Here is a 67,883-nt window from a genome sequence, read left to right on the forward strand (position 1 = left end):
AATGGACATCCATTGCTTTAAGACTGTCCTTTCTTAATATTGATAAATATATTAAAATATGATTGAAATGATTGAAAAATATATTAAATTTATAAATAGGATTTTTAAAATTAATAAATATATTTATATATATTTATAAGACTTAGATAAATATTATTTATATATATGACATAATATAAAAATAATACTAATGATAATATATAATCATAAATATATGAAAGTAAAATATGATTAATAAAATTAAAACATAGTATTAAAATGTAAAAAGTAATAAAGCTTGTAAAATAAATGAAAATATTAATCTTAGGGACTAAATTATAATCTAATAAAATTAAATACCTAATTTATTATTAATTATTTAAAACTAAAGGGATTAAATATGCTATTATCAATTTATTAATTTAGGGACTAAAATAAAATTATATAAAATATCAGTTATTAAATGTAAAATATTAAAATTCGCAGACCTAATTCGAATTATTAAAAATATATGTATTAATAGTGTAATTAACCCATAATTATCAATCAGTGGTCAAAATAGAAATATTAAAATTATTAGGGACTAAATGCATTATTTATCCTAAATATATATATACACATATGATGACTAAAATAAAATTAAATAAAATGCAAGAACAAAGTTAAAATAATTAAAAATATGATACGAGTGACCAAAATGGAAAGTATCGAATTCTGAGTGGCTATGGAAATGATTTTCCCTAAAAGGGAAATTACACAGATATCTTCCCCTAAACGGCGTCGTTTCGGAGAGGGTATATAAACCCAAATATGGCCGGCCCGTAGGGCCATCCTCTCATTTTTTCCTTCCTCTCTTCTCTCTCTAACTGAGAGAATTTAACATTCTCTCTCGCCTCTCTCTTCAAATCCCTCATCGGAGGGATTAAAGTTCCGGCCGACAACCGTGCTCCGGTGCCAACCACCACCGCCGGCCACCGTTAACGGAGGCCGGAAAATTCTAAAGTATACCAAAACGAAGCCCTAAATACCCTAAAGCCAAAACCGAGGACCGTTTAGCCTAAATATCCTTAACCTAACCTAGATCTAAGCTTGTTACCTTCGGTATTTTGGTTTTCTAACGGCGTAGGGAGGCTCCGATGACAATAATCTCCTTGGTAAGTTTCTCTCTCTTTCTTTTACTTTCTGTTTTTCTCTTTGGGTTGTTGTCGTGGTTGTTGTCTGCTCTCTGTCTTTGTTTTTTTTTGGTTGCTCTCTGTTGGTTGCCGTCCTCCTCTTTTATCTTGCAGGTGATGGCTTTTTATAGCCTCATCGGATCTTGTCTCGGACCGGTCCCAAGAGTGGATTTCGATGAGTCACCGAACTATGTGGTGACTCACCTTGGGGCATCAACGTGTGGGGGCCAGCTGACTTCTGGAATCCTCGTTTGGTGTCGTGGCAACGACGAAGCGACGTGGAGGTTTCTGGCGAGGCGGCTGAACATGGCACATGGAAGAGGCGGCGGCTGAACATGGCCCTAGGGTTATGATACCCTAGGGTTTTCTTTGTTGGAGTTATCTGGGTCGTTGGATCAAGGCCAGATCCAACGGCTGAAAAGAGCTGGCGGCTGACTGAGATGATATAAACCCTAAATTTGGTTTAGGGTTTAGCTAGATTTGGGTTGGGCTTGTATCTGATTGGGCCTGGGCATGTAAACTGGGCCGAGTTGATTTGTAATTGGGCTCCGGGTTTTGGGCCTGCAATGTATTAAAATTAATTAATTAATTAATAATAATATAATATAATAATAAAACAAAATAATAATAATAAATAAAACAAATGAAATAAAAACTAGTGTCTTCAGTTGCCCCTCTTTGTTCATTCTTGTGTTAACGAGAATAGGGCAAAGACGAAAAAACAATAAGTTTTTTTTTCATTTGACTTCATTTTATTATGATGAAAATATTGAACAAGTTCTTTTTCTTTGGGATTAGTTCTTCTCATTATGAACTTTTCCACTGGGGATGACAATTTATCTCCTTTTGTGATGTAATCTAGCAAAAAGTTGAACAAATTCTCCTCTTTATGAACTTCTTCTTCTTCAGATGAGTTCTTCTCATTATGAACTCCTTCTGGAAATACTGATGATGATATATGTCCTTCTGTGATAGAGTTATGCAAAAGGTTGAACAAGTTCTTCTCATTATAAACTTTCTCTTCTTCTTCTTCAGATAAGTTCTTCTCATTATGAACTTTCTCTGGAAAAGTTGGTGTTGATCTATCTCTTTCTGTGATAGAGTTATACAAAGGTTGAACAAGCTCTTCTCATTATGAACTTCTTCTTCTTCTTCAGATAAGTTCTTCTCATTATGAACTTTCTCTGGAAAAGCTAATCCATCGAGTGATGAATTAAAGCGAAATGTTGAACAAATTCTTCTTATTATGAAATTCTTCTTCCTTCTTCATATAAGTTCTTCTCATTATGAACTCTAACTGCAATGATAATCCATCGAGTGATGAATTAAAACAAAAGGTTAAAAAAATTCTTCTTATTATGAACTTCTTCTTCCTTCTTCAGATAAGTTCTTCTCATTATGAACTCTACCTGGCATTGCTCATCCACCGAGTGATGAATTCGAGCAAAAGGTTGAACAAGTTCTTCTAATTATGAACTTCTTCTTCCTTCTTCAGATGAGTTCTTCTCATTATGAACTCTACCTGGAAATATTGATCCATCGAATGATGAATTTAAGCGAAAAGTTTGAACAAGTTCTTCTAATTATGAACTTATTCTTCCTTCTTCAGATGAGTTCTTCTCATTATGAACTCTTCTGGAAATGTTTTAAAAAAACATTCCGCATTGTAGGGCTTACAGCTGACTCGAAGGTTTTGAAAACATCAAAAAGCTCCCGAAGGCTTTTTGGAAACATCATGCACTGTAGGACTTATAGATGACCCTAAGGCTTTGAAAACATCAAAAAGCTCCCGAAGACTTTTTGGAAACATCATGCACTGTAGGACTTACAGATGACCCTAAGGCTTTGAAAACATCAAAAAACTCCCGAAGGCTTTTTGGAAACATCATGCACTGTATGACTTACAGATGTGGGAAATAGTTTACTAAGTAAGAAACTATGAAAATCGTTTTCTTACTTTTCAACAATTTTATTTTTAGAAAAGATTGAATGAGAAACTATGGAAATCGTTTTCTCATTATTTTTCAAAATAACATGTTGATTGGGTAACATGACCCAATCTCAAAATAATGTTCATTCTTGTGGATTGTGTCCATCTATTCTTCAGATGTTGGCGTGATTCATGCATTCGAGGTTTTGAATTCTACATTCTTCTTGTAAGGTATTGTTCATCATGAATCTTCTTTTTCATATGAAGATCTGCAAAACCTTATGTTTGAATGCAATCATATGTATCAATGTAATGCATTATCTATTGTAAATGATATTCTTATGAATGCATGAATGTTGATGCAATCTTCATTTGACTTCAAAGTGGTGAACTTGGTCTTCCTTCACTTCATCATTTATTGCCAGGGTTACCTCTGGATATCAGTGTAGAAACTTATGCTATCAAGCTTGCATTTCTACATAATCATCTGATCAACTTGTATCTTTGTGTCTTCTTTGCTTCATTTAATTCTCAGAAGAAATGTTTTAATTGTGGAACTCTTGTCGTAGTCAGAACTATGACTTTGATGCCCCATTTTGTCTTTGGTAACATCAACTTTCTTTGTCTGGACTTGTGTAGAAATCCAATAAAGCTTTCATCTTCGAAAAGAGAATCTATCATCTTTAAAAAGAGAATTTATCATCTTTGAAGAATGTAGATATAGATATGTCTGACTCAGTAGGGATTAATTAGGAGAGTAGAGTCTGTTCTAATTTGACTCTTTGAAACATATCATAAGGAAGATTTATCCTAATTTCTTTCATGTCTCCATATTTAATTGGATCTCGAACAAGACAACTCATACCATATCATGTTGAGATGCTTAACAACAACCTATCGTTCAATCTTAGTTGGATCCACTAGTTTCTTGTTGTCAAAATTTCAGCTTCCTTTATGTGGAAAGAAATCTTCATAATATTTCACTTCTAATCTTGGGGTTGAAGAACTTCATCTTGCATCAATAAATGAAAACCATATGATCACAACATTGGCTCAACACCATAATCACTGGTTCGTAAAACATTTTGACAACACATTCATCATTTTCTGTGGCTTCTGCACAGATTTCTAATCAGGAAAGTTCTTTCATAGTGTTCAACACTTTTGTATGATGTCACAAAACCGTTTGAGAACAAAACTCAGTGGGGATACAAGTGAGATGTTGGTATGACCAAAAAGTTGGTCAAATTCACGATATATGCTAGTGTCGAGTTGAATAAAAGATACCAACTGATCTTGATATCATCTCGAGCAAGGGCAAGTGTGATATCGATCACGTTTTCTTCCGAAATGAGCATTATAGAAAGTATAAACACTTCAGCTATAGGATCCATGTACAGAAGGAGGTTTATGGAATTCTCGCTGCTGGGGATGAAACATACAGGATAAACCGAATAGATGAAAACTTAGTTCACCCTGGCTGGTAATGATAACCCTGGTAACAACGGGAATAAGAATAACATAAGTTGAGCCTCTTTATTTAATATCATCAAGTAAACAAACACAGATGTGAAAAACAACTTTGTGATTTCAACAGCGCGGTTGAAAACTAACTGCCAGAAATCTCAAAAAAATATGTTCAATCATTATTGTTACACAAAAGACCAAATTCAAAGCCGAGATCTTGAGGAATTGAACCCTGGATCGAATGGTTTGCCTGGGGACCATCCTTATTCATGCAACTGTGATGTAGCTTAACAAAGAACATATTGTTATGTGACACATGGTTAAGAAGATTGAGTATTTGAAACCATTCTTGCTGAGTAGATATTTGTTCAACAATATGATCCTGATGTAATTATCTGATGAACGAAACAATAATGTATAGTCAGCTCCACTGTCACTGTTTCACCATTTTCATTCTTCATTATTTCTGTCTTATTGGAAATATTTGTTCAAGGTAATGATCTTTAACACATGATGATACGGGCCTTCAGCATGTCCCAGCATTGCTGATACGAACGTTCAAAAATACATCAACAGTCCTAATTCTGATTGAAATGGGCCTTCAGCATGCCCTGATATTTGCTTCTTGTTAATCTGAGCCTTCAAAATGCCCCACATGGATCTGTCTGAAGGAACCTTTAAAATGCCCCAACATTTGCTGATACAGATGTTAAAAGTGTGCTCAACATTACTTCTTGTTGAGATGAGCCTCCAAGAATGCCCAAATATTCATATTATTATGAGCCTTCAAAATACCCCAATATTCTATTTCTGGTTGAAATGGGCCCTCAAGATGTCCCTCTAGATCTATCTGATTCACTCTCAATGTCTATTTGACTGAAATGCCATGATCCCCACGAGGTCCAATTTTGACAATGAACTGTTGTAGGTACTTGTAGCTTTATTCGTGCCCCAAATCTGTTTATCTTGAATACTCTCATTCTGGTGTCACTAAACAGTAGTATTTTCAAGTAACTGGAGAAATTCTCTTCATGTTGTCACAAACTTAAGAAGTACTCAATCATTCTGACAAAAATGTCTGAGATATGTGTCTTCTGAATGAGGTGGCCAATTTCTGTATCTGGAAGGATTTAGTCAAACAGAGCAATATAAATAGCTTGGTAATCCGTTCCAGGCTGACACAGTGGCTTATCATCTTTCAGTGAAGGCCATCTCTGAAATATACTTTTCTGTGGGAGAGAAAACCAATTTATGCGAACAGTAATCTGATGCAATAGCAATACTACATATACAGTGGTACAGGCTCATCAAAAATCCACACCCATGCAACATGTTGATTCTGATAACAACTCATCTGATTATGAAGCGATCTTTCAGGATGATTTCACAGATATTAATAGTTATTTCTGATACCGAGGAAATCCTGAATTCTGATTCTGATGAGGAGAATAAACTGTTATACTAGACAAAAATAGGATATTCAGAGGTTGAGGCTTCAATAGCCATGGAGATATGTGGTCTGAATTCATCAATTACAGAGTTGACAGATTTTATATGTGCTGCTCAAATGGCTAAGGCTGCTGACGCACTTCTTTCAGTAGAAGATAGGAAGCAATTATGCAATGACCCCAATTACAAGCAAAGACGAAACTCTGGCTATGATTTTTGGAAAAGGAAGAAATAGAGGAAGCTTGAAAAGAAGCTTCTTAATGAAGACGATCAAGCAGTTCATCTTCCTAATCCAATGATTGGTTTTGGGGTTCTTACCGAACCAGATCAGATAACTCAAAGAACACTTCCAGATGATGCTATTGGGCCTCTTTATTTCTACTACGAGAAAGTGGCACTTGCTCCAGTTGGTGCTTGGACTGAAATGTCACAGTACTGATGTAGAGCCCAGAATTTGTAGATTCGAAGTATTTTCATGCTGCTACACTGAAAATGGGCTATGTTCATAATCTGCCAATTGAGAACAAATTTCCTCTTATTCTACTTTCTCATTGCACCATACATGATGCTTTTCCATTGACAACAAACTGGTGACCTTCCTGGGATAAAGCTGAAGTGTTTATAAACATGTACAGGAAGTGCCAAATTGACAGAAAGGATCCGTAAGGCTCTTGAAGCTTATGACGATGAGTTACCTTCGAGTGTCCAGAAGTATGTTCTTGATGAGTGCTGAAAATGGAATCTGGTATGGGTTGGAAGGAATAAAATTGTTCCACTTGAACCTGATGAGGTGGAAATGCTTCTAGGTTTCCCTAAAAATCATACATGAGGAGCTGTTAGAGACATGTTCTCCGGTGATATCAATGTCCTGTCTTTTTTTTTTCTGGGATCAGTGATGCAGAGGTCGCCTTCTACTGTCTTAGCATATCTTTGAAAATAGATATGCAAGAACTGAATGATGATCGGTTGGAGCAATTGATGAGTAGATTTGTCGAATTCGACCTTGTTGTTAGTGGCATCCAATGTAACAACCTTACTGGAAGAAATAAACATCATCAGGATGAACTAAAAGATTTTTGTTGGTGCATTTTCTTGCAATGACTGCTACGACAACTGTATCTTCTGCTGCTCCAATATATCCCACTCTTTTCGAATCATCGAACGGTTTAGTTGACAGTAAAACTGGTCATCTTCAACTTTTGGAATCCTGTAACCAATGTTACCCTATATAAAAGGCCTATAAGGGTAGATTCTGTTCCAATGTCTTATTCTGTGTCATAAGTCCTCAAATTCAAATTCAGCAATCTTCTGAAGGACATAATGGATATCATCTTGACAAAGAAAATGATCGGCATAGAAGAAGTAGCAATGATGTATCAAGACTTGAGCCAGCATCACGATATAACCAGAGTGCAGGTAGTGACTTGTTCATGGCTCTATGATGTAATCTTCTAGAGAACATGAATTGATGGTTGGGGAAAATAATATGTCTGGTGATGCTTATCGCCCTCAGCATGAGATAAATGATAATCTTTCTTGATAAGCTGCTAATAATGTCATAGGAGAGTGTCACAAGTTCAATTTTCCAGACTTTCTGGCTTCTTGGACCACTTGCCTTCAAAAATGTAAAGTGTTTCATTATTCTGGCCTTGTTCATTCTTTTTCTACAACAGAGGTAGAATAAGCAACAATTGCTTCAAGGTCCTTCCTCATTTGAGACTGTCCTGTTTAAAAAATGTTTTTTCTCCTTTCTTTATTGAAGAATGAAAGAATTTTGTAAAGTATTACCCCTTTCAGGTTCACAATATAATCAAATCATAAACAATGAATTTAATGAATATCAAATAAATCAACTACACTTTTAAATCATTCAAAAATCATAGTCCTATGGTAAGTGTCAAAATTATTGACTGATTTGAGGTGTAGGTTGATTTTGGTAAAGTAGGTTCTTTCAAGTTGGTTCAGTATGTCGTTTCGGGCTTCCACTAACTTGAATAAATGGTTGTTATGCTCATCTTTTAGAGATACTTCTTGATTCCAGAATCTCAGGAACGTCTTTTGGGATGTGTGGTGCTTCATTTAAGAGCTTAAGATCATCTCTTATGTCGTTTGTTGCACCATTCAATATTTGAGCCGCCTTTTTAGGTTTTCAACTCGAATCCTCCTTTGGTTTCAAGATGTTATTTAAAAATTTACATCTTGAACCCCCTTTATCATTTTTCATATCATGCATTAAAGATTTTAAAAACCAATTTTTGCAAATAAGAATCAATCTTGAGAGGCGGAATGAAATCTGAAGATATTCTCTTTCACTTAGAAATCCATGTATGATTAGAATGGACTTTTCAGGTACATAACGTAGGCCATGGCTTATGGTTACGAAAGAAAGGGATAAAAAGGCCCAAATAAGTGTTTAAAGGTAATCAAACCAATGATCAATTCATTCTGATGCCTTCACCTTACCTTGCTTAACTTGGATCTGCTTTGTTGGGGATTTTTCCATCATCTGGATCCCTCTAGACTGCCAAATTTTGGATTCATTTCCATTTTCTCATATCTCCAGCATTTCTTGCTCTTCTTGTTTGTACTTGATCAACCTTGTAACTTGAGGCTCAATAAGTCACCCATCTTGATTTAATTTTCCTTTTTTTTTCTTTTTTTCCTTTTTGTTTTTTTTATTTTTCCTTTATTTTTCCTTTTTCTTTTTTCCTTCTTCTTTCTTTGTTGGATGAGTATAATACTTCAATTGCTTTGAGCACCTCCTTTTCCTTTTGCATTTTGGAGATTTTCCATTATTCTTGATTGGATTGATCTTCAAGCACTCTGTATTTGACATACCTTGTAGTTCAAAACTTTCTTGACTTCATGGAAACTTGTCTTCGTAATAAAACTGTATTGACAATCTTTACTCTTGTGAGCAAATATCCTTCACTTTACCCCCCAATGTAGAGGGTGATCCTTGGTTAGGGTTGAATTAGAAGAAAAATCATTCAGGCTCAAATGAGGACAACAAAGGATATATATACATATATATATATATATATATATTAAAGGATAAATGAAACAATGTCGTTCATCATCTCATACACAAAAACCTTTATAAAAAGAGGTATCCACAGGGGGATGAATATTCAAGATTAACTTTATTTATGTGAAAAAATGTAATTAATGCATGATATATTTATTTCAATCAATCACTTTTTGCTTCTTCTTTGAGTATGTCTCAATCACTTGAAATCATCTTCGATAAGTTGGTCCATGATGCCTCATCTCATCTCTTCTTGCAGGAAAATTCACGGATAATTGAAAGTTTGGTTCTTTTGAGGTTTTTTTTTATGATGGCATTGTATTTGGAAGGTTAAATGTGTGAATTTTGAGGTCATATATATGGTGGAAGGGGTAATATCATAAACCAACCAACTCTATCCGAGAAGGTAAACATCTAGAGTTGGTGTCTCAAAAACAGGTAGAGATATTTCTTCAGAGTCTCAGATAAATGTACGATCAAAATTTGGTTTTACTAAGGATCAAGTAATTGGCATTGGATGGAAGGTATAATTTTATTACTTGCCAAAGATATATAATTCTTGAAAAATTAAAAGAATATTTAATCTATTTGATACTCAATAATCTCAAGATTAAAAATTGATTCCTTGCTCATAACCATAAAAGCAACACACATTTATTTATTGCACAAAAGCAGAGAAAAGAAACAAAAAACAAGTTCAAACAAGATGCTGAAAATAGAAAGTACTACAGTGGTAGATAACACTTCCACTTGTTTATGCATTATTACTCCTCTAATGTTGGGTGTGTATTTAGCCCAGGATTTTTATCCTTATTTGCCCCCCATTTCTTGATCATTTCTTGTGTCAAGACTCCCTTGTCGATGAACGTCTCTATTTCCTTTAACAGTGACCAATAATTCCTTGTTGAATGTCCAGATACCCCCAAGTAAAAATTACATAAGCTATTTTGATCATAGCAATGGGCATAAGGCTTTGGTGACACCTTCACCAATCTTGGTGTAATATATTGACCTTTAACCAAATGAGGGTACAGGTCTGAGATAGATTCTTGAAACACCTTCAGAGTTTTTCTCGCTCGCGAGGCTATCACCTTCTTTGATCGTTCTGAACTACTAAATGCTCTCATGATATCGAGGGGGTTCTGGGTGCTCATTTCAGCTATAATTGGGGTAGTGTTCACCAGACTCCTTAGATTGCCCCTTGGGACCAAATCTTGAATCTGTCTTGAATTACCATGCTCTCTAATAGGTTCTTGATCATCAGACACTATAACATCGAACTCACCATTATTATTCAGAACCTTATTCACAGTCTTCACAGCGGGATCCTTTAAGGGTTTCTCTCCATGGAGTACAACATTTATCAGGTCCATCAGTTTTGTCATTTGCTCTTTTGAATCATTATGGGATTTTTTTACTTGATCAATCATCTCTTGTTGAGTCTTGATAAGTTGCTCTTGTAGTTTCTCAATTCTACCAACCCTTGCTAAAATCTCATTCATAGTTCTTATCCTTGTTTAGGAAGACCAAGTTAGCTCCACTTTGATTTCAGAAATTCTGTCATGGAATCCTCCACGAATTACTCTCATGTTTTCATGTTTAAATGTATGTAAAATAGTTTAAAACAAAATGTAATTATGTAAAAATGAAAATGTAAATACAAACGTAAAAAATGCAAATGTAAATGCAAATGTAAATATGTGAATGTAATAATAAAAATGCAAATTGTATAGTACAAAAGCAAATATAAAAGTATAAATGCACAATGAAAAATGCAAAGATGCAAAATGCAAATGCATGTATGAAAAGGTGTTTACTCAAGAGTGATCATCTTAGAACAGATTTCATTGAACACAAAAGTTTCAGTACATCAAACAAAACTTTACATATAAGGATATCTTTCACTCCTAACTTCTCCAAAGCCCAGTTAGTTTCCATTCATGCTCAAAAAGTTGAGTCTTCAGTCTGCTTCATCTCCTTGTAAAATCAGCTAAATCTATCACTTAAGAACCATATTATTTGTCTGGACTGCAACTTCTTACATGACATTCTCTTTCATCTTCTATGTCATTTCTCGGAGTTGCTCATTTTCCCTTGTAAGAGAACCTTTCTGTCCAAGAAGTTCTCGAACAAGATCTTCATATATGTTGCAGTTCTTTTTCAGCTTGGTGATCCCTGTGATCCACTCTTCTGGGGTATTTCCTATGCCAGCATTTCGAAAGGCTTGACTGATCTTCTGGAAATCTTCATGCATGGCTTCCATTTTTGTGCTCAATTTCTTGTTTTGATCCTTTAAACAACATGCTTGAGCTTCATAAAAACCTCCTCTATTCTGCGTGTCCCGACTGATACTCTTATTGTAGACTGCTTTTGGTATCAATCTGGCAGGATATTTATGGAGTACTTTTGGTATTAATATAACAGGCTCTATGTGTGCATTGCTTGCTTTTATCCTCAGAGTTTCCTCAGGATGTCTTTCCTTAGCCGCATCATATTTTGTTTGATCATAAAACTTTTTGTCCATTTACGATTTCTTTCCAATTTGATGAACAGTCTTTCAAGTAAACACCTTTTGGTTATGTCATGATCATGCAATTTAAACAAAACAAATTAATGTAAACAGGTTAGAGTAATGTAAAATAAAAATGAGAAAGGAAAAAAATAAACTGGTTAGTATCAATTAATAAAAAGAGGAAAAAATCCTATCTATCATGGTATATAAATCCTAACCTCATGTTTTCTAGTTCCATGCTTTGTTTGGAAAAATTAACCTAACCACATGATTACCAATTCACATGCATTTATTCAGAAAAAAAAAAAAACAAAAGTTAGAACTTATTTCTCCTTTGTGTACACCTATTTTGGACAAACTTTCGGCATGGTTTCAGATCGGGAGAGTTTCTAGGGTTTATTATATGCAAAGTTTCAGTTCTAGGAGTAAAGGTACTCGAACTTTCCTTGTTGATGCCCCCTTGGGCTGCCAACCCTCAATCCTAGTCCACTACAGACTTTAAACGGACCGAGTTCAATTCGAGGGGACACATTTCTCTATGCGTGACACGGAGAATAAATTCTCACGAAGACATAGAGCATATGAACCCCGAAAGCTACTTGCTAGGTCTGACACGGAGAATAAATTCTCACGAAGACGTCGCTTTCACTCCCACTTAAAAAGGGACAAGCTTGATTAGAAAGCTTATGTTTATGCAATGCAAGTGTTGTGTGTGATGAGAAATGTTCAAACCTCTGACAAACAAATAAATAAAATTTAATACTTGAAAATAAAATAATATACATATAAATATTATGAAAATAATAAGTATATATAAAAATTTTGAAAGGAAAGAATTATAAATTAAATATATGAAATTTTTTTCTAATTAATAGAGACAATTTATAATTAATTTCAAAGTTTGACAGTTCCCCAGCAGAGTCGTCAAGCTGTCATAACCGGTTTTCGCCCGGGCACGAATTTTTTACTTGGCGGAAAAATAATGTGGATAAAAAATGATTTTTATTTAAAAATGTTTTGGGAGTCGCCATTGACCTTTTTGGGTTAGGTAGATCAAATACCTAAAAATTACCTTTTAAAAGAGTTTTTTAAGAAAATATCAGTTAAAAGATAAACTGATCCGCGTTTAACAAAAAATTCGTTCTTTTTAGAAATAAAAAGGGATTCGTGGTCGGTTACGTTTAGGGAATGATTAGCACCCCTACAACGCCCAAAATTAGTACTTATTAATTATAAATTGCCTCTATTATTGGAAATTTAAAAGTTCAAAAATATATTTAATTCATAATTCTGTTAAGTTTATTAATATAATTTTAAGATAATATATTAATATATATATTTTATTAAACAAGATATTTATTTATTTAGAAATATCAGAAAAGGGCTTCTAAGTGCTTTAAGACAGCTCTTTTCTTAATATTAAAAAATAAATAAATTTCAATAGAAAATAATATAAAAACAAATTTATATATTAAAATATTTATTTTTTTATTTAAAAATATCAGAAAATGGACATCCAGTTGCTTTAAGACTGTCCTTTCTTAATATTGATAAATATATATTAAAATATGATTGAAATGATTTAAAAATAATATATTAAATTTATAAATAGGATTTCATAAAATAAATAAATAAATATTATTTATATATTTATAAGACTTAGATAAATATTATTTATATTTATATATATATTGACGTAAATAATAAATAATACTAATGATAAATATATATAATCATAAATATATGAAAGTAAAATATGATTAATAAAATTAAAACATAGTATTAAAATGTAAAAAGTAATAAAGCTTGTAAAATAAATGAAAATATTAATCTTAGGGACTAAATTATAATCTAATAAAATTAAATACCTAATTTATAATTAATTATTTAAAACTACAGGGATTAAATATGCTATTTTATCAATTTATTAATTTAGGGACTAAAATAAAATTATATAAAATATCAGTTATTAAATGTAAAATATTAAAATTCGCAGACCTAATTCGAATTATTAAAAATATATGTATTAATAGTGTAATTAACCCATAATTATCAATCAGTGGTCAAAATAGAAATATTAAAATTATTAGGGACTAAATGCATTATTTATCCTAAATATATATATACACATATGATGACTAAAATAAAATTAAATAAAATGCAAGAACAAAGTTAAAATAATTAAAAATATGATACGAGTGACCACAATGGAAAGTATCGAATTCTGAGTGGCTACGGAAATGATTTTCCCTAAAAGAGAAATTACACAGATACCCTCCTCTAAACGGCGTCGTTTGGGAGAGGGTATATAAACCCAAATATGGTCGGCCCGTAGGGCCATCCTCTCATTTTTTCCCTTTCTCTCTTCTCTCTCTAATTGAGAGAATTTAACATTCTCTCTCGCCTCTCTCTTTAAATCCCTCATCGGAGGGATTAGAGTTCCGGCCGACAATCGTTCTCCGGGGTCGACCACCACCGCCGGCCACCGTTAACGGGCCGAAAAATTCTAAAGTATACCAAAACGAAGCCCTAAATACCCTAAAGCCAAAACCGAGGACCGTTTAGCCTAAAAATCCTTAACCTAACCTAGATCTAAGCTTGTTACCTTCGGTATTTTGGTTTTTTAACGGCGTAGGGAGGCTCCGATGACAATAATCTCCTCGATAAGTTTCTCTCTCTTTCTTTTACTTTCTGTTTTTCTCTTTGGGTTGTTGTCGTAGTTGTTTTCTGCTCTCTGTCTTTGTTTTTTTTTGGTTGCTCTCTGTTGGTTGCCGTCCTCCTCTTTTATCTTGTAGGTGATGGCTTTTTATAGCCTAGTCGGATCTTGTCTCGGACCGGTCCCAAGAGTGGATTTCGGTGAGTCATCGAACTATGTGGTGACTCACCCTGGGGCATCAACGTGTGGGGGGGCAGCTGGCTTCTGGAATCCTCGTTTGGTGTCGTGGCAACGACGAAGCGACGTGGAGGTTTCTGGCGAGGCGGCTGGAAGCTAAATCGTCAACGTGGAGGCTGGACGAGGCACATGGCAGAGGCGGCGGCTGAACATGGCCCTAGGGTTATGATACCCTAGGGTTTTCTTTGCTGGAGTCATCTGGGTCGTTGGATCAAGGCCAGATCAAACGACTGAAAAGAGTTGGCGGCTGACTGAGATGATACAAACCCTAAATTTGGTTTAGGGTTTAGCTAGATTCGGGTTGGGCTTGTATATGATTGGGCCTGGGCATGTAAACTGGGCCGAGTTGATTTGTAATTGGGCTCCGGGTTTTAGGCCTGCAATGTATTAAAATTAATTAATTATTTAATAATAATATAATATAATAATAAAACAAAATAATAATAATAAATAAAACAAATGAAATAAAAACTAGTGTCTTCAGTCACCCAACTATTTTTTTTAAATCGTATCTAATGTTATATTTTGATATAATTTTGGTCACAAAGCGTTAAAAATTAACAAAACTATTGATGTAATGTTTTTTTAGTTTTTCAATAATGATGTGGCATTAAATTATAATGACACATCAAAATCACTATTAATATTTTAATGACAAGTGACCAAAATGAAAGTAAAAATAAATCTTTGATTTGATTTTGAAAAGAAATAGTTTGGTGACCAAAACGGAATATAAGTGATAGTTGCGGTGCATAACGTGTAGTTTACCCTTGATTTCAATCCATTAAGCTGAAAAGTCAGTAAGGAGGCAAATTAGACCGTTGACAAAACATTGTTAAATCTCAACCGTAGATTAGAAGCAGCTATAATCGCAGCCTTTCATTAAACGCGTCTTCATTTCCTCGCGCGTTTTCCTTCCTCTTTCCCCGTAGCTAAGTCGAAGCTCCTAAGCTCTCGTCGACTCTCAAAATCTTACTGAATTAACAAAAATGTTATTACCTTTTATAACTTTTCCCTGTATATAAAGCTTTGGACTTGTTTGCATTTCCTCAAAGAGAAAGCTAAAAAAAAGTCAAAAGAAAGCAGTAAAACAGTAGCGAAATGGCTGACGCCGGCGGTCAATTTGGAGATTTTCCGGCGATTCATACACACGGAGGTCACTTTATTCAGTATAATATTTTTGGAAATTTGTTTGAGGTGACATCCAAGTATCGGCCTCCGATCATGCCGATCGGACGTGGAGCTTACGGCATCGTTTGGTATGCGATTTTACTGAATTATAATTTTCCTTTTTTTTCTTTTTTAATTTTGTATTCTGGTTTTATTTTATTTTATTTATTATTTTTTTTTTTTGGATTTTGAAGCTCGGTGTTGAACTCGGATACGAATGAGATGGTTGCGGTGAAGAAATCGCCAACGCTTTTGATAATCACATGGACGCTAAGCGTACGCTTCGTGAGATTAAGCTCCTTCGACATTTGGATCACGAAAACGTAAGCTCCTTTCGTTTTTCCTGAAATTTGGAAGCTATTATTTCATGATTGTTAGGAGATGATAACAAAGAGTCAAAAGAGTAAACTGGTCAAGGAAATGGAAACCTTAATTCAAAGATCTAAAAATGTTGACCAAAAGTCAATGAACTCCTTTTCCTCATAGCAATTTAATTTCTATTTTGTTTAAAGTTAAATTGATTCTTAAGTAAATATTTCATGCTTAATATACAGGTTATTGGAATCAGAGATGTGATTCCTCCGCCTTTAGGGAGAGAATTTACTGATGTTTACATTGCCACTGAGCTCATGGATACCGATCTTCACCAAATCATTCGCTCTAACCAGGGTTTATCTGAGGAGCATTGCCAGGTACACAGCTTTTCTGTATCTCTTTTTCTCAAGTTTTCCGATGAACATGGGAGAACCGGAGAGAACTTGAAGAATCTGTATAGATGTATGCTGATGTTAACTTTGTTTGATTTTATTGTGTTGAATGCAGTATTTCTTATATCAGATTCTTCGTGGACTGAAGTACATACATTCTGCCAATGTCATTCATAGAGATTTGAAACCCAGCAACCTCTTGTTGAATGCTAATTGTGATCTTAAGATTTGTGACTTTGGTCTTGCTCGACCTACTGCTGAGAATGAGTTTATGACTGAATATGTTGTCACGAGATGGTACAGGGCGCCGGAGATATTGCTAAACTCTTCAGACTACACTGCCGCCATAGATGTGTGGTCTGTTGGTTGCATTTTCATGGAGCTCATGAATAGGAAGCCTCTGTTTCCTGGTAATGATCATGTACATCAAATGCGCTTATTGACTGAGGTAATTGAAGATTGCATCAAATACTTGCAGCATAAGATACCTCAGTAACTTAGTCTTGTAATGTTGGAAATTTAATGTGGTACGAGATTTAAGTTTGAGGATTTAATTTCTTTGTTCGGATAAAGACTTACCAATGCATTTTCTTCTTTATAGCTGCTTGGCACGCCAACTGAATCCGATCTCGGGTTTCTCCGTAATGAGGATGCAAAGAGATATATCAGGCAGCTCCCTGCACATCCTCGTCAATCACTAGCAAAACTTTTCCCTCATGTTCATTCATTGGCCATTGATCTCATTGACAGAATGTTGACATTTGATCCGACCAGAAGAATTACTGGTAAGTGCTACATTATGGACTCATGTATTTAACTTTTAATTAAGAATATAGAGAGCGAGAGAGAGAAGAAGAAAATGAGATCTGTTTATGAGGCCAGCCAGTGTTCTGGTCTTTTAGTTGAGATGAATTATGCAAATCACTATATTTCGCTTGCCTGAATGTTGAAATCTGTTTATGGACAGTTGATGAAGCATTGGCGCATCCTTATCTTGAACGATTGCACGACATAGCTGATGAACCAGTATGCCCCGAGCCGTTCTCTTTCGAATTCGAGCAGCAACCGTTGGGAGAAGAGCAGATGAAGGACATGATTTACCAGGAGGCCTTAGCTCTAAATCCAGATTATTCTTAATGATAAAATATAGTTCTATCTTCAACATGCACCGTTCGAGTAAGGTTTGGTGTAATTACCTAGTGGTGGCTGTCGAGAGATCCGTTTGCATCCGCCCATAGCTTTGAAGCGGCTTTTCCTTGACCACCATTGATGTTAGCTTTCATGAAGTCAGTGCCTTGCAAGCGTTTTCAAGCATCAAGACTGAAATCTTTTTACGTTTTTCTTCTATTTTGGATGCCTTTATTTGAAATTTATTTGATTTCTTTTGCATGAATCACATGCATTTTTTTCCCGTTGTATTTGATTTTGCTACACTGGCAAAAGATCTTGTTGTAACAAATATCTTTGACATTATTTTGTATAATTTGTCCATCAAAGCTTCTTTGAAGCTTCATTGAACCTCATTCAGATATCAAAGCTTTATATCTGAAAAAAGCGAAACCCAGAAACCTTTGCTGAAAAAAAGATCTGGTTTCGCTGGAGTTTTCGTCCCCAAATTTGCTTCTCGGTTGACTCTGTTTACTCTTCAAGCTTGGTGAGACTGTTTCTTACTCTTCTAGCAGTGCTTTTTCTAGTGGAGATTGATTGTTGTTTCGTGTTGGATTGTGGATTAATTATATTCTTAGTTTTAGGTCTTTAGATATATCCTCCTCTGTGTGGGTATCGTGATTTAATAGCTTGATTTCTGGAGTCTATTTGTGTTTGCTATTTCTGCATGCAAGGTGTTTGTAGAAAAGCCACAGTTAAATAGTCTTTTATTTCTTCAAGTTTTGTGGTCGAGCTACTTTGTTAAAATTGTCAGAAGGTTTCTATCACAACCTTAAAGACAGTTTGATTGTAACTTGTCTCTTTGGAAGCGGATCTTCTATCTTTCCCCTTTTCCTATACTTTTCTTTCAAAATTAAGATACGGGTGTGTTTTCATTTTGTGATTTACGGTTCAATTTTCTTTGTTTTTGCTTCTGGGTACTATATTACTTGTTTATATTGATATTTTGTTTTTAGCCTAGTTTCAGTACAAGAAAACATGAATTTACTTGTTTTTGTTTCTGATTTGAGCTCTCGATTTGATTCTTTGGTGACAATAATCCATATTTAATATTTACCTGGACTGTTTAACCTTCAAAATATCTACTTGTTTACGTAGATCTTTTTCCTTCTCTTTTAACATTAGGCTTTTAGCAATAATAATAACAATATTATTTTATATATTAGAATCATATTAAGTAACCAACTGGGCTTCTTACTATCCATCAATTTCTTTAGCGTTTTTTTGGTGCATCTTCTGTCTTCTTTGGATTCCTTTTTCATAGTTCCTCATAGCTTCGGCTATAGATGATTACTTGAGGTCATGTCCTTCTTTTAGATCCCATAGAGAGTATAGGGGGCAGGTTTGACATAGTGATGTCAAAGAGACTAGACTTAGAGTTTGTACGTTGAATGTAGACACATTAAATGCTAGGCTACTGGAGCTGACTGACGTACTAAGTAATAGGAAAATAGATTTTGCATGTATTCAAGAGACTAGGTAGAAAGGGGCTCGCGCTAGAGAGTGTAACGGGTACAAGTTGTGGTATTCAGGCTTAGATAACGATAGAAATTAGGTGGATATCTTGGTATCCTCTATACTCAAGGAAAATGTAGTTGAAGTTTGTAGATACCGTGATAGGATCATGTTGATTAAGGTTATTATAGAATAGGAAGTGGTGAATGTCCTTTCAGTGTACGCCCCACACGTTGGCCTAGGAGAGGGGGAGAAACGTTGCTTCTGGGATTCGTTAGATGATGTACTTAGGAGCATTCCAGAGGACCAAAGAGTTTTCATAGGGGGAGACTTCAATGGCCATATAGGTAGTGAAATCGAAGGGTATGACGGTGTTCATGGGGATTTCGGTTTTGGTAGTAGGAACGAGAAGGGGCGTACGTTGTTTGAATTTGCTACTGCACACGGTATGGTGGTCACTAACTCATTCTTTAACAAGAGAGATATGAACTTGATTATGTTCAATAGCGGGGGACATTGTACCCAAATCGACTACATCCTGGTTCGAAGTCGGGATCGATGGGCTTGCAATGACTGTAAGGTGTTCCCTGAAAAGGCATGTGCATCACAACACAGATTGTTGGTTTTGGCGTTCTGCATACACCACGGGCGGAGCACTCATAGGAGGGCTACACTAGGTAAACCTAGGATTCTTTGGAAGAACTTACATGGAGCGACAACTGATGACTTTGGGAGTAAGGTTTTGTCTCATACAGGTTTTAGAACTACAAGCTCGAATCGACAACCGGAACAGTTTGCAAAGATGGGTCAGAATAGTTTTGTGTTTAGGGAGTAAGGAGATTGAAAGATAGAGAATTGCACAGTGATTTAGAGTGGTTCGACTTCTCAACCAAGTCTACATCAACTACTTTAGCTCCTCACCAAGGATTTTCCAACAAATTCACTAATTTGTTCTTTCTTTTGAGGACAAAGAGTAACCTTACAAACCTCCTAGTTTTCCGGGCTAAACTAGAACCTTTCCCCTTTACAAAAAGATAAAAGAAGTAAACAAATAAGCCTCTCAAAGGTAGGTGTTTACAAGATTGAGCTCACAAGAACAAAATATTTACAAGAGAAAGATGAAATAAGAATAAAAAACTCTTCTCTTGTATTTGATTGCTTGGATAGTTGTTCTCTTTCTTCTTCAAGTGTCCTTAGCTTGTATTTATAGCTTGGAATATGTTTGATGTTGTATATAGCCGTTGGGGATGTTTTGGAGCTATTTGGGGATGCTTTTTCTACTCAAAAAGGCTGCCCGTAACATGGTGCATCGGTGCACTATCATGGTGCATCGATACCCCTTCATTAAATTCAAATAAACTAGTCCTTACTAGTCGTTGCAGCCTTCGTGCATGCATGCATAGCATGATGCATCGATGCACAGCCTTGATGCATCGATGCACTAATTGCATTCGGTGTTTGAGTGCATGGATGCACTGCATGGTGCACCGATGTACTAGTGCAGGTGCATGGATGCACTTTGACACCCTTTAGCATTTTGGTTCAAATCTGAATTTAATGGACTTTGAATTATTTTTGAAACCTTTTAAAACTTTGAATAAATTCAATTAAGTCCAAAAACATTTTGTAAATTCAATTCAAGTCCAAAAACCATTTTGCCTTAAATTTGTTATATCGAAACATAATTCAACAATCTCCCCCTTTTTGATATAACAAAACATTTTAAAAATTGTTTTTGGCAACACTCCCCCTTAATAAAATGTTTAATGAAAAAGATACAAATTGGTAACAAATACCAATTGTTTGAAAATATATGAAAATGTTGCTCCCCCTTTCTCATTAAGAAATTGAATTTTTCAAACCAAAACTTCTCCCCCCTTTTTGTTATATCCAAAAATAATTCAATCTTTGAAGTTCAAAAATAACTTTGGAGAGTAAGTAGTAAATTTGACATTTTAAAACTTATTTGAAAAATCAAAGCTCCCCTTCAATAAATGCATTCCAAACAAAATTTAGCTTTAAGAACTTGACATTTAAACAAAATTGAATTTCAACAAAGAATAATAAACATGTTAGCAGCTCATGAAATTCAATGTATCCAAGTCTAAAATACTTTATGCAATATCAATTATTGAAATTAAGTGCATATGCATAAAGTTTTCCAAAAATGTTATACATTTGAAAATTTTGATATCAATTGTTAGAGAGATATCATTTTCATTTAAACCACATGCATAAACATTTAAATTTAGGTTAAAAATTTTAAAATTTATAAAATCAAAACATTTGAAAAGTTGATATCAATTGTTAGAGAGATATCATTTGCATTAAAACCAATTTTGACCAAAATTCCTTATGATGAACTAAAATTCTAAAAAATCATTAAAACTTTAAAATGTTCATCATAAAACCTTTTTAACATACATGAGATTAAAACAATAATGTATAATTATTTAAAAACAAAACTCATGCATGCTTAAAATCAAATGAGCAACCAAATAACTAAAATTAAAAACATTAAGCTTAGAGGTTACCCATTCATTTTCATGTGTGGCTAGAGCATCTTGAATATCATCATTTTCATCACAATTGCTTCCACACACCTACAAGAGACATTTAAGTAGATTTTGGTATCCAAATTGCTTTGATCCTTGTTCCTTGTTCCTTTCGGAACCCAAACTTGTCTAATTCTAAAACGTTTTCCTTCTTTAAAGGACAAGTATGTTCCAAATGACCATAAAATGACAATGTGAACATTTTGCCATTTTTAAACATAATAGGTTATTTTTAGAAATTAATTCATTTTCTTTTGTTAAACCTTCAAGCTTAACTCCTAACTCAAAATTTTCCTTTTTTAAATCATTTATTTTGATTTTTGAAAGCTCTAAATTATTTTTCAAAATTTCATTTTGATTTTCAAAATCAACTTTTGCTTTCAAAATCAAATTATCTTTAATTTTAAGTTTTGAAATTAATTTCGTATATTTGGAATTCATGGTCTCAAATCCCAAATACAACATATTATAAGCATATTGTAACTCATCAAAAGTAAATGAATTAAATTCATTTGAGTTGGAAGATACCTCGAATTCTTCTTGAGTGGTCATGAGGCATAGGTTGACTACTTCATCTTCATCATTGGAATCATCTTCATCACTCCAAGATGCAACAAATACCTTCTTCCCCTTTTTCTTTAGAAAGGGACATTCATACTTGACATGCCCCTTTCTTTGACAATTAAAACATATCGAGGGACTCTTCTTCTTGGTTGATTCATGTTTCACTTCCTTGGAAATCATGAATCTCTTGAGTTCCTTCAAGAGCTTGACCATCTCTTCTTCTTGTTCATCATCGTCTTTATCCACCTCATCACTTGAATATTGATAGCTTTCATTGGTGGATTTGAAGGTAATGCCTACCTCATTCTTTTTCTTATTTTTCTTCTCTTCCCTTTCTTCATCTTCCTTCACCATCATCTCATGAGTGAGAAGAGAACCAATTAGCTCATTGAGAGTGAGAGACTTTAAGTTTCTTGCTTCGATAATGGTCGTCTTCTTCGATTGACACTCCTTTGGAAGAGAGTAGATCATCTTCCTCACAAGCTTCTCATTAGGGATTACTTCTCCATATCCCTTGAGACTGTTGACAATCACAGAAAATCTATCCGTCATAGCTTTGATGTCTTCATCGGGTTTCATCTTGAAGTTCTCATAGTTATGGTTGAGAAGACTTTTCTTTAATTCCCTCATTTTGTCAGTTCCTTCATGAGTGACTTGAAGCTTATCACAAATCTCTTTAGCACTGGAACAAGATGAGATTCTTCCATATTCATTTGGGCCTAAAGCACATAATAGAATATGTATAGCCTTAGAGTTAAGCTGAAAATTTTTCTGCTCTTCTCTACTCCAATCGTTGTACTTACTGGGTGGAGAGTTGTTATCTTCCATAATTGAGTTCCAAGCTCCTAGATTGTAGGATTGAATAAAGTACATCATCTTATTCTTCCAATGTGCATAATTTGCTCCATTGAAGAAGGGTGGCTTGTTGACCGGTTGTGAATCCATAATGGGATATTCTTCAAGATAATAAGCACCGGAGGAAAAAGTCATTTCTTTGTCGGTTGCGTTGGAAATTGGTAGAGCTTCTTCGAGTATCGTCTCAAGGTGGTTAAACCTTCTTAACGAGTTAGGCTCTGATGCCAATTGTTGGGATTTTCGGAAGCTCGAATCGACAACCAGAACAGTTTGTAAAGAAGGGTCGGAACGATTTTATGTTTAGGGAGTAAGGAGATTGAAAGATAGAGAATTGCACATCGATTTAGAGTGGTTCGACTTCTCAACCAAGTCTACATCCACTACCTTAGCTCCTCACCAAGGATTTTCCAACAAATTCACTAATTTGTTCTTTCTTTTGAGGACAAAGAGTAACCTTACAAAGTCCCTAGTTTTTCCGGGCTAAACTAGAACATTTCCCTAGCTTTTACACAGGATTAGCTAGAACCTTTCCCCTTTACAAAAGGATAAAAGAAGTAAACAAATAAACCTCTCAAAGGTAGGTGTTTACAAGATTGAGCTCACAAGAACAAAATATTTACAAGAGAAAGATGAAATAAGAATGAAAAACTCTTTTCTTGTGTTTGATTGCTTGAATAGTTGTTCTCTTTCTTCTTCAAGTGTCCTTAGCTTGTATTTATAGCTTGGAATGTGTTTGATGTTGTATATAGTTGTTGGGGATGTTTTGGAGCCGTTTGAGGATGTTTTTTCTACTAAAAAAGGCTACCCATAACATGGTGCATCGGTGCACTATCATGGTGCATTGATACCCTTTCATTAAATTTAAATAAACTAGCCGTTACTAGCCGTTGCAGCCTTCGTGCATGGATGCACAGCAGGATGCATCGATGCACAGCCTTGATGCATCGATGCACAGAAGGATGCATCGATGCACTAATTGCATTCGGTGTTTGAGTGCATGGATGCACTGTATGGTATATATCGATGCACTAGTGCAGGTGCATCGATGCACTAGTGCAGGTGCATGGATGCACTGCAGGGATGCATGGATGCACTTTGACACCCTTTAGCATTTTGGTTTAAATCCGAATTTAATAGACTTTGAATTATTTTTGAAACCTTTTAAAACTTTGAATAAATTCAATTAAGTCCAAAAACATTTTGTAAATTCAATTCAAGTCCAAAAACCATTTTGCCTTACATTTGTTATATCTAAACATAATTCAACAGAAGGCCAAGGAACATAAAGAATCGTGGTAGGGGAACGACGAAGTCCAAACTAAGGTGAAGACAAAGCAAACTTGCTTTAAGGAGTTGCTACAATGCAATGACGATGAAGAAAGATCGAGAGCTAGACAAAGATACAAGGATAAGGCATACGAGGAAATGTACAAGAGATTAGACACTAAGGAAGGACAAAACGACATCTTCAGGCTTGCAAAATCCAGGGAGAATAGGAAAAATGATCTAGGTAATATTAGGTTTATTAAGGACAACAATGATGTTCTTTTAGTGAAAGATCATGATATTAAGAGGGTTTGGGGTAGTTACTTCTTTAGCTTATTTAATAATGGTGCCTCTCCCTGCAGTGATAGTAACGTTGATGGGTCAGTCGACCATCATACTACGGCCAATGACTGCCCTACAAGTAGGATTGGGATTGAGGAAGTCAAAATGGCCTTTAGAAAGATGGGGAGGGACAAAGCTGTCGGTCCAGATCAAATTCTTATTATTGTGTGGTTGACCCTAGGAGAAGAGGGAGTTAAGTGGTTGACCAACATCTTTAATATTATTTTAGAGTCTGCCAAGATGCCAGAGGAGTGGAGAGAGTCTACAGTGATACCAATCTATAAGAATAAAGGAGATCTTCAACATTGTGGTAACTACATAGGTATTAAACTACTCAGTCATACCATGAAGCTATGGGAAAGAGTGAGAGAGGATGGGTTGAGACAAATTACTAGGGTTTCGGAAAACCAATTTGGCTTTATGTCAGGCAGGTCTACTACGGAGGCGATTCATCTACTTCGACGGCTTATGGAGAAATATAGGAAACAAATTAGAGATCTTCACATGGCGTTCATTGACCTTGAGAAGGTGTATGATAGCGTACCTCGCAATACGATCTGGAAGACCTTGGAAACGAGACGGATCCCAATTGCTTATATCCGGGCGATTCGTGATATGTATTGTAGTTCTACTACTTACGTCAGGACTACAGTTGGCGGCATCGAGGCTTTCCCGGTGGAAATCAGACTCCATCAGGGGTCGGCTCTTAGCCCTTACATCTTCGCCTTGATTATGGACGACATCTATTGTGCGACACCAGACGGTGTTCCATGGTGTATGCTTTTCACTGACGACATTGTCCTAGTTGCTGAAACAAAAAATGAGTTGAATAGTAGACTTACTACCTGGAAGACGGCTTTGGAAGAAAAATGTCTAAGGATCAATATTGAAAAGACAGAGTATTTATGTTCAAACTTTAGTGGGAACCAAAACAATGAAGATGTAGAAGTATGCATCGAAGGACACGTTCTCCCCTCAAAGGATTGTTTCAAGTTCCTAGGGTCTATGATACATAAAGATGGGGGTATAGATGATGACGTTACACACCGTATAAAGGCAGGATGACTAAAGTGGAGGGCTGCTACTGGAGTTTTGTGTGACAAGAAGGTGCCTCTAAAACTCAAGGGAAAATTTTATAGAATGTCAATAAGACCAGCGCTGCTGTATGTATCAAAATGTTGGGCAATCAAGAAGGATCACATAAGGAGGATAGAGGCCGCAGAAATGAGAATGCTTCGATGGGCATGTGGTAGGACTCTGTGGGACATGACACTAAACTATGCTATTAGGATGTCCTTGTGGGTAGTGCCTGTATTCGAAAAATTGAGGGAGGGAGGGAAGACTACGGTGGTTTGAGCATGTCCTTAGGCGACAACCGTCGGATGCGGTCAGGAGGGTAGAGTCGATTACAGTCAACGGTGCCAGAAGAAGACGACCAAGGAGGAAGTGGGTAGACTGCTTGAGATCTGATTTGAAGGATTTATCCCTTACCGAGGACATAACCTCTGATAGGAAAGTATGGAGACTTAAGATCAGAGTAGCCGAGTAGTGTGGGTCAACAGCCATAGGGTGTAGCATCTCTGTCTTCTTTTTAATTGCCTTTGTAGTAATTTCCATGACCTCTACTTTTTATACGTTTCTGTCATTGGAATTTATGAAGACTTAGAACTAGGGTAGCGGAGTAGTGTTGCCTTAGTTTAGGTTTTAATCCATTTTGACTTTATTCCTTCTCGTAGCTTGCTATCGCTGACTTCTGTGTATTCTTCTCTTCATGTTTCCTCTTTTTAAATTTAGTCGGGACTTACGTTTCTGTCTATATGCAAAGATTTTTAGGCAGGGATTTATTTGCAGTGATTACTTCCCATTACAGACGCACATATGAATAACTACATATGAAGACTATTAAACTATGTATTTATTTATTTATACATGTATTATATTTTATCTTTATTTTTAATTTTCTGACTGCCAGAAGTCTTTCATAGAAACTGCTCTCAACTTGATGTTGGGGGCAACCTACTAACCTACCTCCCCTTACCCCATTACATATGGATTATATATGAGAATAGGGTTTTGTTGTTGTTGTGTCTATCAAAGATAATTTTAATTTAGTATTGAATTTAATATAACATTTGCACTACATAGGATACGACATTTGGAATTTGAATGGCCCCGCTCAGCTGAAACCAAAAGGGTACGTATGACTTATAGTATAACTAGAGATTCTGAGCTAATTAACTTAACCGTGAAAGATTGTTTCTATGCTTCAGGTTTTCAAGTAAATCATGCTGAAATTAAGTTTATTATGTATGCAGGTTCTTCAACCAAACTGTAGGTTTGGACATTGTTTACCATGGAACATCCCAACAAACAATCAGTACACTTGCTCCCGAACAAAATTATTCGACATTCGAAAATTTTACGCCTTTTAGCTTCATTCTTGCAGGTGAAATGCTTGGCAACTCGAGTTGTGAAGTTGATGAACCGGATTTCTTTCAGGTAAATAGATCCTGAATGTCAAGGATATCAGCAAGCACACCAGCTGCGGTAGTATCATTCCCAGCTCCCGCGCCTTGAATAACTAGAGGTTGTTCGCTATAACATCGACTATATATTTCTAGCTGCAACGGCATCGGGTGAAATATATTTCAACTTCACATCTAATAACTTGGAAATAGGGGCAAAACAGGGTTTCTGATATTTCAACAATGATTCAGCAGAGGGTACAATTCGAAGTGAGCGGGAACCAATATAAAAGAAAGGGGAAGCTTACCACATTGTCACTTCCTCTCAATCTTCCCAAAGCAGAATTTTTGGGAAGTTCTTGAATTCCGACGTCACATCTAAAACGAGAAATTAAGTCGAGGAACCATTAGATCACAAGCAAGTTCTGAGACCGAAAAATAACAGATGATTTAAGGACACTTATACGTACATCACCGGGAGTGGACTGATTAGATTTCACAAACAATATTAACACCGTAAATAAACCTACTTTTACATTTCAATTCACACTCAGGAAAGTCTTTTGGGTTTGCACTGGTATATGGTAATATCTATATGTGCTTTGAATGAATGCACATCAACATTTCTATTCGTGATTTAAAAGGATTAACAGGAATACTTGAATACCTTGAGCCTTCTATCACGCAGACATAACGGAGGACATTCCCATTGAGTGAAGCTTGTTTAACTCTGTCTTCGATATTGTTATCAAGCTTTACAAGCCCGCCATTCAAAAAATCTTCAACAGACATCTTATTAGGTCCCATGTCTTCTGGATACAAGCTCTCAATCTAACAAAAATAGATCAAACCATCAAAAAGAAGTTACGATTATTTGAATAATGCTTAAAACAATCCAATGTATTTTTAAACACCGCCCTCCCAAAGTATCTGCCTTCATCCTGACTGAGCTCAATGCATTGAACAAGAAGCAAGATTCAGTTACAATTGACCATGATTAATATCCAACTTAAATATCATTTGGCAAATGATGTAGAACCAACTTGAATATAAAACCACACAAAAATGAAGACTTAACAGATACGGGGTAACCCCGCTTAAAATAAAGATATTTTTTATGAAATAATCAATTTTAAAAGTGGTAGAGCTTACAATTCATTTTTTACAATTTGCCATACCAATCAAAGGAAAGAAGTTAATCCATCACTTTTATAAGGTTTGTAAAATATTACCCCGCTAAAATTTAAACTTCAATGGATTAAAGATTTCAGTCAAGAAAAAAGGGTAAAGTCATTATGACCAGGTCATTATGACCTTTCAAGCCATCAATAGAATAGGAGGCAATAGAGAGTTTCGATACTGACCCTTATGCTACCCAAGTCAATGCACCTCCCTAAAAGTCGGGCAAGGATCAAAGCCTGTTTCAGATAAAAGAAAAGAAAATCATGCACACTTGAAGCAATAACTAAATTTCCAAAGTAGGAACATATCAAATTCATCACGTAAAATCTATCCGTCACTTATAAATAAAATGTGATGATGGATAGCCACTAATCCAGCTATAAAGTTTCGATTTATGCATCAAAGATACCAACCATTACCAAAAGTTTATATGTTAGGTCAAACTAGGTCATAGTAGTTTTCCCATTGAAAAGAAGAAAATATCTATTTATGCCTATGTTATATATATACATTGGGTGCATTTCAATTGTCATCAAACAATAAACAACTAATTTATTCTTAAATTTATGTTACAAAAGTTAAAAATATTTAGAGTATGTGAGCATGAACTACGGTATGAAAAAAGAAGAAAAAACCAACCTTAGTAACCTTAAACAAAACTAGAAAAATACCATAAAATAAAAGGCGACATAAAAAAGGTACTAGAACCAATATCATTTTTAAACCTTGAATTTAAACCCTAACCCTATATTTAAGAGGTCCAAAAATATGACAATGCAGATCAGTATGTCATAATGGTATATATCTTGCCAAATGGTTTGATAAAAGCATGCAAGTCATCTAAGACAAAGTACTGATCAAGAGCATGGGAACATATTCATTCAAACCTTCCTCGCAACATCCATACCACTAAGGTCATCTCGTGGATCTGCAATGACAATATTAAGCAATAACCTTACATTTACATTAACTATAAAAGATCTTGTAAGATTCAAATTCTTTGTGAAAATAACATGGACCATATAGAACAGTTGAAGTTTTAAAGAATTGAAATTTGTCATGCACAGAGAAAAGACAGCAATTTTAGTTTTATAAGTTACCTGGTTCAGTGTATCCCAAGCTTTTAGCAGATTTAACAACTTGGCTCAATGGCTTGCCGTCTTCCACCTCACTCATTACGTAACCCAATGTTCCTGTCGAAACGAAATTCATATATATAATAGGCAAACCAAAATTAAAAGATGTATATAGTTGATAACCCTACAGAAAACCAAGGGTCTACCAATGAAACTAATACTATATATTCATCTCAATGCCATAACAAATTTATACCGCTCAAACTTCCAACAATGCGATGGATGGGGTCTCCAGACGAAATTATGCGATTTATTGATGATATGACTGGAAGACCAGCACCGACCTAACAAATAATACAAACTAAATTAGTAGAAAAAGCTTGACACATTACAGTGCAGTTACATCAAGCTGCATATGCCCAGTGCGTGAAGCAAAAAGTACCGTAAGGAGATTGTTTAAATTTGGCTTACAGTTGACTCATGCCGTAGGCGTCGTGGATGTGAAACCAATTTGTCATAATCCTCCTGCAGAAGAAAGAAACACATAAAAATTTGGACAAGCAACAAGGTATCAATATCAAAATCATACAAACCTAAAGAGAAAATGTTAACAGCATGAAATGCCTCCTTGGAAACTGTTTACAACAAAGTGTGTTGCTTTATCAATGGTTCAAAGTTCATAGGAAAATATTCACATCAATGGAATTCAAAAACTATAATTTGACAACACAGAAAGCATCCCAACTGTTTCAGGTTCACTAATGAAGACGTGCACAGAACTTATTACCAATGTGGATGTCAGAGGCTTTTTGTTTGCCATAACAATGCAGCAACCCAAGTCTACCCCTCCCTTTAGTACTCCAATAGTTTCCGAACTGGCTGTGCAATCCACAAGGGCTAAACCTGTGGCAAAAATTACAAAAACATGAACATTTTGGTGGCAATGGACTAAGATATCCTCATAAAAAAAGCTAATATATGACCACATTCTGCAGCAAAAATGTCATCTCAGAACTGGCCGAGCAATCTACAAGGGCTAAAACTGTGATAAAATTACAAAAACACAAAAAATATGGCAGCCATGAACAAAGATTTGGACATCAAATTAAGCTAGTAACATGATTACATCTCGAACAGCAAAGAACACCAACCAAACCTGTTGATTTTCCAAGTATTGATGCAATATCTAGCACTTTTGTTCTTGATTCTGGACTGGAGAACACTTGAGACTCACCTACATGTAATATTCAAGAAAGAAACATAAGTAATATCATTAAATACGATAAAGAGGCAACATATGTCTTATATAAAAAAAAGGGGATATAAAAGAATTTACCTAAGCTAGTAAGTGTTGACAAAGAAGAACCAACCGACTTGACCCTATAAACTTCAGCTAAAATGTCATCATCCAACTCTTTTTGTGTGACATCTGATGCAATAACTAATGATTTACTATCAGACACTCCCACAACTCGTAAATGAACTCCCTGCCATTCAACATAAGAGACGACAATCAGATTTATATCCAAATCAATGGTCCTCATCAATAAAATTATTAACAATTCATCCAATTAAAAAAAAAATTGAAATGGAAAGACGCTAACTTTTATGCATACATAAGAGACCCAGAAAAAAATCTTTAAAGAAACGATGAAGAAAAAAGAAAGGAAAGAAAGAAGTACGAGGCTGGAGTGAAGGGATCTGCAGGAAATAATGTGTTGGAGGAGTTGGCGTCCCACACCTCCACAACCCATCAGAATTAGAGGGATAATCTTCATTGTTTTGGTTGTGGTCTGGGAAAATTATACTGAAACGGTGAAAACAGACACTGGGAGCTGAAAAAGATGGTAACCTTTCTTTCTCCTTTGACGGGTTGTTTAATTGGGTTTAAGCTCAAATTAGGGCTATAATCGAATACCAAATACCGTGCCCGTTATGCACTGGACATTCATTATCTGTAAAAAAAAATCAGATTAAATTCTATCATTAATTCTTATATTTTACCAAAATAATAAATTTAATCTTTATATTTTAGTTTAACATTTAATATTTTAAATTTTATTATTTTATAGCTTTAATTTTTTTTAATAATATTATGAAATTAAATAAATTATGAAGATTTAAATTGATTAAAAATACAAATTAAATTTATAATTTATAAGATTATTATTTGATTTATAAATTGTGTAAAAAGTAACATTATTTATTTATTTTAATCTCAAATTTTAAAATCTAAAATAATAATTTTAAATGCTAAACACTAAATCTAAAAATTTAAGTTTAAGCTATATGTATTTTTTTAATTTACACATAATACAAAAATTAATAATAACTTGACTTAACAAATAAATAATTATTATTCAACTTAAAATATAAATATAAATTTTAAAATTATAAAATTAAAATATAAAATTAAAGTTAAACTCATCTCATATATTATATTTAAACTAATATAAGAATTTGACTAAAATAATAAATATATAATATGATATAACAAGTTCATAGTTTTCCATTATCATTGTAGCTTTTCCACTTGATTAAATTTCATTACGAGTTTTAGATTTTATTGATGATTAATATAAATATAAGAAATTTTAATTTATCCATTTATATTCAGCATTTGAACTAATATAAAAAAATTAAAATCATTAAAGTTATTATGTGAAATACAGCATTTTATCAAATAATATGCCTATCCAAATACTTAATTTAAATAATATATTAATTAGTTTTTTTAAATGAATGCTAGAATTTATTTAAAAAAAATTATTTAGTTGAAGAAGACAGAAGTTATTTTCGATATTTTATTGAAATAAAATATTAAAAAAATTAAAATATAATTTAAGGACTGATTGCTGAATTAAGCCTTCTGTTCCCTTTGAGGGTCAGGATGTTTGGCCGTATGCTTATTGCCTAACAAGACAATTTAGGGGGCGTCTTTGCAAATTTGTTAACCCTAACAATACTAGAGTTTAGGGTTCCTCACTTTATAAAAAAAATGATAATTAAGATCTTCATTCCCAATCAAATGATCAATCTCTCATTCTGCTTTTAGCTCCGAAGACTCCTTTCCCCTCGTTAATCCATCATCTTTATTCTCTTTGTCAACTTTTTTTTTGGGAGACTCACATTTCCAGGTACTGCCCAACTCTATTCACTTCCTTTCATGGGATTTTCATGAATTTGACCAAAAGCTAGTACCTTTATGCTCTTTTTCCATCTGGGTTTCTGTTTTTAGATTATTTAGTGTAATGGGTTTTCTTTCGTGTTGGTTATCATGTTCAATCCATGGAGTTTTAGTTTGGAGCACTTTGATTGGTTTCTTTGCTGTTATTGATATTGATACGAGGAAAAGAAGATTATTATTGTTTCGCTCAACTAATTGTTGTCTTACATTTGATGTGAGCAAGTTTGTTCATATGTATGTACGATTACGTACAGAACAAATTTTAGATATTTTAGGGCCTTCAGTCAATTTGAAAGCTGTGTTTATACCATTCATTTTTAGTTTACAGTTATTGTTTTGCATCATGGTTCCATGTGATTGGCTAGAATTTGCTGTGATTACATAACTTGATTAACAGTAATTTTTGTGAAAGTTTTGATAAATGTGTGTTTGTGCTCATTTGTTGATTGTGTTTACTGAGTTGCTTCATATTGGCTGACTGAAAATTAGTTCATGTTGCTTGTAAACGAATAGATATGCTGCATTACCTGCTCACAAGGTAAGGCACTGTATGAAATATTACTGTGGCGTAGTATGGATGTCCACGTGATTGATTCGGAAGAGGGTATGAGCCATCCTGGAATGTCAGATGATGGGGATGCTGAACCTAGTGAAGGTGAATTAAATCATGTAAATAATTCCCTAGCTCATGACGAGGATGAGATTTCTGAGCCATATCTCGGTATGGAATTCGATTCTGAAGACACTGCTAAAGCTTACTATGATGAGTATTGTAGAAATATGGGATTTAGCTCCAAAGCTGGCCAGCTTTGTCGTTCCACAACTGATGGGACAATAGTTGCTAGGGAGTTTGTCTGTGGTAGAGACAGTGTGAAAAGAAGGTCTGCTGACAGTTGTGACGCTATGCTTAGAATGGAGTTAAAGGGAGATGAGTGGGTTGTTACAAAATTTGTGAAGGAGCATAGACATTCTGCGATGAGTCCAAACAAAGTGCATTACCTTCGTCCCCGTAGGTACTTTGCTGGTGCTGCAAAGACCATGGTCGATGGTTACCAAGGGGTGGGAATTGTACCGAGTGGTGTGATGTATGTTTCCATGGATGGAAATCATGTCTCCACGGACACAAATAATCGTGGTGTCAGGAGCACTCCTCCAGCCGAAGCAAATCGCTCTGTGAAGAATATTGGAACACTGGATTATTCTGTTAGGCCTGTTACGAGAAAGAGAACACTGGGGAGGGATGCTCAAAATCTGCTTGATTATTTCAAGAAGAAGCAGGCTGAGAACCCTGGTTTCTTTTATGCAATACAGCTGGATGATGGTAATCAAATGGCTAATGTTTTTTGGGCCGATGCTAGGTCAAGGACAGCCTACATGCATTTTGGTGACGCAGTGAAACTGGACACGAGTTACAGAGTAAATCAGTATAGGGTGCCATTTGCTCCATTTTCAGGGATCAACCATCATGGTCAGACAATTTTGTTTGGTTGTGCACTACTACTAGATGATTCCGAGGCTTCTTTTGTTTGGCTTTTTAAAACATTTCTTACAGCAATGAATGATCGTCAACCTGTTTCTTTAATCACTGATCAAGACGGAGCTATACAGACAGCAGTGTCACAGGTGTTTCCAGGTGTTCGACAGTGTATTAATAAGTGGTATGTTTTAAGAGAAGGTCCGGAGAAGCTAGCTCATGTTTGTCATGTGCATCCTAATTTTCAGGTAGAACTGTATAATTGCATAAATTTGACTGAAACTATTGAGGAATTTGAATTATCTTGGAGTTCCCTTATTGAGAAGTATAATCTTAGTGCACATGATTGGCTTCAGTCACTATATAGTGCTCGAGCTCAATGGGTCCCTGTCTATTTTCGAGATTCGTTTTTTGCTGCAATATCCCCTAATCAAGGACTTGATGGCTCCTTTTTTGATGGTTATGTGAATCAACAGACCACAATACCTATGTTCTTTAGACAGTACGAACGAGCAATGGAGAGTTGGTTTGGAAAGGAGATTGAGGCTGATTTTGACACTATTTGCACCACTCCTGTCCTGCGGACACCATCACCTATGGAGAAACAGGCAGCAGATCTATATACACGGAAAATATTCACAAAATTTCAGGAAGAACTAGTTGAAACTTTTGTTTACACTGCTAATAGAATTGAAGGGAATGAAACAATCAGCACATTTAGAGTTGCTAAGTTTGAGGACGTTAACAAAGCATTCATAATTACATTAAATTACCCTGAAATGAGAGCCAATTGTAGTTGTCAAATGTTTGAGTATTCAGGCATCCTTTGTAGACATGTTTTGACAGTCTTCACTGTGACAAATGTACTTACACTACCATCTCATTACATCTTGAAACGATGGACACGAAATGCTAAGTCTGGGGTTGGGATAGACGAACATGGTGGAGAATTGCAAGGCCAAGTGTCCCTGACAGCACGGTATAATAGTTTGTGCAAGGAAGCAATCAAATATGCTGAAGATGGGGCAATTGCTACTGAAACTTATAATGTTGCAATGGGTGCTCTTAAGGAAGGTGGGAAGAAGGTTTCTGTCTTAAAGAAAAGCATTGCAAAAGATGCACCTCCCAGTTCACAGGCTATTAGTGCTGCTTATGTTGACTTTAGGAGCTCAAATTCTGCTGCAGATATAGCCCCATTGCTATGGCCACAGCAAGATGAAAGTACACGGCGATTCAATCTTAATGACACTGGTGCTCCAGCTCAATCTGCCAAAGATTTGAATCTGCCACATATGGCTCCTGTTTCGCTCCATCGGGATGATAATCGTCCCGATAACATGGTACAATAAGTAATTTGTTTTGTTTTTGTTTCTTTTTAATGTCATTTCATTTATTCATTGGTCTTGTACTGAAGAAAATGATATTTACTGATAAATTTATGGGTTGCTTTGATGTAGCCGGTTCTTCCTTGTTTGAAATCGATGACTTGGGAAATGGAGAACAAGAATTCAACACCTGGAAATAGAGTGGCAGTCATTAATTTAAAGGTATGTATGGTAAAATCCTAATAGTCAGTGTCACAGATTAGTAAAAATTAAATTAGTTGATGAAGTACAATAGCCCTTTGAAACTGTTTCACTTATGTCTGCAATTGTGGAGTTGATAGATATTTTTAGTCATTGCACTTCGTGTTACGTATTTTTAACTTGTTCAAAACCCATTTCTTATGCATATCTGATGTATAATCGATACAGTTGCAAGATTATGGCAAGAATCCATCTGCTGAAATGGAGGTCAAGTTTCAGCTCTCAAGGGTTACTTTAGAACCTATGCTGAGGTCTATGGCTTATATTAGTGAACAGCTCTCCACCCCAGCTAACAGGGTTGCCGTCATCAATTTGAAGGTATGTTAAGCCACACTCTTCCTAATGGTTATAATGCTTGAGAAAATAAACCTTTGCTACGATATTTTATATGGGGCTGACCTTTTGTGATTATATAATAAATTTTTATATGTTGTCTTATTGTGTACTAATATGTTTTTAAGATTGTTTTGTTTATGGAATTGTGTTGAATCTAAATTTGCAATGCAGAAATGAATATATTATTTGACTCTTGCTTTAACATCATATCCCATAGACTTGAGCTAGGGTTTTTCTTTTACCCTCTAAACACTCCACTTCCGTCTTTCGCTTATTTTTCTTTTCTTCTATCATCTCTTTTCCAGCTTCAAGACTCTGAGACCTCTACTGGAGAGTCGGAAGTTAAATTCCAGGTGTCCAGGGATACATTAGGTGCAATGTTGAGATCAATGGCCTACATTCAAGAGCAGCTTTCAAATGTTGTAAGCACCATCTTCCATTACTAATTGCAGTTATCTATATAATTCAGTATGCATACAAAAATGTTCATCATAATGGTACGAATAAATATCATTTCCTGGTACTGTCTCACCTTTGAAATTCACATCCGCCTCTTGACGCATCATTTGACCATTTTGTAGACCAAACCACAAGCAGAGCCATTATTGAAGAAGCAGAGGAGATAAAGGCGTCGTCGTAGGGATAAAGTAGCATATCTCTGTGAATGGCATGCCAGATTCATTGGTCATTCATGTCAAGATGATGGTATGGGAATGCTCCTCATTTCGTGGACTGTATATTAATGGATTTACCCCCTCAACTGTGTAATTTTCCTCTTCTCGGTGTAAGTGCGTTGTGTAACATATTTTTATATATTTATGTACATGTAAAAAGAATGTGAATTCAAACATAATGTTTAGTTACACTTTTTGTTTAGTGAATTTAGCCATGCCTGTAATGTTTAGGCTCTTTTTTTTTTTCAAATAAAAAACCCTAATTTCACGGTTTTGACCAATTTGGATGAAATCTCAATCATGAATGGTTCAAATGTTATTGCTGTGGAAAGGACCATCCTGCTCTCTGAATTGCAAGCTATTTAACACACGAGGATGCAATTATATCGGTGTAAAATAATACTCTCATAAATCAATCATTAAATTTGTCAAATAATTATATTTATTTTTTTAATTACAATTGTACTTGTTATATGAAACAGACCTCAATGGTAGAGGGAGTGTTGTTCTCCCTAAAGATTTTAGGTTTAGTAATTGCATTGTAAAGAGTGTGTGACTAAAGAAAGCTTTAAACAGATAATACTTATAATTGCTTTAGACTATTAAAAAAATATTCCTTAAATAAGTTTAAGTTTTTCTTTTTTCATTCGAGTATTAAAATATTAATTTAAAATTGTCAATAAAATAAGACCACTCAGCAAATTTTCATAAAATATTAAAAAGCAATTAAATTTCAAGAATTTAATATATTGCGTTTTTATATAGCTTAAATTACACGTTCTTCATCTAAAATTGGTCCAAACATTTTTAATCCTTCAAACGTGTCGGCCTGATCCACTGTTACTAATGGACCGTAAAAGTCAACCCATTAAGGAAGCCACTAAGAACCCTAAACTCAGAATCAATATATTCGTTGGGTTTTAGGGTTTCCTTGTTTTTAATGAACCATTTGTAGCTGCTTTTGTCCCTCCGCCGCCTCCGACGACAATGGTTGCCCCAAGAAAACCGTAAATCTCCATCTCCCATTTTTTAATTTTTGTTTAATGTTTACAACTATTCTTAATTTTATGCAAAATGAGCTACTTAATGTACATATTTTTTTGGTTGGGTATTTTATGAAATGCAGAAGAAGACACATGAGAGCATTAACAACAGTTGGCTCTCGTTATGAAGAGTGGGAAATACACTTTGGGTTACAAAAATGTTCTTAAATCTCTCATAAATTCCAAAGGTATTGTTATTTTTTTTAATTCTGCGTATTTTCCTTAACATTGCCGAACCTTTTTTTACAACTTTTTGACATTGCTGAGCTACCTGATGGTTGATTTGAGAACTCCAGGCACTTTTAGTACTTTGCTCTACTAAAAAATGAACTTACTTCTGGTTAAAATAGTGTTTAACTTGAACAAGGGGATTAGTTTGTGTGTGTGTGATATTGGATTTTAAAAACACTGATAATTTTGTGTAGGTAAGTGATTATCATTGCCAACAACTGCCCTCCACTTAGGAAGTCGGAGATCGAATATTATGCCATGTTGTGCAAGGTTGGAGTTCACCACTACAATGGAAGTATGTAACTTGACCTGTACCATTACTTTGCATATTATGTTCAGGATTATTGATAAAATTAAGTCATCCCTTCCCTACCCCCTTTGATTCTTTAGTTCAGTAGTAGGTCTTACAGCTGAAGATATTGTGAAAAGCCCTATCTCTTTGCATTTTCTTTTATGGAACTAATAAGTTTGTCGAAGTCCTTTAATGAATTGATTGTTATGGTATATGATATATGCTCTTCATCTAGTTTTTCATGTGTAATTTGTGATATATTGGTTCACTTGAGTAAATGAATTACTTTGTTTTAAGGATTACTCTCTTGAAAATCTGGTGGTTCTGTTTTTACAGACAATGTAGACTTGGGCACTGCCTGTGGTAAATATTTCAGAGTGTGCTGCCTCAGCATCATCGACCCGGGTATGTATGAAGGAGTTGATAACATATTGAGTTTACATACCTAGGCATGGACTTCTGGTTGTGGTAATATTTTGTGTTTCTTTTTTCTTTTTCAGGTGATTCTGATATAATTAAGAGCATGCCCGGAGATCATTAAGCTACTGAGGAAGATTGTTCCGTTCTAGTTTATATCTTTTCTGAACCTTCTTTTTGACGGTCCATTCGGATGTTTGATGTGGAATGGTAATGCTATTGACTAGTGTTTGTGAGTTTTTTTAAGATCATCGTTGTATTTCGTTACGATTTTTTCAGATCGATCTAGACATAAATTTGATGATTTTTGTGTTGGTAAAGGCAATTTGTTTCTTGGAACTGTATCATTACCTTCTTTTATAAGGGTTTCCGAATATTCAAATAGATTCTTAAATAATGTAGCTTTAGAGATTTGAAGTTGACGAGGAGTTAGAGAACTTCCTTGTGGTGAACGATTTATATGATTAAAAAATATATTAGAATTATATTCATTAATACTAAATGATACTAAAAGGTTTGGGATTCAAATTGTTGCGTTACTAGTGATATTAAATGTTTAATCTTTCCTATGAGCCATTTATATGTTTGATTAATTAATGGGAATGTTAGAATATCATTAATGTTACTTTTATATGGTCATAATTGTGATGATATTACAAAATAAATAAAATTATTTTTAAAATATTATTTTTATCCATAAAGGATTCGAGTATGAGTACAATAACTATAGTGGTGTTTGAACGTTCATTGTCAAATGATTAAGTCTTTTGAATATATATTATTTTATAATCATCTTATGCTAATAAAAAAACTTTTCTATTAGCCATTTATATGTTTGATTAATTAATGGTGTTGGGATTTTTGTTGCTCTATCGATCAACCAAAAATATATTAAGAGAGGGTGAATTGGCCAATTGAAAAATTTAGGGAATGGAGTGAAGAAAGATAGACGATAGACACAAAATTTAGAGTGGTTCGACTTTTCAACTAAGTATACATGCATTACCTAGCTTCACACTAAGATTTTTAACAAATTTACTAATTTGTTTCTTTTTTTTCTAGGCTCAAAAGTAATCTTTACAAATTCTTATATTTTCAAAGGTTAAGATAGAACCAAACCCTTTTTACAAAAACATAAAAAGAATGTAAACAAGAAAACATCACAAGATAAGTGTTTACACAATTAAGCTCACGAAAACACTTTATGTACAAGAGAAAAAAATAAGATTGAAATATTTTTCTCTTGATGTAATTGCTTGGATAGGTGTTGTAACATTTTTTAAGTGTCTTCAACTTGTTTTTATATTTTAGAATGAGTTTGTAGTTGTTTCTAGCCATTGGATTAATTTTATGCAAAAACAAACTAATTAGAATATGGAGTATCAGTACTAGGGTAATGGGTATCGGTACTGCCTTTAAAAACTAGCCGTTTTTACCGTTGGGCTGAATGAGTATCGACACCATTTTTGCTTACTGGAATCTGAACACACTTGAAACCAATAGGTAGTATCGGTACTGCCAGATAAGTATTGATACTCTTCTTATCTTTGGTATCGATACTGCAAGAACAATATCGACACTGCTTACCCATAAAAGTTTTGTGTTCAAATTCAAATTTTATAAATTTTGAATTATTTTTGAAAACATTGAATAAATTCACTCAAATCTAAAAACATTTTACCCAATTTATTATGTCAAAATAGGTTAAACGAATGAAAATATTAGAATACCATTAATGTTACTTTTATACGGTCATAAGTGATGGTACTGCAAAATAAATAAAATTATTCTTTTAGATATTGTTGTCAGAATTGGATTAGTAGGAAAATAAGTGGTCTTATTGTTTTTTAGGGACATTAAAAAGGATATTGTTTCAATTAGGGGTATTAAATAGGGAATCGTTGCAAACTGTATAAAAGAAATGAGAAGTTATCCGTCATCAAATTTATGATTTAATGTTAATCAGGATTAGAACAGTATCTTCTACATGTAATAGGCATGGACGACAATAATTTGATTTTTAGAAGGTTGCTTCTAAATATGTTTATTCATATATATTAGTGAGGTTAAAGGAAGAGTTTAATAAGTGACTTTTTGTTCTTTTAGAGATAAATCATCGAATGTGTCGCATTATATATGACTTTTGATTTATATAATTGTATTCAGAAAATTTTGATCAGATTCAATTTTTATAAGTTATTAAAATTATTTTTACAGAACATTATTTTACGTTTACATATTATATACATAAATAGTTATATTCATTCAATATGCAAATAAATTAATGTATTAACTTTTAAAAATGTATAATCGGTTCAAAATTAAAATTTTATGTATACAATTCAATTAGAATCAACATTTTTTTTGTAATTAAATAAAATCAAAGTTGACGTATAATATTATTTTTTAATTGTTTATGGTGATTAAAAGATAATATCTATTTAAAATAAATCTAACCTTCTAGTAATTAGGGATGTAAAAAATTGACCCAACCTACAAAACTGACTTAAACTAACTTGATTCAAAACTATTTGTGACTCGAGGTGGTGATGATTGTCGCGACCGTCTTTCGGGTTGGGCCCGGAATTGGGCTTCGACTTAAATAAATGGGTTAGAGTCGTCACCGATCATTTAAAAAAATATTTAGGTTGATCGGACTCCATTTTATCTGATCTGCGTTTTACCATAAATATGTTGGATTCGGGAGTCGATCACAATCAAGGAAGGATTATCACCCTTAAAGTGCCCTTTCGGTACCATTTTAATTTATCGGTTGTCTTAATTGGGAAAATTAAAATTTAAAGACGAGATTCGAATTATTTACCTTTGATGAATTAAAATTACCTCTAAAAAGTTGAAAACATTAGATTATAAAATAAAAGAAATATCAAATAAAAAATAAATTTAAAAAAATCAAAGAAGGAAATATTAAATTTAAAAAATGTTATATATACAAAATGTTAAAAGAAAAAATAAAATAAATGAAGAAAATATTAAATTTCAAAAAAGAAAAATAAAAAATATAAAAAAATGTTAAAAGAGAAAAAAAATAAAACAAAATAAAAAAAGTGTTAAATTTTAAAGAAAATACAAGGAAAGAAAAAAAATAAAGGTATAATAAAAGATATAATAAAATAAAATAAAAGATAAAATAATAAAATAATAGTAGTAAAGATAAAAAGGGGTTTTAAAAGTTGTTTTTAAAATAAAAGATAAGAATTAAATAAAAGAAAATAATTAAATAAATAATCTAAAGAGATTGAGATAAAAAGAAACTTATAGTGAAAACAACTTCAAAAATTCTTTGGATCATCAAAACAAATCTTTACTTCAAAATTCACATCAGCTTACTAGGACAATTCTTCGCTGACAACTCGGATTATATTGTTTTAACAATAATTTGTTTCGATCTTAGTTTCTTCTTAGCAAACAATTTTGCTAAGTGTGTTCTCGAAAAGTCGAATATGAATTCTTACGTTTGGAATTGAGCTTTCACTTTAGCCTTCGACTTAAAAGAAAATTAACTAAGCATGACTAAAGTCATACTTAGCATAATTGTTGAAAATGAAATTTAAAAGAAAATAAAGAAGTGTGCGAAAAATAGAGAGAAAACTAGAGAGAAAAATGAGATTTTATTCTCAGATGTGAGTGTGATTTCAGATGTTTTTCTAGACTCACCCTGAGAGAGTATTTATAGCCTTCAAATTCTAAAAACAAGCTAAAAATAATTCCTAAAATAATATCTTTTATCCTAATTAAAACACTTAAAACTATTTAAATTAAAATACCTAAAACAAAGATAAAATAAAATAATATTTAAAATAATATCCTAAATCCTAATTGATATTGACATCTATTTAAACTAAAATACAAAGATAAAATATAATATTAATATATATACTAAATAATCCCCGAACGAAAGTATATATCTACAACTACCCCTCTTTGTCCTTTTTTGTGTAACGAAAAATAGGAAAAAAATAAAAGGACATAAATTTCGTTCGGTAGTTGCAGATGACTTCTCCGTCGCGAAGTTGGGTCAGTCTTAAAATGATATCCTTCTTCATAAAATCGGAATTTGAATCGGAAGGTGACTTCTTGTTGCCAAATCGTAGTCAACCTTGGTCTTATTTTCGGTTTAAAGACCTTGGTTTGAAAATTCAACCGGAAAGTAGTTCCTCGATGCTACCATATAGTTGATATGCCCTCGAGATGAATGGAATCGAACTCGAAGGTTTTTTTGACAGATGTCTCTTTTGTCTTGAGCTATGCTATAAATTCGGCTGGGAGGTAGTTCCTTGTTGCTAAATCACAACTAACTTATGTCTTCTTCTTGACTTAAAGACCTCAGTTTAAACTTTAACCGGAAAGTAGTTCCTCGTTGCTACCATGCAGTTGATATTCCTTCGAGCTGAATGGAATCAAATTTGTTGACAGGTAGCCTTTCTCGCCTTGAGTTATGTTATAAATTTGGCTTGGAGATAGTTTCTTGTTGCTAAATCGCAGCCAACCTAGGTCTTCTTCTCGACTTAAAGACCTCAGTTTAAACTTTAACCAGAAAGTAGTTCCTTGTTGCTACCATGCGGTTGATATGCCTTCGAGCTAAATGGAATCAAACTCGAAAGTTTTGTTGATAGATAGCCTTTTTCGCCTTGAGCTATGTTGTAAATTCGGCTGGGAGATAGTTCCTTGTTGCTAAATCGTAGCCAACCTAGGTCTTCTTTTTGACTTAAAGACCTCAGTTTAAACTTCAACCGGAAAGTAGTTCATCGTTTCTACCATATAGTTGATATGCTTTCGAGCTGAATGGAATCGAACTCGAAAGTTTTGTTGACAGATAGCCCTTCTCGCCTTGAGCTATGCTGTAAACAATTTATCTAAGTGAATGATGGCTCCCCTTCGCTGATCTAAGTCGATCATAATTCTTTAGTTGACTCCCCTTAACGGGAAAACCAAGTGGTATATTCTTCAGGTGGTTCCCCTTCGCAGGTCTGAACCAGGTGAGATGATCTTTAGATGACTCCCTTCGCGGGAAAGTCATGTGGTATATTCTTCAGGTGGTTCCCCTTCGCGGGTCTGAACCAGGTGAGATGATCTTTGGATGACTCACCTTCACGGGAAAGTCATGTGGTATATTCTTCAGGTGGTTCCCCTTCGCGGGTCTGAACCAGGTGAGATTATCTTTGGATGACTCCCCTTCACGGGATAGTCATGTGAGATGTTCTTCGAGTGACTCCTCTTTGCGAGAAAGCCAAGTGAGGTAGTCTTTCAGTTATCTCAAGTATGGTGCATAAGCCTTGATCAGCTTCCGAATATCTTCTAGAAACTATCATGTCAAACCGTGTCATGCTCATAGTCGTGCCCATGTCTCCAGCAGTGACAAAAAAATTGCAGAATGCCTTCTTTTTAGTGCAATTTCCAGAATCTGACGTCCTCCACAGAAAATGAATTAAAACGAACAAATAAGTCACAAAAACCAATTATTAAGGAGTAATTTCAAATCAAAATATTAACTAAATTAAGCACTTATCAAATTCCCCATCACTTATTCAATGATTGTCCTCAAGCATTCCTCTATTAACATATCAAAATCATAGGTTGTCATCTTCAATTTCAATTTATTCCTCAAACTTCCAATCGAACTAAGTCCATGATATTTGTCGAATTCAAGTTACAATCAAGCAAAGATACAACTAAGAAAATTTAAAGTAAGCAAGACATCCCAATTAATTGCCAATTTCAATGAAATATGACTCAATACCTGTTGAAAACATTTTTATGTTTCGATATAACAAATGAATTTTAAGATTTTGCAAATGATTTTCTAAGTATATTCGATATAATTATTCGAATATCAAAATATTACTCCAAGTCTTTCAAAGTTCATTTTAATCCTTACTAAAGTGTAAAATTGTGTTTTATACTTAACTATTTTAAAACAATTTTACAAAGTATTTCGAGCCTTAATCGAGCCAAAAATATTTTCTTTTTAAAGGGTTTCAAGAAAAATCAGATTGCCCAGGGGGTACAGATTCCCCCAGGGGGAACAGATTCCCCCCAGGGGTACCGTTTCCCCCCAAGGGGAACAGATTCCCCCCCAGGGGGTACCAATTCCCACCTGTCTAACGGTCAAAAACAAATTGCACTTAGGGAACCGATTCCCCATGAGGGGGTACCAATTCCCCCCACTTTCCAAGCTATTTTATTAATTGTTTCTCATCCCCAAACGGCTCCAAAATATCCCCAACGACTATATACGACTTCAAACACATTCCAAGTTATAAATACAAGCTAAGGACACTTGAAGAAGCAAGAGAACAACTATCCAAGCAATCAAACACAGGAGAAGAGTTTTTCATTCTTATTTCATCTTTCTCTTGTATATATTTTGTTCTTGTAAGCTCAATCTTGCAAACACCTACCTTAGAGAGGTTTTCTTGTTTACATTTCTTATCCTTTTGTAAAGGGGAAATGTTCTAGCTAATCCCGTATAAAAGCTAGGGAAAGGTTCTAGTTTAGCCCGGAAAAACTAGGGAGTTTGTAAGGTTACTCTTTATCCTCAAAAGAAAGAACAAATTAGTGAATTTGTTGGAAAATCCTTGGTGAGGATCTAAGGTAGTGGACGTAGACTTAGATTGAGAAAGTCGAACCACTATAAATCGATGTGCAATTCTCTATCTTTCAATCTCCTTACTCCCTAAACATAAAACCGTTCTGAACCCTCTTTGCAAACCATTTCGATTGTCGATTCGAGCTTTCGAAAATCCTAACAATTGGTATCAGAGCCTAACTTGTTAAGAAGGTTTAACCACCTTGAGACGATCCTTGAAGAAGCTCTACCAATTCCCGACACAACCGAGAAGATAGCTTCCACCTCCGGCTCGTTCCACATGGAAGACTCCCAACCAACCGACAAACCTCCATACTTCAATGGAGTCAACTATCATCATTGGAAGAAATTAATGAAGGTATTCATCCAATCCAATGATCTTGATGCATGGGAAATAATCAAGAACGGGTACTCTTCTCCAAAGAAGAAGGAGAAGAAGAGGAGTGACAAAGAACGGAAGAAAGCTCAACTTAATGCCAAGGCCATGCACATGTTATTTTGTGCATTTGGTTATGAAATCTATGAAGGGGTTTCTTCATGTTCAAGTGCCAAGGAGCTTTGGAATAAGCTCGAGGAAATCCATGGAAACAAGAAAGAAGAACCAACAAAGGTGGTGTCTCTAATGGCTTGTGAAGAGCCCGAGGTATCTTCTAACTCAAATGAATTTAATTCATATACGTTTGACGAGTTACAAGATGCTTTTAATAGGTTATATTCGGAGTTTGAGACCATGAACTCCAAATATAAGAAAATGATTTCAAAATTTAAAATCGAAAAATGATTTTCTTTTGAAAACAAAAATAGATTTTGAAAGCCAAAATGAAATTTTGAAAAAGGATTTAGAGCTTTCAAAAATAAAAATTGAAAGTTTTGAAAAAGAAAATTTTGATAAAGTTAAGCTTGAATGCTTAACTAAAGAAAAAGAAACCATTTTAAATAATTCATTTAGTTCAATAATGACAATATGCTCACATTGTCATTATCATGGTCATAAGGATCATACTTGTTTTGAAGAAAGGAAAACATTTTAAAATTAGACAAGTGTGGATTCCTAAAGGAACAAGGGGCATTGAAACTAACGTCCAAGGATCCAAAGCAATTTGGATACCAAAATCTACTTAAATGTCTCTTGTAGGTGTGTGGAAGCAATTGTGATGAAAATGATGATATTCAAGATGCTCTAGCCACACATGAAAAGGAATGGGTAACCTCTAAGCTTAATGTTTTTAATTTTGGTTATTTAGTTGCTCATTTGATTTTAAGCATGCATGAGTTTTGGTTTTAAATGATTATGCATCATTGTTTTAATCTCATGTATGTTGAAAGATGATTATGATGAACATTTTAAAGTTATATAATTTTTAAGAGTTTTTAGTTCATCATAAAAAAAATTTGGTCAAAATTGGTTTTAATGCAAATGATATCTCTCTAACAATTGATATCAACTTTTCAAATGTTTTGATTTTATAAATTTTAAAATTTTTGACCTAAATTTAAATGTTTATGCATGTGGTTTAAATGAAAATGATATCTCTCTAACAATTGATATCAAAATTTTCAAATGCATAACATTTTTGGAAAACTTTATGCATATGCATTTAATTTCAATAATTGATATTGCATAAAGTATTTTAGACTTGGATGTATTGAATTTCATGTGCTACTAACATGTTTGTTATTCTTTGTTGAAATTCAATTTTGTTTAAGTGTCTTGTTCTTAAAGCTAAATTTTATTTGGAATGCATTTATTGAGGGGGAGCTTTGATTTTTTTTCAAATGATTTTTAAAATGTCAAATTTACTACTTACTCTCCAAAGTTATTTTGAACTTTAAAAGATTAGAGTCTTTTTGATTTAACAAAAAGGGGGAGAAGTGTTAAGGTATTTTAAAGGGGAGAAGTGTTAAAGTAAGGGGGAGTAATTTCAAACTTGAATTCAAAATCTTAAAATTACTCAAATGTTTTGTTATATCAAAAAGGGGGAGATTGTTGAAAACATTTTGATGTTTCGATATAACAAATGAATTTTAAGATTTTACAAATGATTTTCTAAGTATATTCGATATAATTATTCGAATATCAAAATATTACTCCAAGTCTTTCAAAGTTCATTTTAATCCTTACTAAAGTGTAAAATTGTGTTTTATACTTAACTATTTTAAAACAATTTTACAAAGTATTTCGAGCCTTAATCGAGCCAAAAAATATTTTATTTTTAAAGGGTTTCAAGAAAAATCAGATTGCCCATGGGGTACAGATTCCCCCCCAAGGGGAACAGATTCCCCCCTAGGGGGTACCGATTCCCCCTGTCTAACGGTCAAAAACATATTACACTTAGGGAACCGATTCCCCATGAGGGGGTACCGATTCCCCCCACGCTCCAAGCTATTTTATTAATTGTTTCTCATCACCAAACGGCTCCAAAACATCCCCAACGACTATATACGACTTCAAACATATTCCAAGCTATAAATACAAGCTAAGGACACTTGAAGAAGCAAGAGAACAACTATCCAAGCAATCAAACACAAGAGAAGAGTTTTTCATTCTTATTTCATCTTTCTCTTGTATATATTTTGTTATTGTGAGCTCAATCTTGTAAACACCTACCTTAGAGAGGTTTTCTTGTTTACATTTCTTATCCTTTTGTAAAGGGGAAAGGTTCTAGCTAATCCCTTGTAAAAGCTAGGGAAAGGTTCTAGTTTAGCCCGAAAAAACTAGGGTGTTTGTAAGGTTACTCTTTATCCTCAAAAGAAAGAACAAATTAGTGAATTTGTTGGAAAATCCTTGGTGAGGAGCTAAGGTAGTGGACGTAGACTTTGATTGAGAAAGTCGAATCACTATAAATCGTTGTGCAATTCTATATCTTTCAATCTCCTTACTCCCTAAACACAAAACCGTTCCGACCCCTCTTTACAAACCGTTCCGGTTGTCGATTCGAGCTTTCGAAAATTCTAACAATACCTCACAAAGATTCACACATATCCGCTCTAAGTGTTTGGGGTGAATGAAATCGCTCAAACCGAAACTAACCAAAACATTACCATAGGCTTGGAATCTAATCAAGTCTCCACTACGAAAAAATTAATATAATGTAATAATCAAGGGGTCTTTAAACAAGGTGTAACGGGGCTTAGGTTAGGGTAGAGAAAAGACAAAAAAGAAAGGTTTAAAATACCAAAAAAAAGATCAAAATAATTAAGAACAGTCCTTGAATTAACATGAAACGCAATAAAAAAACAAAACAAGGAAAAAGAATATATGAAAGATGATTGAAACAATCAATTTTTCCTTCCTTTTTTCTTTTTTCAAACGAATGGTCTTTTTTTGCTATTCGAAACAGTGAATAACTTGTTTTTTTTCAAAACAGTGATTGTTTCTTTTCTTTTTTTCATTGAACAAGAGTAATACAAGATCTAAAGTCTCGGTAAGGGTGTGAAAAGAGAGGAAAAATAAAAGAAAGACTTCGAGTTTAATTGAGGTGTAAAACAAAGAAATGGAAATAGGCTCAAATGTGGTTCACTAGTGGATATGTAAATGGGTAGACTTTTTGGGAAAAGTGGGTTTATCCAAGGTGCCCCTATCACATTAAAACATTATGTTCAATATGTAGTCTAAATATGTATTGTGATTACAAGTTCTAGAATATCCTAATTAGTCCAGTACACTCAAGTCAAACAATGAGCAAGAAAGAAAATGTATGCTCGTTAGGCTCAAATCTCACAAGAAAAGCTTATATGCATCGAGTCAAGTTCATCTCTATCGACAAAAGCATGAAATATCAATACTCAAAAAAAAATTCACTAGCTATACCAATCATATAAATTAAATTCGATCAAAACATGATCACAATCCAAAAGGAAGAAAGAGTATAAAGTGAAGTTCAAGACTGGCAACCAACGATCTCAACACATCAATATAAGAATAACTCAATTTCAAACAATCAAACAACTTAAGGAAAATTTTGACGACATGCTTATATTTCCCCCTTCACTTAATCTGTTTTGTCGCAAAACGTATGTCGAATTTAAAAACAAAGAGATGGAAAAGGAATACTCCCCATCTACTGGCGAAAAAATTTGGACCATTTCTCGATTTGTGCTTGTCATCCTTGCGCATGGGGCATTCTAATCTTCGTCTGGGAAGTCAAAGTCTAGTGGCTCGTAATTTTCAGTAGTTCTGCTTGCCAAGAAATCCAATATGGCACTTTATTTTATAGTTTTTTAGCTCACGTACTCAATGTCAAATTCGGATAACAACATCTTCCATCGGGCTTTTCGATGGGATGATATCTGACCTCGCAATCAGTGAACTTCTTGCTTAGGTAGTAAATGGCCCTTTCCTTCCTCTTCTGTTGTTGACTTTTCTATTAGTTAATGTGAATGTAAAATCATGGAAAAAAAAATGAAATGCAAGGTATGAAAATAATGCATGAGAATTAGAGGCATTGATCCGGAAACGTGTATGTTATTATAGATAATCTTTATTGAGATAAAAGTGTTTTATTTTTTTAAGAGACAAAAATATCTTAAAGGTATATTCTGACTAAATCCTCTAAACCCTGACCAGCTTCTAATAGGTTAACAAGTTTTCTTCCTTCATTTGTCACTAGTTGAATACCTTGTCGGACCACTCCTGCTTCCCTTGTAACACACTAACTCGTACCCGATCCGAATACGAGTCTGAGGTGTTACATTGACTTTTCAAGACTTTTACTTTGACAAAATATAATAAAATTCAATTAGACTTTTCCAATAAACCAACTAATTTCTATTGTATAAAACATATGGTTTTACAAAACTTATCAGAGCATATTCAACTCAATCTATTAGTACATGCCAACTATGTTCAAAATAAAAAAATACATCTAAACATCTCTTTTCTGATATGAACTTTGTAAGGGAGATGTTGACCTGTCTTGCTCCTCTTAGCTTCTCTTCTCGCTTCTGTAACCTACGTGTGAAGCAATCACACGCTAAGTCTATGACTTAGTGAGGCATAAAACATATACAAGAACTCCAACTATTTACACATGCATGAACATATCATCTCATGATGCCACACCAAAACAATATAATATTGTATGCAACGTAATATACACATATACATATCACACACTATTTCCATCTCTAACATTATTCCACCAGCAATATTCTTATCATTTATATCTAATAATCATATCCTCTTATATCTATTTTTTTTAATCAACATATGATTGAATTAACCAAACAATACATATATCACCATATAAATCATAACATATTACCTAGTAAGAAATACATACATACACATAAATCATCATTAATAGTTTATCATTTAATCACATACTTTTATACTTAACCTTCTTAATCAAATATTATACCCATACATCATCATATCCTTTCCATAACATTTATCATATCACAAACATATATTTGTTATTATCTCTTGATTAGCCCATGTACACATGTGAGAACTATAGATATGTGAGTCTATAGAGGTTGTGCACTAATGTTGTCACCACAGCTCGTATAAATGCATCGAAGTGCCACGTAAATTGCACTGTAGTACCGAGTAGAAATGCACCAAGTTCCATATAAGATGTCCCTAAGGACCACATAGAAATTCCTTAAGAATCATATGCATATGCCAATGATCAAGTATGTGTCTTAAAAGACCTCACACATGTTCCAAAGAATACATATATGTCCCGAAGGACCGCGTAGACCCTCGACTCTTGGCATGCCAATTATACCTCTAGCTCCCATAACACATAACATGGGTAGTAATATTCATATTAATCTACATTCATATATTCATATCACATACACACATAATCTCATAGCTCTTTCACATAGCTCATTATTAATTTTCATAAGATTACATCCAGTCACATAGTTCATTTCTATATAATTCACATGCACATATATTCTTTTTCATGTAATCACATAGTCATATAATATTCCATATGACTTCATATATCACATCACATATACTTTCTCTTTCATATATCTCATGTCATGTATCATATCTTGTAATCATGTCACTTATAATCACATAACTTCTACTCATAGGGTTCAACATAATTCACTTTTTCATATTATCATACAGTTATATAATCTTATATGTCCAATCAATAACCTATAGACCTATGCATATATACTCTTTAATATAATGTGTATAGTAATGCTCTATATTTGTATCATATAATGATTTTACCTAAGTCTTCCTTTATAAAGTTTATACTACAGGTTCAAATAGTCTCATTCTATCCTATAAATAATTACCCATCTTATCTCACTTCCCCTTTCACTCACATAAATCATCTATATACTAGTTTAATCTATTTATTTAATTCAATTTCCCATGACTTCTATAATACTCTTTCATAAAGCTTTGTAGTTCTTCACTTTATAACTCATACACCATAGTTTCCTTTAAGTATATAAATCTTCCCTGTATAACTTATGTATCATTATTTATGTTTATGCCCTCAAATTTATACTATCCTCATTGAGTCTCCTAACCTTTCTCGTATAATCACTTATACAATATAATATGACTAATACTTGGTTATCTTATGTTCACATATATATCAATGATTCATTAACTTGAAGCTTATGTCACAAGTTCATTTCATTCCTTATGTTTTTATCATATAGCTTATTTCATGTTCTTCTATTATTACATAATAGTGTTTTACACAAATCATATAGTATATACAAATCATATCAATATCTTTAGTCATGCATACATACAATTAATGTAATACATATAATCACATATAATCATAACAAACACATAATCATGTTCGTTACTTCAAGCATAATACTCTAGGAAATAGACTCATCGCAAGTCTTATTTCTATTAAACACTACATGTCACTAGTATACACTCACCTTGCCTCACTAGTCAATACCAATCTCTTATCTTTCCCCTTGATCGATCTTACTTGTCAATGATTTTGGAACTCATTTAGGGTATGTATCTACATAATTATACATTTTAAGGCAATTATTAGATACTTACACCTTGTAATTCGATAGTAACTACTTAAACGAACTTAATAAACCAATATTAACTTTTTCCTTTAGGGGATATCGATACCCTCCTTAGGGTATCGATACCCTCATTGCATTTTGTAATTTTTTGTTTGAGAGGGTATCAGTACCTGTTGAATGGGTATCGATACCTGTTGAATGGGTACCGATACCCCTAGCCCAAAATCACATTTTCAGCACGAAAATTACTTTATTTCAACTTAAACACTTCATATTTCAACCCCTTTTATATACTAAACTCAAACACACATACTTAAGCCCATTTGTACTCATTTATCCCATCTCAAGTCTCAAAATCCTATCTTCCATATGTAATTCAAGAATCATACTAAATTTTCTACTTTTTCTAAATTCAATTACATCACTTCATATCTCTTAATTAAGTTGAGGACAAGTCAAATTCATCCTTAGATTTCAAAAACCTTTCTATATCAAAATTTCATTTCTAAACTCTTAATAGAAATTCTTTTCTAATTCTCTCTTCTTGATGTTTTAAGCTTATATAAGATTTGCTTAAGATTATATAACCCCAAAGATTCAAAACCAACTTATAAATTCAAGAAATTAATTGCTAAAAATCAAACTTACCTTTAAGCTTGAGCTACGGGAAGAAGAAGAAGAGAGCAAGAAGAAGACTTCTAGAAATCTCCAAACCCACGTGTATAACTCTTATTTAAAGGAAAATATATCCTTTAAGCTGAAAAGACTAAATTGGCCCTTTAATTATCTATCTATGCTATTTAATCCATCATCAAAATTCTTTACTTAAATCCCAGAACTTTTTAACTCATTTCAAAATTGAACACAAAACTTTAAAAATTCTCATTTTAGTCATCAGCTGGATTTTGGGATATTACATCCCTTTCTAAACCGTGCAATTAATGAGCTACTTTTTGTACTTGTTCCAGGAAATCTCGGATAACTGCATCTCTAGCTTTCACCTTTTGTTGGGCCTGTTCCCAACAAAAACGCCATTGGAGCCCTCCATCGATAGGAACTATATGAAGTTCATTTGCTTGTTTCTTGAATTTGTCAATAACGACCTCCAATTTCAGCTATCATTTTGCCATCTTGTTCTTGTTGTCTTTGAAGGGACTCTCCAGGTCAGTAACCTTTTTCTCATCTGCCCCTGCAACCTTTGCCAACCCATTGACTTGTGATGTGCTTAGTGTAAATCCCGGTCTATTCTGAGTCCTTCGCAATGTAGCATAGCAGTATATTCTTCGATTGTGGGTACCATGTCTTCTTGGTTAAATGTGACACATGGTTACCTTGCAGATTGTCTCCATTTTCTTTCTGAGTCTTTTCAGACCATAGTCGTACCTCAGTGTTTTTCACCTCTTGCATTACAACCTTTGTCCATTAATGTAGATTATTTGTGTGTAACATACTTTTTGTGGATCAATTACCTCTTTTTATGATGTAAATGATAAAGAGCAAACATGAAAGAGAAATTAGTTAGTAAGATAGAAATAATAATGATAAAAGTAAAAAAAATGATAAACTGCATGATAAAAGTAAAAACATCCTAGGTTTTGAAATGGAGTTTTCAGGTAGGCTCTAATTCCCTGTAGTCTCCCGGTTTAGGTTCTAAAAAAAGGTACCCGAGTTCTCCTTACTGGTGCCCTCTTGGGCTTGCTAGACCCTCAGTCCTAAGCCCATACAAGCTCATGTAGAGCAAGTTAAACTCGAGATACATTCTCTTATGTCCATACAGAGAATAAATTCACACGAAGACATAAGATATATGAATCCTGAAGGTTACTTGCTAGGCCTATACGGAGAATAAATTCCCACGAAGACGTCACTTTCACCTCCACTTAAGAAAAGGTTTGGAGCTCATGTATAGTGCTTGAGATGAAAATGTTTAGTCATTTGAAATCATTAAAAAAACGTTAGTACAACTATTTATTTGAAAAATAATTAAAGATAAATAATTAGAATCAAAAAAATAAATTAAAATTAAAATTTGTTATTTTCGCTTTAAAAAGACAACCGAAAATTAATTCTGGCTTGACTCACTTACTTGTCCCTAGTAGAGTCGTGAAGCTGTCGCGACCGTCTTTCGGGTTGGGCCCGGAATTATGCTTCGACTTAAATAAATGGGTTAGAGTCGCCACCAATCATTTAAAAATATATTTAGGTTGATCGGACACCATCTTACCTGATCTGTGTTTTACCAGAAATATGTTGGATTCGAAAGTTGATTACAGTCAAGGAAGGATAAACACCCTTGAACTGTCCTTTCGGTATCATTTTAATTTATCGGTTCTCTTAATTGTGAAAATTAAAATTTAAAGACTCGGTTCGAATTATTTACCTTTGATGAATTAAACTTACCTCTAAAAAGTTGAAAACGTTAGATTATAAAATAAAAGAAATATCAAATAAAAGTTAAATTTAAAAAAAATCAAAGAAGGAAATATTAAATTTAAAAAAATGTTATATATGAAAAATGTTAAAAGAATAAAATAAAATAAATGAAGAAAATATTAAATTTCAAAAAAAAAAATAATAAAATATAAAAAAATTTAAAAGAGAAAATCAAAATAAAAAAATAAAAAAAAGAAATGAGAAAATAAAATAAAATAAATAAAATAAATGTTAAATTTTAAAAAAATACAAGGAAAAATAAAGGTATAATAAAATAAAAGATAAAAAAATAATAGTGGTAAAGATAAAAATGGGTTTTAAAAAGTTGTTTTTAAAATAAAATATAATAATTAAATAAAATAATTAAATAAATAATCTAAAGAGATTGAGATAAAGAGAAACTTATAGCGAAAACAACCTTAGAAATTCTTTGGATTATCGAAATAGATCTTTACTTCAAAATTCACATCACAATTCTTCGCTGACGACTCGGATTATGTAGTTTCAACAATAATTGGTTCCGATCTCAGTTTCCTCTTAACAAACAATTTTACTAAGTGTGTTCTCGAAAAGTCAAATATAAATTCTCACGTTTGGAATTGAGCTTTCACTTTAGCCTTCGGCTTAAAATAAAATTAACTAAGCATGACCAAAGCCATACTTAGCATAATTGTTGAAAACGAAATGTAAAAGAAAATAAAGATGTGTGCGAAAAAATAGAGAGAAAGCTAGAGAGAAAAATGAGATTTTATTCTCATATGTGAGTGTGATTTCAGATGTTTTTCTAGGCTCACTCTGAGAGGGTATTTACAACCTTCAAATTCCTAAAATTAAGCTAAAGATAATTCCTAAAATAATATTTTTTATCCTAATTAAAACACTTAAAACTATTTAAACTAAAATACCTAAAACAAAGATAAAATAAAATAATATTTAAAATAATATCTTAAATCCTAATTGAAATACTGACATATATTTAAACTAAAATAAAAAGATAAAATATAATATTAATATATATACTAAATAAGCCCCAGACAAAAATGGGTGTCTACAATGATCCAAAATCGATTCGAGTCTAAACTCGTGTTGACCTAAATTGGAGTTGACTTGGAAATTTTAGATTTGAGCCCAACCTGCATCGACCTGAGAACGAACTGAATCCGAATTGAAAATGATAGTGCGATAATTGAACCCGACCTACATCCGACAGTATATAAACTTGAACCAGAGATTAACCTGGTAAATAACTGATATTGCCCTACCCGTTATCAACCTAACTTGTTATGAATTTGATATGTAATTGACTTAACCTGTAAATGATCCGACTTGTTATTCAATTGATCTGATATTAACTTGACTTGGTATTTATCTTACTTGTAGGTTACAATTGATGAAGTTGTGAGATTATGAATTTATAATATTATAATGTGATAAAATACATCTTCACAATTTAAGATACATTATTAACTATAATCATTAAATTAATATGTTTACTTTTTTATATCTATAAATTGTAGTCTATAAATATATTTAAAAGTTTTATTAAATTAATAACTTGTGATTGATAAAGTTAATAAGAAACTTATTCAAAATTTAAAATAAATTATTAATATTATCATTAAATGAATATTTTTTAATTGATTAAATTAATAATTTAAATATAATTTAACTTACAATTTTAATATATATATCAAGGTTAGTTTTGACTTTTTTTTGACTCAGGGTCTTTACTTTTTTAAAAAAATTAAGAAATGTTTAATATAAATTTTCTATTGGAATTTTTTATTAAATTAAACAAAAGTAATTCATTACAATATCAAAAATGATAAAAAAATATTTAAGCATACAAATACTTATAAAAAAAAGTGCCTTCTAGCATTTATTGATGCAAAATCATTGATGATAGTTTCAAAATCAATGCTTTCCAACATATTTTTCTTAATGTATAACATATCATTGAGAAATAAAAGAATGATCTTATCTAGAATTTTGAAATATGTTCATTAACTACCAACAGTTGAACAAGTTAACCATAAAACTGTAAAACTTATATTGTGGTATAACAAATAAAGGCAAAATGTTTGTTGGACTAAATTGAATTTATTCAAAGTTTTGAAAAATAATTCAAAGTCCAATCAATACCTTAAAATGAGTATTTTGACTAGAAGTTTCGAAACTTCTACAAGAGTTTCGAAACTTTCCAAGACAGTTTCCCAAAAAGTTTCAATATTTTCCAAGAGTTTCAATATCTCAAGAGTTTCGAAACTTTCCCTAAAGTTTCGATACTTTGGCTCTAACTGTCATATTTTTCCAACGGCACTTTCGAAGAGTTTCGAAACTTTGTGTGCAGAAAGTCTTGCAACGGCTCCAAAACTTCCCAAACGGCTAGTAACTCATTCCAACTTATAAAAACAAGTTTCAAGATACTTGAAGAATATGACAAAACACCTATCCAAGCAATCAAACACAAGAGAAGAGTTTTTGTTCTTATTTTTCTTTCTCTTGTAAATAATGTGTGTTTTAATGAGCTTAATTTTGTAAACACCTTCCTTTTGAGAGGTTTATTGTTTATACTTTCTTATCCTTTTGTAAAGGGGTTTTGGTTCTAGTTTAGCCAAGTGAAAAACTAGGGAGTTGTAAAGGTTACTCTTGATCCTTGAAAAAGAAAGAACAAATTAGTGGATTTGTTGGAAAATACTAAGTGAGGAGCTTAGGTAGTGGATATAGACTTGGTTGATAAGTTGAACCACTATAAATCTTTGTGCAAATTTCCTATCTTTATACTCATTACTTCCTAAATTTTAAATTGCCAATTCACATCCTCTTGGCTCATTTTCGGTTGATCAATCGTGCTTTATCGAACCTAATAATTGGTATCAGAGCTTGACCTGATTAGAAGGTCTAACAACCTTGAGACGGTCCTTAAAGAAGCTCTATCTGTTTCCAACACAACCGAGAAGATGGCTTCCACCTCTGGCTCGTTCCACATGGAAGACTCCCAACCGATCGACAAACCTTCATACTTCAATGGAGCTAACTATCGTCATTGGAAGAAATTAATGAAGCTATTCATTTAATCCAATGGTCTTGATGCATGGGAGATGATCGAGAACGGCTATTCTTCTCCAACGAAGAAGACGAAATAGTGGAGTGCCCAAGAATAGAAGAAAACTCAACAAAATGCTATGGCCATGCACATGTTGTTTTGTGCAATTGGTCCCAATGTCTATGAAGGAGTTTTTTCTTGTAAATGCAAGGAGCTTTGGAAAAAGCTCGAAGAGATCCATGGAAACAAGAAAGAAGAACCAACAAAGGTGGTGTGCTTAAAGGCTCTTGAAGAGCCCAATGTATATTTTAACTCTAATGAATTCAATTCATATTCTTTTGATGAGTTACAAGATGCATATGATGAATTATGTTTAGAGTTTGAGACCATGAACTCTAAACACAAGAAAATGATTTCAAAATTTAAAGTTGAAAATGATTTTCTTTTGAAAGAAAAAATGGACTTTGAAAATCAAAATGAAATTTTGAAAAAGGTTTAGAGCTTTCAAAAATGAAAATTGAAAATTTTGAAAAAGAAAGTTTTGATTTAAAAGTTAATCTTGAATGCTTAACAAAAGAAAAAGAAATCATTTTAAATAATTCATCTAGTTTCATAATGGAAAAATGCTCATATTGACATTATCATGGTTATATGGAACATGTTTGTCCATTAAAGAAAGGAAAATATTTTAAAATTAGACAAGTATGGGTTCCTAAGGAAACAAAGGGCATTGAAACTAATGTTCAAGGATCCAAAGTAATTTGGATACCAAAATCCACATAAATGTCTCTTGTAGGTGTGTGGGAGCAATGGTGACAAAAGTGAATAAATTTAAATGCTCTAACCACACTTCAAAAGAAGGATGGGTAACCTCTACACTTAATGTTTATTGATTTTGTATATTGGATACCTATTGAATTTTATGCATGCATGAGTATTGAGCATGACTGATTACACATTGTTCATAGTCTCATGTATGTTGAAAATATGTTATGATGAACATTTTAATGTTTCAATGATTTTTCATAAGTTTTTGGTTCATCATACTGTTTTTTGGTCAAACTTGTTTCTCATGTTGTTTTAAACAAAATTTTCTTATTTTTGACCTTAAATTTAAATGCATATACATGTGATTACATTGCAAATGATATCTCTCTAATAACTGTTTTCAATTTTTTAAATGCATAAAATTTTGAAAAGCTATATGCATATGATCTTTAATGCCTCATGCTAATATTGCATAAAGTAGTTTAGACTTGGATATATTGAATTTTATGTTCTACTAACTTGTTTGTTCATCTTTGTTGAAATTCAATATTCTTTGAAGTGTCTAAGTTTTTGAGCTAAATTTGTTTTTGGAATGCATTTTTTTGAAGGGGAGCTTTTGATTTTTCAAATGGTTTAAATGTTAAAATTTCTACTTCCTCTCCATTGTTATTTTGTACCTTAAAGTTTGAATTATTTTTTATATAACAAAAATGGGGAGAAGTATGAGTTTAAAAATTCAATTTCAAGAATGAAAAACGAGGAGCTTTAATATTTTCCAAATATTGCTATTTTTTATTAAATGTTTTATTAAGGGGAAGCTTTTGCAAGAACTATTTATATCAAAAAGAAGGAGGTTGTAAAACTTATATTTTGATATAACAAATAAGGGCAAAATGTTTGTTGGACTAAATTGAATTTATTCAAAGTTTTCAAAAAAATTCAAAGTTCAATCAAAACCTTAAAATGTGTATTTTGACTAGAAGTTTCAAAACTTCTACAAGAGTTTCAAAACTTTCTAAGACAATTTTCCAAAAAATTTTGATACTTTTCAAGAGTTTCAAAATTTTCCCTAAAGTTTCGATACTTTGGCTCCAACTGTCATATTTTTCCAACAGCTCTTTCGAAGAGTTTTGAAACTTTCCCAGAGTTTCGAAACTTTATGTGCAGAAAGTCTTGCAACAGCTCCAAACCTTCCCAAACGGTTAGTAACTCATTCCAACATATAAAAACAACTTCAAGACACTTGAAGAATGAGACACAACACCTATCCAAGCAATCAAACACAAGATAAGAGTTTTTCATTCTTATTTTTCTTTCTCTTCTAAATAGTGTGTGTTTTAGTGAGCTTAATTTTGAAAACACCTTCCTTTTGAGAGGTTTCTTGTTTACACTTTCTTATCCTTTTGTAAAGGGGTTTTGGTTCTAGTTTAGCTAAGTGAAAAACTAGGGAATTGTAAATGTTACTCTTGATCCTTGAAAAAAAACAAATTAGTGGATTTGTTGGAAAATCCTAAGTAAGGATCTTAGGTAGTGGATGTAAACTTGGTTGATAAGTCAAACTTCTATACATATTTATGCAAATTTCCCTATCTTTATACTTCTCACTCCCTAAATTTTAAATTACCAATTCACCCCTCTTGGTTAATTTTCGGTTGATCAATCGAGCTTCATCGAACCTAACAAACATTGTCCCTTTTTTAGGATTGAAAATATTTTTGACCAGCTAAGGGGAGCATGTGTGTTCTCCAAGATTGACTTAAGGTTAAGATATTATCAATTGAAGGTCAAGGATCTTGACGTTGCAAAAATAACTTTTACGACCCGATATGGTCACTATGAATTTATGGTAATGTCGTTTGGACTCACCAATGCCCTAACAACATTTATATACTTGATGAATCGAGTCCTCCACCCATACCTTGACCAGTTCATAATGGTATTCATTGATGACATCATCGTGCACTCGCGGTCAGAGGAAGAACATGACCAATACTTCCACATCGTACTGTAGATACTTCAAGAGCGTCGGTTATATTCGAAGTTTGGTAAATATGAGTTGTAATTGTAAGAAATTTCTTTTTCGGATCATGTCATAGCGGCAGATGACAGTTTGGTTGACCCTTAAAAGATTTAAACGGTAGTTGAGAGGGAACCATCTAAGAACGTGTCAGATGCAAACAATTTATTGGGTTTAGTCAGGTACTATTGTCAGTTTGTTAAAGGTTTCTCGAAAATAGCTGCCCCTATGACCAAGTTACTTCAAAAAGAGTTCTTTTCGTGTGGGACAATAAGCGATAGAAGAGCTTTGATCAGTTGAAGGCTATCTTAACTTAGGTCCCTATTTTGATTCAATCTAAGTTGAGTAAAGATTTTACTATGTTTATTGACACTTCATTAAATGGGTTAGGTTGTGTTCTAATGCAAGAAAGGAAAGTTGTGGCCTATACGCCCTATCAGCTCAAGTCACGTGAGCATAACTATCATATCATATCCATGACTTGGATTTTGCTGCAATAATCTTTACTGATCACAAGAGTCTTTAATACTTGCTCACATAGAATGAGTTAAACTTGAGACAACATAGATGGGTCAAGTTATTAAAAGATTATGATTGTGTAATTGATTATCACCCGGGGAAGGCTAACGTAGTTACAAATGCTTTGAGTAGGAAATCAATGTCAAAATTGTGAGCATTATTGGCACGTCTGAGCTTCACCGATGATGGTGGGTTTTTAGCCGAAATGGGAGTTGAGCCCAATTTGATAAGTGAGGTTAAGATGTTGCAGTGATCTGAAAGTCGTTAGATATCATGAGGGGAGCAATTTCGCCAAGGTAAGATGTTGGATTTTGAGCTATGAGATGGGGATACGATGTACTTTAAAGGTAGGTTGTGTGTACCTACAAATGAACAATTGCATGGTACGATTCTACATGAGGCACATTACAGTTTGCTCTTCGTCCACCCTGATAGTAGCATGATGTAACAATACTTTTGACACTTGTATTGGTGGTCGGGCATGAAAAAAGTATTTGAGTTTCTTTCTCAGTGCTTAGTTTGTCATCAAATTGAGACAGAACATCAGGTTCCTTCAGAGTTACTTCAACCGATCCAGATTCCTCAGTGAAAATAAGATAAAGTGATCATGGACTTCATGACTGGGCTATCGATGACTCAGTAGAGGCAAGATGCATTGTGAGTTGTGGTAGATCAATTGGCAAAAACAACTGTGGACACCCATTTTTGTCTGGGAATTACCCTAAGGATTTCTAATATATATATATATATAATTTTGAAAAATATATAATATAGTTTTTGAAAATATATTATATAATTTTTGAAAAATATATAAATATATATAGTTTTTGAATACATATTATATAGTTTTGGAAATGTATAATGTATGTTTTGAAAATATAGAATTTTCGGAAACATGATTTTGGAAAATAATATATATATATATATATATAGTTCCTGAAAATATATAGTTTTATAAATGTATTATTATTATTATTATTTATTATTTATTTTATTTGTTCATCTTTATTTTATTTTTTTCTTTCATTTTAATTTTATTTTATTTTAGGTCCAATTAAAGTCCAGTCCAAGATGATGGCAAGGTCCAACAGAGCTCACGAAAGCCCAACAGATAGACCTGCCTGACCCAACAGGCCCAAGAAGTAAGTCCAAAGAAGCTAATATTTTATACTTAACCTTGGGGTCGCACAAGGATCAACTGCTTGATCAAGATAGAGATTAACGGTCAGGATCATAAGAGAGCTAGGGTTTTTAAACCCTAACAATATCATCACAAGCACAAACAATTCTAGACAATTGGATCTAATCTAATCCAACAGCCAAGATAAGTCCCATAATGTTCCAAAAGCTCGAAAGTCAACAACCGGTCAAGCGTGGCGGGTGAAGACGACGCGCCGGTGAACAAGGAAATAATCCATTCGTTTCTGGAAACAAATCTTGCCAATCAATCAAATCAAAACACACAAGGAAACAAATCCGAAAGAATTTCGATAACACATCAAGCACAAAAATCCAGCAAATGACTGAGAAAACAACCCAAATCATAATCGAGCAAAGAGGAAAGGATCTTCAACATGCAAACGAAAAAAAAATCAAAATCAAGAAAAAGGGGAAATAATCTTTCCCCCTAAGTTGTCAATCTCGTCAGTTCAGGGAGCGAGATCACTGATTTTTTAAAGGAAACAAATCTCCACCATGGATATTTAACCCCTGCAAAATGAAGAGGGGAAAGGGGATAAAAACATAAAAACCCATAAAAAGGGAAAAAAAGAGAAAATAACACTTACCTATGTTCGTGGCCATCAGAGAGGAGAGGGGTCACCAGAAAATGAATCGACACCGTCGGAAAATATGAGAAATCTGAATGTTTTGCATTATATCTACGATGAGGGGGCTATCGCATGGAAATTGTGTGGTCGGATTTGTGTTTGGGTTGTTGAGGGGAGTATTTTGGGTAACTTCTAGGATTTCAGCCACCGTGGATGGTGGCCGAAGAGGCGGCGATATGGTTGTTCGGGGCGTTACATGATCAGGTTCTGGGATTTGTTTGGAGAGATGGGCGAGAGATGTTTGAGAGGGTTGAGCGTTTATTTTTGGAGAAGAGGAGAGAATGAATTGAAAAATAGAAATTAAGGCTATTTCAAATTTCTTGTAATTTTGACCCCGATTTTCAATTTAAATGCAATTTGGTCTTCAATGAATGTTTTAATTTATTTACTTTCTTCGAATTTTTTATATTATCTAAATTGATGTATTGATGATTTCTTTTGTGTTTTGCAGTATTCAGTTACTTTTAATTTATTTATTTATTTACAGTTTATTATTATTATTATTACTATTATTATTATTATTATTCCTAACATTAATTTTATCTTTTTTGAGGGGTTCGTTTAATTTCAAAATGATCGTCAAAGATAAATAATTTGGGTCAAATTTAAATTTTTATTTTAAATTCATAATTTTTGCAATTAAGACAACCTGATAATCGTGCGGTACTGAAAGGGTAACTCGGGGGTGCTTATCATTTTCCGATTGTAATCGACTCTCGAATCTGACAATTCTCTGGTAAGATGCAGATCCGATAAATGGGAAAAATCAAGGTGTTCGTTCTACCTCATTTGAAATGATCAGTGGCGACTCCATCACGATTCCAAGTCGAAACGCGAACCCGGGACCACCCAGAAAAAATCATTGCGACAACAACACATTTTCTTCCAGTTATGATGGACTTTACTTTGGCAAGATTGACCTAGTTATACATTTGTGAGATTTTGAGGTTGCATGGGGTGACTTCAATCATCTTTGATAAAGATCCACATTTCACCTTACGGTTTTGGAGAGCACTCCATAAGGCCTTAGGTACTCAATTATATCTTAGTTCCTCCTTCCACCAGCAACCGATGGCCATTCTTAGCACGTGATCTAAATCTTAGAGGACATGCTTAGGTACTACATTATATATCTCAAGGGTAGTTGGGAGGACCACTTGCTATTAGTATAGTTCACCTACAACAACAGTTATCAATCGAGTATTCAGATGACTCGTTATGAAGTTCTGTATACAGGGACGAAGCCATGATTCTAGTTTAAGGTAGGCAAGTATAATTAACAATAAAAATGGGAGGGTCAAAATCAAAATAAACCGAAACTTGAAGTTCAAGTGGGGTAAAATATAATTAACAATAAAACATAGGAGGGGCAAAATCAAAATAAACCAAAACTTGAAGGACCAAATAGTTAGTTATCCCTATATATTTTTAATGATAAAAAATTAGGGGGCAATAACCCCGAGCTAATGAATAGCTCTGCCCCTATCTATATGGACGTTAGTATATGATTGTTGTTGTTGGATAAAGCTCAGTCATAAAAAGATAATTGGTCTCCACTTGATTTGAGAAGTCGAAGAAAAAATTCAGTTAATTCAAGGATGTTTAAGAGAGGCCTTCGATAGTCAGAAGTCTTATGTGAACTTGAAAACGTAAGGAAATTGAGTCTACATTAAGTGATAAAGTGTTCCTAAAGTTGTCCCCATAGAAGTAAGTGTAAAACTACCTTTATTTCTTTTATCATTCATATTACAATACTTAGGATGAGCCACTTTTTTTCTCCTCCTCCTAATATGAGTGCCTATTTATAGGCCTCCAAACAACCTAAAAGAAAACTCTAGTATTTTTGCTTCTTCTTCCTTCACTTTCTAATTCCATCACTTTCTAATTCCTTCCTTCACCTTTTTTGCTTTAACATCTTCACGACAAGGGTCTGTTCTCAGTTTCTGTAAATCCGCAAACATGTCAAATAGCTGCTGTCCACAAAATTCAATCTTCTGGTATGGATGCCCTAAGAAACTAGTCTCTTTTTTCTCTTTGCATTTTGGTGAATACTTGAATATTGTTGTACGTTTCTGTATGTGAAGCACCAAGGTAACTCTTAGAGGAAAAGTGCAGATGACAGAAGTCCCAACTTTTGTTCTGGTGAGAGTAGCAAATGAGCTTTATCAAGCTGGGCATCAATAGTTGAATGTTAGGTATTTTTTTTTTCTATTTAACTTCTGCTCCGAAGAGCATTGCAATAAAACTCCCCATCAACGTTGAAGATTTTGTTGCTGAGAAAATCAAAGAAAACGTTAGTGAAGAAATAACCTTTGAGATAGCTGTCGAAGTGGGTCTTGAGCACATGTTGGATGTTGTCGGGGTGGCAGTTAAGATTCGACTGCAACCGAAGACGAGGTGGAGAGTGTAAGTTGCAAAGGAGCAGTTTTGAAGGATTTGCGTCATCCATTGCTCGCGGTTGCTTTGATTTGATATGAAGACAAAAAGGGAACCAATTATCAGGTAATGCTTGGGCAAGCATCGGACATGGTTGATCATTTCTGGGATTTGAAGGTTTTTGTTTAAATAGAACCAGAGAAGCGAGAGAGTAAGGAAGAAGATGATGATCAAGGGCCAAATAAGCAGTTAACAGTCCAGCTCATCTTTATGTCACGCCTGTTAACAACCATTATGACCAATTTATAACAAACAATAATGTTAGTGACCAATTTATAATAAACAATAACTGTCATAACCATTTTTTAAAAAACAATTAAATATTATTTTAAAAAATAATTATGACTTTTATTTGAAAAATTGGCGATTTTGAATTAATTTGAATTAAATTGAATATGAGTCGTCATCGACTTTTGGGCTAGGTAGGTTGAATACCTAAAAACGTCTTTTAAAATAATTTTAAGGAAAAATTGTTTTTAAGACAAAAATTGATATGCGTTTACCAAAAACTCAATTTTACGGGTCTGGGAGTCGATTACATATGAGGAATGATTAGCACCCCACAGCGTCCAAAATTGGTACTCAATCACTTATATATTGTCGCAAAATGGTGGAAATTATAAATCGAACATAAAATTAAAATATGATTCATTTATTTAACATTGATTAATTTGTTTCGAATTGTTTATTAGGAAACATTCTTTAACTTGAAGAGAAATTTTGAGATTAGCAATCCTCCATCGGGAAAGCTGTCTTACCTATTTCTTATATGTAAAAGAATATTTGCTCCTCTTGTTGCCAAAGATTACAAATCGAACCAAAATTATTGGTAATTTCATAAATAACATGACATGTCATTTTAAGAAATAAATATTGCCATTAAACTAAAATAAAAGAATGAATAAAAATAAATTTAATCAATTTTAATTTCACTTATCGTTCGAATGTCATATCGAATCACACTACTTCGATCAAGTAGTGCTTTTCACGCCCATTCTACGACGAGTGTTCTTGAAAAAATATTTGGAGAAAATATTAGCAAAGTAAAATAGTAAAATAAAAATAAAATGTATAATATATATATACACATAATAAAGATAAAAAAAAGGGATAAAGTGCAAAGGTGATTAATAACATTTATTTGACTTATATATATATATATATATATATATATATATATGAAACCTTGAATAGTAAAATAGACTAATGTTGAAATTGTCACAACTTTGGAGAACAACACATATATATAGATATAATGAGTTAAAATACTAATGAAAGGGACTAATCAAGCTTTAAATAAAAGGGGTCAAAGTGTGAACAATAATAACTTTAGGTGTAATTGTAAACCTGTCAAAAAATGTCACCAATATAAAATATTACATAACAAATGTACTGGAATAACAATAAATCCAAACAATATGTATGACTGAAGTATAAAAAGATAAAATATTGTGCCCTCAACATAAACTTAACAAACAAAACAAAAATACAGAAACAAGGAAAAGGACGACTAAAATCAGATAATGGAAACATATATTACCTAAACATGAACAAACTAAAATACGATGGCCAATTCATGAATACATACACAAATATATTTAATAGGGAATAAAGGGCAAAATAGAATAAAAATAAATTGATAGCTCAAAGTAAAATAAAATAAAAGTTCATTAGTGATTACGATGTAAAGATACGAAACCTAGAGGGACCCAAAGAAGAGTTTACCCACACGCTAAAGTGCTCCCCAGATCCCTTTCTAAACGACACCGTTTGGTGTCTCGTATATATGCCCGAATCCTAGGCTAAAACCGGCCAACCCTTCATTTGCTTCCTTTTCCTTTTGCTTGAAAGAGAGAGAAAGAGAGATGGAGCTTCAATCGGAGCAGATAAACCAAGAATTCGGTGGAGTCTCCGCCATGTCGATTGCCGTTGACCGGCTACGATCGTCGTCCGTCGACAACGGGAAAGAGAGTAGAAAACACCGTTCGAATCTCCTCTTCGCCCTGGTTATGAATCCATGCTCTTTTTAACCAAAAGGGGTCTCTAGAATCGTAGATCTAGGAAAAACCCTTCAATTTCTTTGACTCTGGTGACCGTCGAGATGACCGACGAGCGTCGAGGTAGGTGAGCCTTCTCCTTTCCCTCTCAGATTTCCCTTTTTTGTTTTTGTTTTCCTCTTATTTTGGTTCAATTCTTTTTTATCTCCCCTTTTTCGAATCTTCTTTCTATGGTTCTCTCCCCGTTTTTCCTCTCTCTTCCCCCCTAAAACCTATTCCTTTGTCTGTTGCTTCCCCTCATTTTATATGATGGTTTGTAATGGCTTTTGATGACTTGTGTGATAGATTAACAGCCCCAGATTCTCCTCGGGATGTCCATTTTGTACAAACATTTTTATGTGTTTTTCCTCTTTGACTGCTTTTCTTTCTTTGATTGACTTGTGACATCGATATGAAACGACGACGTCAGAGGTGGTCGGCGACAGCAACAACAACAATAGTGGCGGCGACAGATACCCTTGGAAGATCTGGATCGTTGGATGGGTCCAGATCCAACGACCAACCTTGAAGGTGGCGATTAGCAGTAGTGAAGAAACCCTAGCTGGTTTGGGCTATTTATTTTAGGCCGGTTCGGGTCTGTTATTTGTAAATTGGTCGGATCTTGGGGAACCCGAATTGGGTGGGCTTGGATGCTAAGTCATCTGTTGGCTGGGGTGGTAGCTAAATACTGTTGGGCTTTTGCAACTTATAGGGCTTCGGGTTGCATATGGGTTTCA

The 67,883-nt window shown here is 33.6% G+C and overlaps 3 protein-coding genes and 2 pseudogenes across 4 annotated transcripts; 3 read left to right on the plus strand and 2 right to left on the minus strand.

Annotated features, from left to right (window-relative positions):
- Positions 1-15,414: 15,414 nt before the first annotated feature.
- Positions 15,415-17,466, plus strand: LOC120119367 (annotated as a pseudogene).
- A 9,360-nt stretch (positions 17,467-26,826) lies between these two features.
- On the minus strand, positions 26,827-31,101 carry LOC120119378 (bifunctional aspartokinase/homoserine dehydrogenase 1). The gene is made up of 13 exons (XM_039139186.1): positions 30,917-31,101; positions 30,571-30,721; positions 30,391-30,468; positions 30,022-30,137; positions 29,706-29,759; positions 29,491-29,578; positions 29,259-29,351; positions 29,046-29,086; positions 28,341-28,394; positions 27,644-27,807; positions 27,285-27,354; positions 26,960-27,132; positions 26,827-26,924 (listed from the first exon to the last, which is right to left on the minus strand). The coding sequence occupies exons 1-12, from the start codon at positions 31,010-31,012 to the stop codon at positions 27,007-27,009; spliced, it is 1,131 nt and encodes a 376-aa protein (XP_038995117.1). The 5' UTR covers positions 31,013-31,101; the 3' UTR covers positions 26,827-26,924; positions 26,960-27,006.
- Positions 31,102-32,250: 1,149 nt separating this feature from the next.
- On the plus strand, positions 32,251-36,715 carry LOC120119388 (protein FAR1-RELATED SEQUENCE 3-like). 2 transcript variants are annotated; one of them, XM_039139204.1, is made up of 6 exons: positions 32,251-32,371; positions 32,911-35,235; positions 35,353-35,442; positions 35,650-35,799; positions 36,123-36,239; positions 36,399-36,715. In XM_039139204.1, the coding sequence occupies exons 2-6, from the start codon at positions 32,995-32,997 to the stop codon at positions 36,441-36,443; spliced, it is 2,643 nt and encodes an 880-aa protein (XP_038995135.1). In that variant the 5' UTR covers positions 32,251-32,371; positions 32,911-32,994; the 3' UTR covers positions 36,444-36,715. The 2 variants fall into 2 exon arrangements, with proteins under 2 accessions (XP_038995135.1, XP_038995127.1); XM_039139196.1 differs by having other exon boundaries at positions 32,935-35,235.
- A 1,250-nt stretch (positions 36,716-37,965) lies between these two features.
- LOC120118999 (60S ribosomal protein L30-like) lies at positions 37,966-38,660 on the plus strand. The gene is made up of 3 exons (XM_039138914.1): positions 37,966-38,060; positions 38,394-38,462; positions 38,558-38,660. Exons 1-3 carry the CDS (start codon positions 38,024-38,026, stop codon positions 38,596-38,598), a joined length of 147 nt encoding a protein of 48 aa, XP_038994845.1. The 5' UTR covers positions 37,966-38,023; the 3' UTR covers positions 38,599-38,660.
- Positions 38,661-49,155: 10,495 nt separating this feature from the next.
- LOC120119542 lies at positions 49,156-49,223 on the minus strand (annotated as a pseudogene).
- Between the last annotated feature and the right edge of the window lie 18,660 nt (positions 49,224-67,883).

The sequence above is a fragment of the Hibiscus syriacus genome, unplaced genomic scaffold (assembly GCF_006381635.1).
Source record: "Hibiscus syriacus cultivar Baekdansim isolate YM2019G1 unplaced genomic scaffold, ASM638163v2 tig00000991_pilon, whole genome shotgun sequence".
Classification (NCBI taxonomy): Eukaryota; Viridiplantae; Streptophyta; class Magnoliopsida; order Malvales; family Malvaceae; genus Hibiscus; species Hibiscus syriacus.

Excerpts from the sequence above, each read along its gene's own strand:
- LOC120118999 (XM_039138914.1), top strand. The coding sequence starts at position 38,024 with ATGTTGTGCAAGGTTGGAGTTCACCACTACAATGGAA. Across the intron at positions 38,061-38,393 it reads AGTTCACCACTACAATGGAA|ACAATGTAGACTTGGGCACT; the intron begins GTATGTAACTTG and ends CTGTTTTTACAG. Across the intron at positions 38,463-38,557 it reads CCTCAGCATCATCGACCCGG|GTGATTCTGATATAATTAAG; the intron begins GTATGTATGAAG and ends TTTCTTTTTCAG.
- LOC120119388 (XM_039139204.1), top strand. The coding sequence starts at position 32,995 with ATGGATGTCCACGTGATTGATTCGGAAGAGGGTATGAGCCATCCTGGA. Across the intron at positions 35,236-35,352 it reads ATAATCGTCCCGATAACATG|CCGGTTCTTCCTTGTTTGAA; the intron begins GTACAATAAGTA and ends GCTTTGATGTAG. Across the intron at positions 35,800-36,122 it reads TTGCCGTCATCAATTTGAAG|CTTCAAGACTCTGAGACCTC; the intron begins GTATGTTAAGCC and ends TCTCTTTTCCAG.
- LOC120119378 (XM_039139186.1), bottom strand. The coding sequence starts at position 31,012 with ATGAAGATTATCCCTCTAATTCTGATGGGTTGTGGAGGTGTGGGACGC. Across the intron at positions 30,469-30,570 it reads GTCAACACTTACTAGCTTAG|GTGAGTCTCAAGTGTTCTCC; the intron begins GTAAATTCTTTT and ends TATTACATGTAG. Across the intron at positions 27,808-28,340 it reads TTGACTTGGGTAGCATAAGG|ATTGAGAGCTTGTATCCAGA; the intron begins GTCAGTATCGAA and ends TATTTTTGTTAG.